At 38.9% G+C, this 72,089-nt stretch overlaps 2 protein-coding genes and 1 non-coding gene across 3 annotated transcripts; 1 reads left to right on the plus strand and 2 right to left on the minus strand.

Annotated features, from left to right (window-relative positions):
- Nucleotides 1-15,347: 15,347 nt before the first annotated feature.
- LOC136317853 (melanoma-associated antigen B4-like) lies at nt 15,348-42,734 on the minus strand. Its single transcript, XM_066250563.1, has 5 exons — nt 42,649-42,734; nt 40,599-40,693; nt 26,093-26,261; nt 23,079-24,120; nt 15,348-16,262 (listed from the first exon to the last, which is right to left on the minus strand). Exons 1-5 carry the CDS (start codon nt 42,732-42,734, stop codon nt 15,348-15,350), a joined length of 2,307 nt encoding a protein of 768 aa, XP_066106660.1.
- A 1,598-nt stretch (nt 42,735-44,332) lies between these two features.
- Nucleotides 44,333-44,470, plus strand: LOC136317997 (U8 small nucleolar RNA). The gene has a single exon (XR_010727978.1). It is a non-coding gene; the product is annotated as a U8 small nucleolar RNA (small nucleolar RNA).
- A 6,541-nt stretch (nt 44,471-51,011) lies between these two features.
- Nucleotides 51,012-52,049, minus strand: LOC136317057 (melanoma-associated antigen B18-like). Its single transcript, XM_066249560.1, has one exon. The coding sequence runs from the start codon at nt 52,047-52,049 to the stop codon at nt 51,012-51,014; it is 1,038 nt and encodes a 345-aa protein (XP_066105657.1).
- Nucleotides 52,050-72,089: the final 20,040 nt, after the last annotated feature.

Here is a 72,089-nt window from a genome sequence, read left to right on the forward strand (position 1 = left end):
GTGGCCTCTGCCTCAGGTGCTAGAATGGCTCTGATTGCGGCAGAGCGACGCCCCAGATGGGCAGAGCATCGCCCCCTGGTGGGCAAGCCGGGTGGATCCCAGTCGGGCGCATGCGGATGTCTGTCTGACTGACTGCCTCCCCGCTTCCAACTTTGGAAAAAATACAAAAAAAAAAAAAGACAAATTAACAAGAGAAAAACAAAAATAAGTTTAATAACATACAAATGTCTTGTATACATAGGAAAGACCGAGGAAAACCGAGTAACTTCCCCAAATGACTCAAGCTACAACCTTATATGTCATCTCCAGCTAAGGGCAAAAGAATGTGAAGGGGGGTAACCAGTTATAGGAGGTGACCTAGCAAAGCACAATAAAACAGTGTAAGGTTGTTATACAAGTCTAAGTCATTGCCTTCTTCAATGATAAGAGTTTCTAAAGATTTGGAGTCATCTTTCCCTTCCTGGTATAGACACCTTTACAAATGAAAATTTCCCTTATAAGTGTAAATGTCTCATTAAAAAGCTAAGTTTTGAGCTTGTCCTGTGTCTACAGGTCTTAAACATAATCAGCTCAAAATAAACCTATGCCAAATAGACAGCTTTGGGTTACAAATTCTGCTCCCTTTTACTTTAAAAGAGTAAAGGAAAATAATGCTCAAGAGCAGAATTTTTTTAGCACTTCAATACTATATAGTTACTCCAAACCAAGAAGTAGAATTGCTATAAATAGCCAAAGCTATTGTTTTTCAACAAGAGATTATTTAACTCAGTTTTTAAACCTGACACTGATCTCACAGACCAGAGCTATAATTTCTAAATGATGTTAATTGTGAGGGGTTTTTTCCTAAAATTTTGAAGAAAATGTTTAATATTTTATTATTGTTTCCTTAGCTTTTTAAATATTTTGTCATTACCCATACTCTTACATCATAAAATACAACAAGTCAAACAGAGAATTTGAAATTTAATCAATCGTTAGTAACTTGATGGTACTTTTTACTCCTCCCATTTTTTTTATCACTACTGTGTAATATTAGAGGTAGTCATTTGTTCCAAATGGTATTTATTTCTGTCATCTGGCTTGAAAGGATAATGTGATATGACTAACTTGATATTCTGGCAAAATAATTAACATAAATCACATGCAGGTATAACCAACTTCCAAGACAATGTGATTCCATACAACTATGACAACTATAGTAGATTGTATAATGTTGTTAATCACTTGATTTCTTAATTTAAACATATATAAAATATTTATAATGTGCTTGATGCTATAGTAAAAATCAGAATAGCAATATCTTGTAAAAAGAAATTTATGACATTAATATTCTTTGTTCATACTAAGTATTAGTACTTTAAGGTCCGTTAGCACCATTATTTGTTGTTTAAAATAATTTAATGGAATTCCAACTAGTGGTATTTCTGTTGTTTTATCAATATTCTAGCAAACTCAATACAAGAGAAAAGATCAGAAATCTTTTCTTTTATTACCTTAGCCATTTAATGTTCTTTATATTCATGCTAAATGATCAGAAAAAAAGTTTAACTCAATAACAGGTAAGTATGATAATTTCTATCTATGTAAATAAAATTTGTACTCTGTGTTTTGGGTGATCTGACAAAAATAATAAGTTATGTAATATGCATTCTGTATAATATAATAGTTTGTGAAGAATCATGTGGTATTTTATTTTGAAGATTTTGTTGAGCTAAGAAATTTGCTTTTCCTTAGTTTGGGGCAATTAATTAAAGAATCCCCACTCACTACAAATATGAATTGATGGTACATAAATTCCAAATCAAAAACAAATGTGTCTTATTTGGAAAATGGATAACTCACCATTTGCCAAAGATTCAAAAAATATTTTGAAAGTTTGGCCCTGGCCGGTTGGCTCAGCAGTAGAGCATCGGCCTGGCGTGCGGGGGACCTGGGTTCAATTTCCGGCCAGGGAACATAGGAGAAGCGCCCATTTGCTTCTCCACCCCCCCCTTCCTCTCTGTCTCTCTCTTCCCCTCCCGCAGTCAAGGCTCCATTGGAGCAAAGATGGCGTGGTCGCTGGGGATGGCTCCTTGGCCTCTGCCCCAGGCGCTAGAGTGGCTCTGGTCGTGGCAGAGCAACGCCCCAGAGGGGCGGAGCGTCGCCCCTGGTGGGCGTGCCGGGTGGATCCCGGTCGGTCGCATGCAGGAGTCTGTCTGACTGTCTCTCCCCGTTTCCAGCTTCAGAAAAATACAAAAAATAAAAAAATAAAAAAAATATTTTGAAAGTTTGAAGGACTGTTTAATAAGTATGATCACATGAATGGCAGGCAAAGAGAAAATTTTAGCTTCTGTTTTATGCAATGGTCCAAAAACATTTTTTGTTTCTCTAGAAGAAGTTTTATACACCACTAGACCATATCATGAAAGAATCCCAAAAAATATTTTGGAAAATGCCACTGTAGTGGGAACTGTCTCTACAATACTTATGTGTAAAACTTTTAAATTTCCCAATAATGCTTGAAGAGCAGTATTGCATTCATAGATAGCAGGTGGCTTGGACCCATGAAGTATTTTAACACTGTGGCTAAAATTCAATTTTCACAAACAGCTTTTCATGCAGTGAAAGCAATTGTACATATTAATTCTCATGAGTCTGTGGAGAGGCAAACTCAGTAACTGTCAAAATATGTCTCTTTGGTATAAGAATTATTTTATTTTTTGGAAACAAAAAACACAAGAACTTTACTTTTGACCATCCCCCAAACTGTCTAAGAGAATTTTAGATGAAAGGCCTATTGCAGAAAATAACATCAACATTAATAACCATTTGATCAAAGTCTTCTCTGTCATTTGTTTTCCCTAGATGACCCAGCAGAGCTTGTTTACAAAAAAATAATTCTTTTCATCTCTCCCCAAATTACCTTAGTTTCAGTTGAAATCCCAGACCCTTACCTATTTAGTCCAGAATGACATACTACTTCATTTTGTCTTACCGTCTTTGGAATTTTCATGTTTACATGAATTTCCCATATATACGTATCAAAGCTGGTTTTTCTCCTGTTAGTTGTCTTATGTCATTTTAATGATTCAACCAGTCAGCAGAACTAAAAAGGAAAGTTGGGAAATTTGCTCCTCCCTGACGAGAAGCTTGTCAATAATCACTATGCATTCTTTGTAAAATGAGTATTACTATTTTATATCAGGCATACATTTATAAGCCTAACATATCCATATAGTTTACATAATTTTATTTTTTAATATGAATTTTAAAATTCTTTATTTTTTAATAATTAGACACATGGGGTACCAGAAGATGGCAACAGAGTAGGCAGACATTCTAACTCCCACCTCCCAGAACCATATTGGAATACAACTTAATTTAAGAACATTCATCTTGAAAAACCAACTTTGGGCTAAACTAAGAGGAATCTATAAGCAAGGATCACTGAAGAAGCCACACTGAGACTGGTAGGAAGGGCAAAAATGCAGAAAGGGCTGCCCCACTCCCAGGAGTGAGCGTCGGCCTGGAGGGACTCTCAAAGTGGGGTGAGTTGCTCTGATAAGTGTGGGTTCTAAGCCCCAAGAACAGAGCCCCAGCCTAGAGCCCCAGAGACTAGAAGAGGTTTTATGCAATGGTCCAAAATTTAGCTTAGAAAAGCTAAATGGGACAATATTTAGCTTAGAAAAGAGAAGGCTACTGTTTGCGAGAAAGAGATAGAAGCCTCAGACCCAGATTCCATCTTAAAGGGACGGGGCAGAAAACGTCATTCACAGCCATTTACCCAGGGCTCCAATGGTGGAGGAGAGCCAAGAGGACTGGAGTTGCAAGAGGAGAGTGTAAACTCGGAAGTCCAGAAAGAGACACTGTGGGGGAAAGCCACCCTGGAGCTAAGTCATTTCCCAACTCTAAAGTGGCCATTTTTCCTGGAAAAAGCAACACCAACAAAGGGAAGCTATTACCAAGCACATCAAAGGCTCTCCAACTCTACTCAGAACAAAGAGTCACTCAGAAGCAGGGGGTGCATGAGGGACACAGGTTCTCAGTGCTGAGATCTGGGCTACACCGCCACACCCCTCATCTGCTGAGTATTCACTGTACGGTGGATGGGCCTGGTGGTGGTTGCAGAATCCACATGCCCACAGCGGTGGTGGTGGGGTGCTGGTGGGCAAACCAAATTTCTCCATCTCAGGGGCCACATCCACTGGACTCCTGTGGCCACATCCTTCTGAGGGCTGAAAAAAAAAGTCTGAATAGAATAACATCTGAGGCTAAGGGGCAAGCCATATCCACTACCCTTCCTAATCCCTGAACTACCTTCCTGAGCCGAACTAACAACCAGCAGTAAGAGGAAGCAGAAAGCGGGACTTGGGAGAACTTGATCTTTTAAATGGACTTTACTCAGGCCAAGAGTAGATAAAAGCCAGCCTAGGAGTGCAGCTGATATTGACAATGGTACCTGCACCCAGCAGAGGCAGCCACAAATTCTGGATTGTCTTTAGCTCCAAGAAGGTTGTTAAGGGCTAGTCATAGGTACTGACCCCTACTGGTCTGCACCAGGTCTCTGCAAGGGAGGTGCAGGGCTGGCACATCCATCAGCCAGATACAGAGAGCATTATTTCAAGACTTAACAACCTTTGTTAGAGTGGTATCTTAAGGAACATCTCCTCACACCTGGCCCAAATAAGGCACAGAAAATGCCAACACAAATAGCAAAAAAACCCAAAAAACAAAAAACCAAAACAATAGCAGCAGACAAGTAGCCTACAGTGGATTAGAAACAACAGCTGATGCCAACCCATGAAGATCTAAAAACAACACAACTGGAAGTTGGAGGCAGACTCAGCTAACTACACAGACAACACACCCAAAGGAGGAGTCTGTACACAGAAAAAATGAGAAGACAGAGAAATGCAATCCAAATGAATCAACAAGTGAAATCCTCAGAAAAAGAACTGAATGAGAGGGAAGAAACCAAAATACCAGATGCAGAGTTTAAAACAAGATTTTCAGGATGTTCAAGGATCTTAGAGCAACAATGGATGGACATAATGAGAACTTAAATAAAGAGATAGCAAGAATCAAAAAGGACATTGAGATCATAAAAAAGAATAAGTCAGAAATGACCAATAAAATATCAGAAATGAAGACTGCACTAGAAATAATTAACAGCAGGTTGGATGAAGCAGAGGACTGAATTAGCTATTTAGAGGACAAGATAAACAAAAGCACAGAAGCAGAGCAGCAAAAAGAAAAGAGACTCAAAAAGTCAGAAAAACTCTGAGAGCTCTGTGACACCATGAAGAAAAACAACATGTGCATCAAAGGGATTCCAGAAGGAGAAGACAAAGAACAAGGGATAGAGAACTGTTTGAAGAAATCGTAGCTGAAAACTTTCCTAAACTGATGAAGGAAAAAGTCACACAAGTTCAAGAAGCACAGAGAGTTTCATTAAAGAGGAACCCAAGGAGGCCTATAGCAAGACACATCATAATTAAATTGTCAAGTTAAGAGACAAAGAAAGAATACTAAAAGCTACAAGAGAAAACCAGTCAATTACCTACAGAGAAGCCTCCATAAGAATGACATCTGACTTCTCAACAGAAACACTTAAGGCCAGGAGGGATTGGCAAGAAATACTCAAAGTGATGCAAAGCAAGAACCTACAACCAACACTTCTCTATCCAGCAAGGCTATTATTTAAAATTGAAGCAGAAATAAAAAGCTTCATAGAAAAAAACAAAAAACAAACACAAAAAAAACCTTAAGGAACTCATTACAACCAAATCAATATTGCAAGAAATGTTAAGGGACCTGTTGTAAATAGAACAAAGGGGAACAAAATTCTAGAAAAAGAGGAATATAGATTTAAAGAATAAAATGACAATAAACAATTACATATCAATAATAACCTTAAAGATAAATGGATTAAATGCTCCAATCAAAAGACATAGGATAGCTGTGTGGATAAGAAAACAAGGCCCATACATACATACGCTGTCCACAAGAGACACATCTCAAAACAAAAGATACATATAGATTGAAAATGAAGGGATGAAAAAAATATTTCATGCAAATGGAAATAAAAAAAAGCTAGGGTAGCAATACTTATATCTGACAAAATAGCCTTTAAAACAAAAGCTATAGTAAGGGATAAAGAAGGTCACTATGTAATGATAAAGGGAGCAATCCAACAGGAAAATATAACCATTGTAAATATCTATGCACCTAAAATAGGAGCACCAATATATATAAAGCAGATTTTGATGAACATAAAGGGTGAGATAAACAGCAATACTCTAATAGTAGGGGACTTTAATGCCCCACTAACATCAAGGGATAGATCCTTCAGACAGAAAATTAAAAAAGAAACAGCAGCCTTAAATGACACAGTAGATCAACTGGATTTAAGAGATATCTTCAGAACCTTTCATCCCAAAGCAGCAGAATATACATTCTTTTCAAGTGCTCATGGTGCATTCTCTAGGATAGACCACATGTTAGGACACAAAACAAGTCTCAGTAAATTTAAGAAGATTGAAACCATATCAAGCATCTTCTCTGATCTCAGTGGCATGAAACTAGAAATCAACTACAATAGAAAAACTGGAAAACATTCAAAAACTTGGAGGCTAAATAACATGTTATTAAATAATGAATGGATTAACAATTAGATCAAGGAAGAAATAAAATTTTCTTGAAACAAATGAAAATGAACATACAACAACTCAAAATCTATGGTACACAACAAAAGCAGTCCTGAGAGAGAAGTTCATAGCACTACAGCCATACCTTAAGAAGCAAGAAAAAGCTCAAACAACTAATTCTACAACTAAAAGAGCTAGAAAAAGAACAAAAAAACCTAGAGGAAGTAGAAGGAAGGAAATAATAAAGATTAGAGAGAAATAAATGACATAGAAGCTAAAAAACAATATAGAAGATCAAGAAAAACAAAAGCTGGTTCTTTGAAAAGGTAAATAAGATTGATGAACCTTTAACCAGACTCACTAAGAAAAAAAGAGAGAGAACTCAAATAAATAAAATTAAAAATGAAAGTGGAGAAGTAACAACTGACGCTGCAGCAATACAATGGATTGTAAGAAAATACCATGAAGATCTGTATGCCAAAAAACTTGGACAACCTAGGTGAAATGGATAAATTCCTTGAAACATATAATCTTCAAAAAATCAATCTGGAAGAATCAGAAAACCTAAACAGACCAATTACAACAAATGAGATCAAAACAGTTATCAAAAAACTCCCAACAAACAAAAGTCCTTGGCTAGATGACCTCACAGGTGAATTTTACCAAATATTCAAGGAAGAACTAACACCTATCCTTCTCAAGGTATTTCAAAAAATTCAAGAGGAGGGAAGACTTCCAAACTCCTTTTATGAGGTGAGCATGACCCTCATTCCAAAACCAGGCAAAGACAACACAAAGAAAACTATAGGCCAATATCCCTGATGAAACTAGATGCTAAAATTCTCGACAAAATATTAGCAAAGCAAATCCAGCAATAAATGAAAAAAAAATCACACATCATGTTCAAGTAGGATTTATTCTGGGGAGGCAAGGCTGGTACAATATTCATAAATCAATCAATGTGATTCATCACATAAACAAAAGGGAGGATAAAAATCACATGATACTATCAATAGATTCAGAAAAAGTATATGATAAAATCCAGCACTCATTTATAATAAAAACTCTCAGCAAAGTGGAAATACAGGGAATATACCTCAACATAATAAAAGGCCATCTATGATAAACCCACAGCCAACCTCATATTCAGTGGGCAAAAAATTAAAAGCAATCTCTTTAAGATCAGGAACAAGGCACGGGTGCCTCCTTTCACCACTCTTATTCAACATAGTTCTGGAAGTCCTAGCCACAGCAATCAGACAAGAAGAAGAAATAAAAGACATCCAAATTAGAAAAGAAGAAGTAAAACTATCATTTGCTGATAACATGATACTATACATAGAAAACCCTAAAGTTTCAGTCAAAAAACTACAGGACTTCATAAACGAATTTGGCAAGGTGGCAAGATATAAAACTAATATTTAAAAATCAGTGGCATTTTTAAAATTATTTTTATTTACTTATTCATTTTAGAGAAGAGAGACACAGAGAGATAGAGATGAGAGAGAGAGAGAGAGAGAGAGAGAGAGAGAGAGAGAAGGAGGGGAGGAGCAGGAAGCATCAAGTCCCATATGTGCCTTGACCAGGCAAGCCCAGGGTTTTGAACCAGCAATCTCAGCATTCCAGGTTGATGCTTGATCCACTGTGCCACCACAAGTCATGCCTCAGTGGCATTTTTATACACTGACAATAAACTGTCTGAAAAAGAAATTAAGGAAACAATCCCCTTCACTATTGCAACAAAAAATAAATAAAGTACCTAAGAGTAAATTTATCCAAGGAGGTAAAAGAATTGTACTCAGAAAATTATAAGACAGTGATAAAAAAAATCAAGGAGGATACAAACAAGTGGAAGCATATACTATGTTCATGGTTAGGAAGAATAAACATCATTTAAATTTCTATATTACCAAAGCAATCTATAAATTTAATGCAATTCCTATTAAAATACCAATGACATACTTCAAAGATATAGGACAAATATTCCAAAAATTTATATGGAACCAATAAAGAACACGAATAACCTCAACAATCTTGAAAAAGAATAATAAAGTGAGAGGTATCACACTTCCTGATATCAACTTATATTACAAGGCTATAGTACTCAAAACAGCTTGGTACTGGCATAAGAACAGACATACAGATCAATGGAACAGAATAGAAAACCCAGAAATAAACCCACACCATTATGGCCAATTAATTTGACAATGAGGTAAAAGCATACAATGGAGTAAATACAGTCTCTTTAACAAATGGTGTTGGGAAAATTGGTCAGGTATATGCAAAAAAATGAAACTAGATAACCAATTTACACCATACACAAAAATAAACTCAAAATGGATAAAAGACTTAAATGTAAGTCGTGAAACCATAAACATATTGGAAGAAAACATAGAAAGTAAACTCTCCAACATCTCTCATAGCAACATCTTTGCTGATCTATCTCCATGAGTAAGTGAAATAAAGGACAGGATGAATAAATGGGACTATATCAAACTAAAAATCTTTTGCACAGCAAAAGACAATAGGAATAAAATAAAAAGACAACCCACACCATGGGAGAACATATTCACCAATATGTCTGATAAAGGGTTAATAACAAAAATTTATAAAGAATTTCTAAAACTCAACACCAGGAAAGTAAACAATCCAATTAAAAAATGGGAAAAATAACTGAACAGAAACTTCTCCAAAGAGGACATACATACAGATGGCCAATAGGCATATGAAAAAATGTGTAATGTCACTAATCATTAGAGAAATGCAAATTAAAGCCACAATGACATACCACCTCATACCAGTCAGAATGGTGCTCATTAACAAAACAACACACAATAAGTGTTGACAAGGGTGTGGAGAAAAGGGAACCTGCTTGCACTGCTAGTGGGAATGTAGACTTGTGCAACCACTGTGGAGAAGTGTATGGGGTTTCCTCAAAAAATTAAGAATGGAACTACCTTTAGATCCAGCTATCCCACTTTTAGGAATATATCCTAAGAACACCAAATCACTTATTCAAAAGAAGATATGCACCCCCATGTTTATTGCAGCATTGTTCACAATAGCCAAGATCTAGAAACAGCCCAAGTGTCTGTCAGTGGATGAGTGGATTAAAAAGCTGTGGTACATATACACAATGGAATACTATGCAGCCATCAAAAAGAACGGAATCTTACCTTTTGCGACAGCATGGATGGACCTGGAGACTATTATGCCAAGTGAAATAAGCCAGGCAGAGAAAGACAAACATTATATGATCTCACTTATATGTGTAATCTAATGGACAAAGTGAGCTGAGGAACGAAATAGAGGCAGAGAATAGATCACAGGGACCAAAGGGGCAGCGGTTGGAGGGAGGGGGGATAAGGGGATGGGATCAGAGAATGTAGAAGGATTTGTGAAATTATATATACATAATACAGAGATATAGATAGCAAGATGGCAAATCCTAGAAGGAAGGGGGAAGAGTGTTGAGGGGAGGGGGGCAAGAGGGTATGAGGTGAAGGAGTTGTATTTGGAAGAACACTTAAATCCATGTAAACACAATAAATTAAAATTAATAAAAAATAATTAGAAATATGGGTATATGATTAGATTTCTTAACATTTAATTTCTCTTAAGTTCTTAAACAAGCAAAGAAAATTTGAGAATATGGCCTTCAGTTTTACTGAACTATTTGGAGGGGCCAAAAGTAGATTTAAAGTTGATCGTATGGAAACGAATACAATAATTAATAAATAATAATACAAGAATGAACTCTGTTTTTGTATTGTCACAATTGTAAAACTTTGGCCCCACCCAGTATGAATTTAAAAAGGTAAGAAAGACAGAAATTAATAATCTTTAACTTTATTTTGTTCTATATCATGATCTTCTACCTTTTTACTCCTGAGATTCTTCTCATTTCCAAAGTAATACTGATTCAGATGCCATTTTTCTTGTATGGGATAAAAATTACAGGAAAAGATTCCAAATATAATTAATAAAATATGAAAGTTCTAGTAGACTTGATGCACAGCTGTAAATGTATAAACAAAATGATTTATAAATTTATAGTCAGAAGTATATTAAAAAGAATAACATTTTAAAAACAACGGGATTGGGGAGAAAAAGAGGGTGACTGAAAATATCCAAAAATATCATATATCCTGGAATAGGAAGATGATAGCCATCCACGGTGAAGGAAGAGACAGCCGGGGAGACGGAAGGCTCTAAGTCAGGGAAGAGCAGGTGATATGGGCTATTTGTCTAGTGAGAGCATACCCTCCCTCAGAGGAGGCTGAAGTGAAGAGCTGGTCAACAGGTCAGGTTCCAGAGCTGGAAGGCGGGCATCAAAAAGAACAGAATCTTACCTTTTGCGACAGCATGGATGGACCTGGAGACTATTATGCCAAGTGAAATAAGCCAGGCAGAGAAAGACAAACATTATATGATCTCACTTATATGTGTAATCTAATGGACAAAGTGAGCTGAGGAACGAAATAGAGGCAGAGAAGAGATCACAGGGACCAGAGGGGCAGCGGTTGGAGGGAGGGGGGATAAGGGGATGGGATCAGAGAATGTAGAAGGATTTATGAAATTATATATACATAATACAGAGATATAGATAGGCAGAGTGATGGAAGGGAGCTGGAGTGATGGAAAGGGTTGGAGCTGGATAAAACACCAGCTCCCGGGCAGAGTTAACACTCAGTAGGATCCTGGGAAAATAAAACCCAATGCAATCCCCAAATTTCAATTCAGTCTCATACATATCGTACTATTGAATAGCCCTGCTGTTAATAAATGGCTGCAAGTGCCCTTTTCTTTCTCTTAAGATAATTTTTGGAAAACTGTGAACAAAAATGAATTAAGATACAGATCGAAGGACTATCTAGGTTGTGGAAGAGTGCAATACTGTGTGGCCTCTGGACAATTACAGGCCAGGAGTCCCATCCCTGCTCTGTTACCAACCCCTCGTAATCTTGAGTAAATCTCAAATTCTTCTTCTTCCTAGGAATATGGTAAGCCTTAACTTACAGGGCTGTTGAAATGTACATACTGTATATAAAACACAAGGCAAGTTGACTAACAAACTTTGCCCAATATTTTTTAAATGGAAATTAATATTTTTATTTTGATCCCAGATGATACCACCCACCTACCGCGGAATATTTTTGAATCCAAGAGACGTCATAGAATATGTAGTGTTCTTGAACAAAGAACAGTAACTGAACCAAAAATTCACCGGTGTTAATAAAACTAAGTAAAATTTCCAGATTACAGAACTTGAGCCCAGGGTCCTTTAGATTTGAGAACAGGAATGGGCTTCATAGGGAGTGGCAGAGGCCTCTGGGATGGGTGGTTGCCTCATTCTTCATTCTCCTCACCTTGACTCCAGCTAGACCCTGAAGCCACCTGCCTGAGTTAAAGTCTCTCACTTCCTAAAATGCCCTAGGTGGGAGCAAGCGCTATATGCAGATCACCAGTGGTAGCTGGGTATGATCTCTAGCCCCGGTCTGTTTGGAGCTGGAGAATACCCTCAGTCACAAAGGATTGTTATTTACATGCTTCTCAGCACCTAGGACATATCCTTAGGCCACTGCTCTTATGACAAAGCCCTTATCTCCCAGAGGTGTTCCCTGCCCAGGTCAACCTGCTAGCCTAGACCTAAGAGCAGATGATGGTGAGTGACTGAATTCATCCAAGTCCTCATCTGTCTCCTGCCTCTTTAATGAAAGGCTTCCTGGGAAGCGCTGTATCCCTGCAATTCTTAAGTAATCTTCCTACTTCATGTCTTATATGGAATAAGTCTGTGTAACCAGGAGTCTTGTGACATGGGGAAGCTAAAGAACTCGGTAGAGAACTTGGGGTAGACGGTGGGCTGTCAGAACACAAACACAGACACACACACCTGAAACCAACGTTCTTCTCTTCTTAAGACCCAGACTCAGCCAGTTATATAACTTGTATTTTTTTCATCTCTTTTTGAGCATTATTAGAGCACTCTGGGTTAATTTTAAGCACTTTTATGCACTATTTAAAAAAAAAAAACCTCTTTTTTATTTTTTTCATTATTCTTATGATTTTTATTTTGAATTTATTGTGGTGACTTTGTTTTCTAAAAGATTTACTTACTGTAGGAAACATGCTAAGCCAGCTAATTTCACAAGATCCCAACTTACAAGATCGTATTATTAACAGATCTTATATTCTTCCTTTCGTTATTCATATTTCTCATTTGTTTGGTATTATTTTGTGACTATGCATTCCATTCAACTATGTTGAGCACATGTTTTTTTAATTGTCTGAGATATATTTGCAAGAGTGAGAAGAAAAATGAAACAAGATACACAGGATCTTCTCCAGGGTGGGAGTGGTGGATAGTGTGTGCCCCAGATGAAATCAGAGCAGGGGTCTACACTAGTCCTGTCACTTACTCCTTTGTGACTGTCAAAATTTAGCAAGTTTTTCATCTGCCAATTATGATAAACCCTATCTTGTAAGACTGTGGGAATGCATGTATTATAGGTAAAGAATATGTCAAGGCACATATTGGGCAATTAATGAATGTCAGTTATGATTCTTACCTAGGCAGTATCATCCTCATTAGAAATGGTTTTTTTTCCCCCTGAAGCCAGGATATGTTAGAGGAAATGCAATGCTTCAGTTAGAAGAACACCAAATCAGCCAAAAATTTGCTTTAGAATATAAAATAAATTGCTTTTCCCCAACAGAGCATTTATTATTTAAATGGGTTTGGTGGGTTTTTACCCACACCTGGTTGCAATTCAGAGTTTCTAGAATCTTATCAAGAACCAAATCTTTCAGGCCATTCCAGTTAACCTTCCATCTAAACCAGTATTGTTTTATTTTTATGTGTTTCCTTCCAAAATCTAGCCCTCTCTTAGACTTTGCCTAATGACACTCAAGACACTGTAATTAAAATGCTCTTTTAATGCAATGGGATCTGATTCTACAGTTCAAAGGAGAAAGTGTCAACACAGTGCCTTCTGTGCCTGTCACCTCAATATAGCTTCTCTTTATTTGTCAGACAGTCCAAGAGACAGAGTGTGAATATAACACCCATTTGTGTACTGTATTTCCTGCACTGAGAAGGGAGCAGAGACACTTCTAATTACTGCCTGTTGGGGGAGAATTGTGTCCCTCCAAATTCATGTTGGTGACATAACCCCCAGTACTTCAGAATGTGACTATACTTAGAGACAAGATCTTTAAAGTGATAGCTAAGATAGAATGAATCCATTAGGGTGGGTCATCAACCTTTGTGATTTTTGTCTTTATAAGAAGAATGGAGAACACATAATAAGACACCTAGTGTGCACTCACACAAAGGGACAGCCAAATGAGGAAGGTAACCATCTGCAAGACAAAGGGAGAGACTTAGATTAAACCACTTTGCCAAGTTCCAGATCTTGGGATTCTAGCTTTTACAACAGTGAAAAATAATTATTTTCATGTGTTTAAGCTCCTCACTCTGTGGTATTTTCTTAGGGCAGCTTGAAATAACTAATGCCCTGCCCCAGGCAGAGAGTTCTTTCTGGGTTATCTGGCGTCCCAAACTAATGCATGAGAGCATGTGCAATGGCCTCTTACTCACCCCATGGGCTGAGGAAGGAATTTCCGCACTGTGGTTATGTCGCATCCAAACCAGAACACTGTCCAGGTAAAGTGAGCTAGACAGCCATTTATGAATCACATATACTCACAGGGTGGGATGGTGGACACCTCATGCCCCACAGTGACACATGGGGTTGCACCAGTGAATGAGCAGAGGCTACAGGAGGCTGGGTTTGTGCTATCAAGAGGATGAGGTGACCCCTGGTTCTCATGGTGGCAGGTAATCAGATCCTTTGCAAATTCCCCAGACTCTTAGGGAAGGGAAGCTCACTACTTAGGAGTGAGCAAGATCTGGGCTTCGTCTCCTTCATAAAGACGGTTTTGGTAGGGACCTTCATCTGCAAGTGACAACTATGGAAGGGAACTTGCAGTCCACAATTTGAATCCTTGTTTGTTTGACCACGTGTTTGGGCAGCACATAATATTGGGCCTATATTTAAGACATTACATCACAGTGAAGTTTTTCATTCAAATATGTTCAGTCTTAACTCAGACACCTCATCTGAGGGTCTGGCCTCTGCTCCCCAGCCCCACTGCCACATGTATTCCACCATGTAGCTTAATTTTATATTGACTCCTCAGGGGCTAACCTACAGCATCCCCAAACTTAAACTGTCTTGAGGCAAAACTTTTCAATGTACTGCTTTTTCTGGGAAAGCCTCCCAAATCACTCACTCTTTTTACTCTCCTGTAAGCCATAGAAGGTTTCTCAACATCCTTCCTAAATAATTGATGCTCCTAGCTACCAGAGTTCTACGAGCAGAGGCTGGGGCTTTATCCTAGCTTCTCCAGGACTGGCTCAGGGCTTTCCAAAGAGCAGATGCTAATGTGGGTTTGGAAACTAGAAGTGAAGGGAATAAGACGTCTCCCTTGTTAAGATATACTATCTCCTACATTCTTTAAAACCTAAGCATATCAAGGTCTAAATCAATTAAATATACAAAACAAAAGACTGAAAGGAGTAAGAACAATCAGGCTGAAGATTTATTATTTTGCCCATTACATTATCTCAGAAAATTTACTGTGGTTTTCTTTCACATTTCCACGAAATTTGCTAGTATGATGTCATATTTTTTTGATGACCAAAAAACCCCCAAAATCCTAGACATCACTAGGAGTGGAAACCCTGGTGGACTGGCCATGGGATCCTTCCTGCCTGATGTTTCTAGCGCCAGCTCCGGATGCCCCTCCAGCTTGTGCTCTTTCTTCCTCCTCTCTCAAAGCTTCTTCGTAATGTGGTGAGAAGGACCTTGGATCTGTTTCGGTGTACTTGGCAAAATATTCGAGAACTTTCAATTTGCTTATTTCAGCAACAGCTTGGGGACCCCAAAGGAACTCACGTTGTGGAGGATTAGTGTTAGATATTGGGCGGTATTCCAGATATTTTAGATTCACTAGATCTTTCGTAATTAGTTTCCTTGGCTCCCGATAGATGATGTGTTTTTTTCCAGGGTACACTCGCATTATACTCAGGAATGCCCACAACTCTTCCTCCGTGGCCCGATTGCCATTCAAGAATATCATGGCCAGGATATTCATTAAGAGACTAGTCTTGGGGAAACCTGTGCCAGAATTCACCCTCCCATTGTTGGGTAGTTTCAGTTTGCTGACAAGTTCGTAGGAGCGTCTATTTGAGTCCATTTCCTTTAAGTCAAGCCCAAACAGAATCTCCACCCTCCAAGAGGCTTTCTCAAGGATCTCGGCAAATTGGTCGTGGTGAATTTCACTGACAATCATTAACATGTCTTCTTCAAAAATTGGCTTCTTCAGTTTATATCTGCTGAGAAGAAACCTCTCTAACACACTCACCTCAGCAGCTAGAGGATCACTGCATGAGTGGTCAGGACACAAGACCTCAGTGGGATGGGAATCTTCCTCATCTTGGCTGTCCTCAGATCTTGTGTGAAAAGCACCTGAAAAGATAATGGTGGTCACTGGGGCTCTCAGAGACACCTGGGAAATGCCAGTTGTATCAGTAGCTGATAAACTCTGAGGATTTTCATTCACAATAGAAGACTAGGAGGACGGGGGGGGGGGGGTCGTCTTCCACTGTGACAGCTACCTTAAATATGCCAGGACTCCCCACTTCATCATGGGCCTATTGATGATTTTGATGATGATTTTTACTCCTACCTTGCTGAAGCATGATGACTATGGTCAGCAACAACGGTCAGGAGAGTTAACACGAAGTCAGTTGGTAGGGCACCTGGAAGAGGTAGTTAGAAAGAGTGTGTGCACCTTTGGCATAGAAATATCATCTTGATTGTAAGTAAGGATACATTTACAGTTTCTCTCAAAGGTACTGCTCTAAATACCCACAGGGCTCCTGTTCTATTTAGTTTCTGCCTTGGGGAGCCTTTAGGGTACCTCTGGCCAGTCTTATCTCAGGCATACTGAGGCAGCAGCAGGGGGTGGACAGTTTTTTATTTTTATTTTGAGGAATCCTTTATTTTACATTCAAGAACATCACCTGGTGCCTGACTAGGCTGTAATGCAGTGGATAGAGCTTAGAACTGGGAAGTGAAGGACCCAGGTTCAAAACCCCGAGGTCGCCAGCTTGAATGTGGGCTCATCTAGTTTGAATAAGGCTCACCAGCTTGAGCCCAAGGTTGCTGCTTTGAACAAGGGGTCACTCGGTCTGCCATAGGCCCCCTGTCAAGGCCCATATGAGAAAGGAATCAATGAACAACTAAGCTTCCATAACAAAGAATTGATGTTTCTCATTTCTCTCCTTTCCTGTCTGTCCTTATCTTTCCTTCTCTCTGTCTCTGTCACTCACACACACACAAAATTATCAACTGGTGGCATATCATGGGGAACACAATAATAAAGTGAAGTGGATCCTCAAATTATCACCTCTGCACAGTAACCTCCAGTGGGTATTTTCTGGTCTGCTTTCTTTGAGGTCCTCAGTCATCACTATGGTTCCTTATTTGGCTTCATATAAGGCCTTGCGTTCCTACCTCTTTGGCTGAATGAAAACTCAAGGTAAAGATTTCACATTTCAAAGCCCAAATAAAAACATGTGTAGAGGTAGCTTCAGCTCAATGCTCAATAACCCTGTCTCGGGTCTTCAAGGACTAACACATGGACTTAGTCAGATTCTTTGTCATCATTCTTTTTAGGGGTGGACTGTCCCTCAGTCTTTGCTTCAACCCACCTCTGTCATGGTATATAACTTCCCCTTGATATTTAGACCTACTCCTCACAATAAGGCCAACAGCTACTTGAGAAGCTAGAAGGAAGTAATGATCTCCTCTGACCATACCTGTCCTTGATTTCTTGAAGTTGAGCAAGAAATGTGTATTCACTCCTGTGTGACATTTTGTTCCCTAGGTCTTTGTAGAATTCACTGAAGCTTTTAGAAAGCTTAGAAACCTACTACTATTGGCCTCAGGTCATAGTCTTAGATTAATCCTCAGACTAAATCCCTTGACTTCATGTGACATCACAAAAGGCAGTGAGTATGTCACATCATGTAAACAGTTCTTAGGTATCCCGGGGAAACCAGCAAGGGCAGAGTACTCTTTGATCCTATCAGATCCTGTTGCACACCCAGTATCCTAACCCTTACTCCTGGAATGGCCTGAAAAACCTTTTCTGCTTCCTGAGGACCCTATCTTGCAACCCAAAACCTCATATCTCTGACACCAATCCAATAGCATTGTTCTGACTGCCCTGCCCAAGGCATCTCAAAGTGAATGGCTTGGGCAGTCTCAGTGTCACCTCACGGACTTAGGGTCTATGTCATTCTCAGCTCACATTTAGGATTCTGCCCTTGTTTCCTGACAGGGACTTGGAATGTCTCCCTGTACTCTCCTAGTTCTTACAGTCAGAGATCACAGCCCTCACTGAGGAGCCAGAGAGGGAAAGTCAGGGAATGAGGCTCTCTTGACTCTGCCCTTCCGGGGATGACATTAGAATCCAGCTCCTTGGGGCCTCTGAGTTCAGGGTAGGGCTGTGCCCTCAGTTCACACTCAGGATGCTTACCCTGATTCCTGGGAGGCTTCTGGGACTACTTTCTCTTTCAACTTAAGGTTGCTAATGTAGACCAACTCTCTCATGTCCCTGAAAGCCCTAAATGTAACTGAGGGAATGTTCAATCTGACAGCCCTTCCTTGCCCTTCATGATAGAAGAGGAGACACAAGCCAAGCTCCTTGAGGCTCCTCTTACTATATGATATTGCTCTATTCAATGTTTTCCATTAGTGTCTTGCTCTTGACTCTTATATTTTCTTTCTTTTTTTTTCCTGAAGCTGGAAACGGGGAGAGACAGTCAGACAGACTCCCGCATGTGCCCGACCAGGATCCACCCGGCACGCCCACCAGGGGCGACGCTCTGCCCATCAGGGGGCGATGCTCTGCCCCTCCGGGGCGTCGCTCTGCCACAACCAGAGCCACTCTAGCGCCTGGGGCAGAGGCCAAGGAGCCATCCCCAGCGCCCAGGCCATCTTTGCTCCAATGGAGCCTCGGCTGCGGGAGGGGAAGAGAGAGATAGAGAGGAAGGAGGGGGTGGGGGTGGAGAAGCAAATGGGCGCTTCTCCTATGTGCCCTGGCCGGGAATCGAACCTAGGTCCCCCGCATGCCAGGCCGATGCTCTACCGCTGAGCCAACCGGCCAGGGCCTTATATTTTCTTTGAAAGGTTTTTTGGGGAATGCCATATCCTTGATAACTCACCAGGAGTCTCTTTATTGCCAAAGAGCAGGGAATGAGTGGGGTTAGGAGTAATATGAAGTGGGAAACTGCAGCCAAGTTAGAGGGCCCAGGAATGGTGATGTTCTATCAGAGTAAACACTGACCTCTTCCTTCTCTTCACTAACTATGCTTACCTTCTTGCTTACTTTGCATCTAGTAGATTTTCTTTTTATAGGGAAGGGCCAGAGGCAGATAATATTGTGAGCTCCTGATATTCCCATATTTACTGACATTACTTTTATAAATTATGTTGTGACTTAATAGCACTTTTTCTTTCTTTATTCATACATCATGTTTTGATATTTTTATTTTTTATTCTTGGTCTATGTACACCAAATCAAAATTATAATTATGAAGTCTTGCTTTTTGACACCTGAAATGCATTTTGCAGCATGGAGCCAAAAAATTAATTAAGTGACACAAATGGGATGTACCTCAGAATTGGAAGAGTCTTTCGGTATGGCTAATGACAGGGGTTAGAGAGGTTATACAGTTTTCTGGGATTGGAGAGTGCTTCTGTTCACAATCATCAGGATAACTATAGCCCCCACAACGTGATGCTGCTTTGAATTGAACACTTCCAACCTCTTAGATGCCACAAGTATGATGTAAGATGGTGATCCGCCAAAGGGCGCCCAGAACTGACATCTCCCTGAGCCCTCTCTGTCCTGGACGTTAAAGGTCTGCAGTTCCATGAGAGACGTCACTGGGTTCCAGGTAGTTACTGAGAGCCCTCTTTCCTGCTGACCATTGACTTAAACTTCACTTCCCTGTTCAGGGTGGATGGTCCTTCATTCCTCACTCAGTTTCCCTGCTGAGCACTGCTAGGACCAGAGTGTCTTATCTGCCTTGTTGGAGGCCTATTTCACACTAAGCTCAGCCACCTAAGACCCTGAGGAGGAACTGATTTGGCCTCATCTGACTGTTCTTGCCTGGCTTCTGCCAAATGCTGAAACAACCAAGTGGAGGCGTCTTGTGAAAGTGCCCACAGGGTCACACTCTAATATTGATTGATTCTCAAATGTGTATGTAAGAACCTTCCTTCTGCTGAGTTATGACCACAATGTTCAAGTGAAAACTTACCTTCTCTGTGATCCCCGAGCAAAGAACAGAGGGTTCCTCTGCCTGACAAAAATGTCTGGGCTTCCTTGAGTGGCAGAACTTAGGGAATTTAAGGTACCCATATATGATGCAGTTAAAGGTTCACTCAATGGTTATGCTTCCCATCCTGAATCTTTTCATGATTGAAACATCCTTCCTCTGCTGGCCTGCTGCCAGCCCCTTGGACCAAGGTCCCCTTGACCCTGATTCTCCAGAGAACAAAGATGAAATCACCTGGATCTTTAGACCTGTCCAGACCTTGCAGTGGAAATTTTCTGACCTATAGTCTTTGAGGACCTTGGCTTCACATAAGGACTTGTGTCTTTATGTGAAGATTTAAACTAAGGATTGTACATACCATAAATCACATAAAAATAAATGTTGTGGTAGGTTAGCTTCATAAGTCTTGGGTATTCAAGGGTTGAAACCAGGAGTCTGACCAGATTCTTTTTCATCCCTTCTATTTAGGAGTGGACTGTCCCTCAGTCATTGCTTTAGCCAAAACATATCATGGTTTATAATGCCCTTGATCTTTAGACATATCCTTTATACTAAGGCCAGCAAAACTTTGGATCCCTAGAAGGAAGTGAGGATGTTTTCCTCTGATCACACCTGTGTGTGATTTCCTTTTTTTTTTTTTTTTTTTTTGTATTTTTCTGAAGCTGGAAACGGGGAGAGACAGTCAGACAGATTCCCACATGCGCCCGACCGGGATCCACCCGGCACACCCACCAGGGGGCGACGCTCTGCCCACCAGGGGGCGGTGCTCTGCCCCTCTGGGGTGTCGCTCTGCCATGACCAGAGCCACTCTAGCACCTGGGGCAGAGGCCAAGGAGCCATCCCCAGCGCCCGGGCCATCCCTGCTCCAATGGAGCCTCGGCTGCGGGAGGGGAAGAGAGAGACAGAGAGGAAGGAGGGGGGCGTGGAGAAGCAAATGGGCGCCTCTCTTATGTGCCCTGGCCGGGAATCGAACCCGGGTCCCCCACACGCCAGGCCGACGCTCTACCGCTGAGCCAACCGGTCAGGGCCTGTGTGTGATTTCTTGAAGCTGATTAAGGCATGACTTTGATAGTGTATTTAGTGTTTGGAGTAGTGATACCCTCGGTCTTTGTAATATTCACCTTGGCCTCTCGAAAGCTTAGAAACCTCCTACTTACAGCCTCAGGTCAAACCCTTAGAAAATGTCACCTACCCCATTGTGACAACATAAAAGAGAGTATTTCAGATTATGTCAACAATTCCCAGGTATCCAAGAAGAACCAGCAAAGAGTGGGTATTTTGTGGTCCCTTCAGGTCTGAAACTGGAGTGTTTCCTTATTCCATACTCAGGGTGCTCACCATGACTCCTGGAAGGGTTTGGAAGACTTTTTTGCTTATCTCAGTCCTCTCCCCTGCAACCTAGGACCTCACATCTCTGACACCTTTCTTACAGAGTTGCTCTGACTGTCCTACTTAAGGCACCCCTAGATGGATGGCTTGGGCAGACTCTGTGCCACCTCAGGGCTCTAGAGTCTGTGCCACCCTCAGCTCCCACTTAGGATTCTGCCCTTGTTTCCCAGCAGGGCTCTGGAATGTCTCCTTTTACTCCCCTCATCATAGATACAGACCACAACCTTCACTTACCGAGGTGCCAGAGAGGGAAAGTCAGGGAATGACTTCTATGTAGTGGTATAAACCAGCTGGCACAGTGGTTCTTTTTTATCCAAACCTCCCTATTTTTTTTCATTTAATCACCACCGTAAATAGACCCATCCATTCAGGTTTACAAAATACACTCTCATTTCTTAATTAAAATATAGTTTTCATGGAGGCAGCTCTGGCTCTCCCAGCCCATGAAGAGAGACTATTCCATGGCTTCCTGGCATCTCAGTTCAAGGGAGTATCACCCTCATCTCTCAGAAATACTTTGGCCACCCTATGCAAAAAACACGTATTTTGTGCTAACAGTCATTTGCCCTGGGACAAGTGCACAGGACCCCTTCAGGTCTGGCCCAGGGGGCCATTTTTCTTTAGTTTTCCCACACCCCAAAGCAAAAATTAAGATCTGTTTTTGCATTCTAGCCTAGCCTCTCAACTCTGAGAGTTTGGCCTCTACACACCACTCCCAAAGTTTTCCTGTCTATCATGCACCCTAGTTTAAAATTACTTGTCCCCCACATTCAGGGCCTGGCAGTATCCCATTGCCCGACACTGCTTTGATTACATCATGGGAAATACATTGCTTTCATCTATAACTTCCTTTTCCACACATTTTTTTAAATTAAAATTGTTGTTTACTTATTTCTTACGAAGCATGCTATCATTTTTCTTATTATCTGATCTTTGCTGTGGCGAGGCTAAATTCCATTGGCAATGGCTCTCCGTCTTCCTTCTCTCACCATCTCCAGTACTATTAGAGGCCTTGCAAAGAGCAGATGGCCAATTAACCATAGAGGGGAAAAAATACAGACATGAGAAATAAATCAAATTTAATACAATTTTATTTCTCATAGAATTTGAAGGAGCTAGGAAAATACATGTATATGTTACTTAATTTTACAAGAAATGAACAAAGATAAGTAAGATTTAATGAAAAACTACTTATGTTGAACTTTTTGTTTTCCCTAATAGTTTTATAAGATTTTTTTTTTTTTTTTTTTACATTTCCACAACAACTCTTATTCTTATGACAGGTGACTTTGCTGTATAGCAAATAAAGAATATATTGAAGGCTTTTCAATTGGTTTTAAAAAACGAAAACTCTTCATCAATAACCACACCAGTAATAAAAGTGACGTCTATAACATTAATAAATTTATATTCTGAAGCAAATAAACCTTCAATTAGAGGGAAGAACATTTGAAAATATATAGAGACCTAAAAAGTACACATCTACAGAAGGAAAGGAAGCAAAAGGATAAAAACTTGGTTTCATGCAGAGCCCACTACACTCTTCTACTTAGAAGGCTGACTGCTGTCTTCAAACTAAGGGGAAAAGCCAGCACAGGACCTCACTAGATGGGGGAGTAGCTGCGGGGCTTGGAACAGGAAGGTACAGTGGCTTTGGGAATATCGGCCGCCATGGCTAAGGCTCTAAAGCATGCTCTGTCTTCCTCATCTCTCAAAGCTTGGTCATACAGCTCTGGGAAGGCACTGGGGATCGCACCATTGAACTTGGCCACAGCCTCCAGCACTTTCATCTTGCCGATCTCAGCATGGGCTCTGGGGCCCCACAGGAACTCGTAGCGTGGAGGATCACTGTTGGGCACCTGGCAGTACTCCAGGTACATCTGCTGCACCATATCCTCGGTGATGAGCTTCCTGGGGTCCCCAAAAATGATGTGTTTTTTTTCAGGACGGATCCCCACAACACTGAGGAATTCCCAGATATGCTGCTCTGCGGCACGGTTGCCATTCATGAAGATGACACCCAGGAGCATCTTCAGGAGACCGGTCATGGACTCTTCACTCTCCAGATATCCCTCATCTGGTAGGCCCAGGTTGTTGACAACGGCATAGCTGTGTTTTCTGTGGTCATCTTTCTTCAGCTCGAGGCCATAGATCAGCTCCATGCGTTCGGAGGCTCTGCGGAAGATCTCTGGGAAGTGCTCCTTGTACTTCCTTTTGACCACCCTCTCCATCGCTGCCTGTATGATGGGCTCCTTCATTTTGACCTTCTCCAGTAGGAAACGCACCAACTTGTTCACACTGCTGGCTAGAGGATCTCTGAGAGCCCTCCGAAAGGAGGATGTTGCCATGAAGGTGCTCGCACTTCCCTCCGTTTGGCTCTTGGCACCTTCATCAGACTTTGGGCATGAGACACCTGTCTCAGGAATGCTAGTGGCTGCGGCTTCCTGAGGCTCCTTGGATGGGCCAGGAGGAGGAGAGCCCTGGGGTGATCCCACAGAAAGAGTAGAAGAGATGGACTCTTCAACCTCTGCTACTGTATCCTGACCATCTGTGAGACTCTGTGTCTCAGTTTTGGCCTGCTGACGTTTGTCACGGGCACGGCCCTTACTCTTCTTACCACGAGGCATGACGATGCTGGTCAGGTACAGCAGGCAGCAGTTTGGACAGGAGAGAAGGCAATGCCGGCACCTGCAGGAGGGAGAATGAGATGGTGTGTGTCCTTCAGCAGGGACATTCCACCTTACTTTATTTTTTTTAATCTTTTTTTAAAAATATTTTATTTATTGATTTTTAGAGAGAGGGGAGAGAGAAAGAGAGAGAGAGAGAGAGAAAGGGGAGGAGCAGGAAGCATCAACTCCCATATGTGCCTTGACCAGGCAAGCCCAGGGTTTCGAACCAGCAACCTCAGTGTTCCAGGTCGACGCCTTATCCCACTGCACCACCACAGGTCAGGCCCCACCTTACTTTAGATTAAAACCACTTCTTCATGGGCTGAGGGCACTGATCTAGGAACCAACAAGGCTGCTGTTCAGATCAGGCTGTCTCCAGTCAACACTGCGGAGGAAGGTAGAGTGAGCCTTAGGCCAGAGCCATAGAATCCTACCTAGGGGTTACCTTGGCATCTGCAGGGGCTTGTGAGGTAATCTGTGCCCTGGGTTTGGGGAGTGCTCTCAGGTCACGTTCAGCACCATCAAGTTAATTATTGGCCAGACCGGGACCCTCATCCACGCTGCTGCTCTGAATAGAACACTTCCAACCTCTGAGATGGCACAAGAATGAGGTGAGATGGTCTGGCAGGGAGCACCCATAACTTACATGTCCCTAAGCCCTCCCTGTCCTGGACTTTAGGGTTCTCAGAACCCCTATCTGGGTTCCAGGTAGGGGCTGAGGGCCCTCTTTCCTGCTGACTGTTGACCTTCACCTTCCTGTTTAGGGTGGGTGGTCCCTCAGGCCTCACCCAGTTTCCCTGCTGGGCATTGCTAGGTCCAGGGTCTCCTGTCTGTCTCTGTTTGAAGCCTCTCTCACACTAAGGTCAGCTCCCACTCAAGACCCTGAGCAGAATTGAGTTTGGACTTATCTGGCTGCATTTGCCTGGCTTTTGCCAAATGAGTGAAGCACCAATCAAATGGAGGCCCCTTGTGAAAGCTGCCACAGGGATACACTCCAGTGTTGGACTTCAGCTGATTCAAGCCGGTTTGGCAGATCCAATACCTCGTTTTTTGTTTAGTTCAGCGAACTGGTTGTTAAAATGGCACTTGTAGTCAGGGTTCTCTTTAAGGTGGGAGCCTGAGCAGCCGCCTAATGTGGTAATCACAAATTTACATTCCTTACTCTATTTTAACGTTCATCTGCACAACAGTGTATTCTAAGCGCCCATAGTTATTTCATTCCATCCACAGGTAAAAAAATTGGAAGTGAGAATGCACATCAATAAGCAATATGGTAACATCTTTAAGAATTTTATTAGTTTTTTTGTCAGGTATTATTTAATATTTTTTCATTAATATTTTAAAACTCTTTATTATAACATAATCCAGTTTTGCATATCTCTTTTATTATTATTATTTAAGTATTAAATGCATTAAATAATAAACTATTTTTCAGTATATCACTTTTTTATACTTAAAATGGCAATTAGGTAACAGAACCGGCTGTCAAATTATTTGACTCCCACCACTATTGCAGTCTAATCCTGACTGACCCTCAAATGTGTTTTTAGGAATCTTCCCTCTGCTGAGCTGTGACCACACCGTTCAGGTGAACACCTTCCCTTCTCTGATCCCCGAGGAAGCAACTGAGGGGCTTCTGCCTGACAAAGGCTGAGCCTCCCTGAATGGCGGTACTCAGGGATTCTGAAGTGTCCCGTGGTGTGACGTCACTGGTCCCCGCAACCATCGAGCTCCTCACCCTGAATCTCCCCATGTCCTGGGCATCCTCCGTCTGCTGACTGCTGCCAGCCCCTTAGACCCAGGCCCCCGCCTCCCTGACCCTCCCGAGAACAAATGTTGAAACCGCCAGGATTTAGCCCTGCCCACCCCCTCCCAGGCCGATGTCCGAGGCGGCACTGCGTGGCTCCGTTCTGGGATGTTGGACGCCATCTTTCCTCACGAGGGTCACCGTTTTCCCTGTAGGGGGCCTGGGGTTTCTCTGCCAGTCTGACCTGAGCCAGAGTCCAGCACCCAGAGGACAGGCCTTTACTTGCTGAGACCACTCCCCATCCCCACCCGCGCCCCTGGGAGGCAAAGGGACTTTGGGCCTAGCAGGCATGATGGGGCCTCCTGGGCAGAGGGCAGGGGCGAGGGCGTGGCAGGCCTGTGTGACGGGTCTCCCTTCAGGAGAATAGGAGATTGGGGTTGTCTGGGGCTCAACTCGCTCTTTTCTCAGGATATTTGGCACCTTGAGACTGACAGATATGGACTCCTGTGTCCACTCACCCTGGGCAGCAACTTTCAGGTTAGCCCTCACCCACCACAGTGCAGTTTGGAAGAAGCTAGACTGGGCCACTTCCGGTCATGCGCTTTGGGCACCTGGAAATGAGGCTGCACTGGTGGGGGGGAGGGGCGTCCACAGACCTTGCACATACGGGCCTTTCACGGGCTCTTAGGAGGTGCAAGACCTTCTCTCCCTGCTGCACTGAGTTCACTGGCCTCAGACCAAAGCTTTCATTTCCCTCAGAACCCTAGTAGGAAGTGTTGGGGGCCTGAACTTAGCAGCCATGCTTGGGCCTCCCAATACCGACAGTAATGGGTGTTCCCCTCAATCCCTCTCAGTGTCTTCACTTGGTTCCCTGTAGGTGCTGATCTTCCTGCTCTATGCTGACCTGAGGACCTCCCCTCACATCAAAGATCTCAGCTCCCCAAGACCCTTGATCTGTGTGCAGGTGCATCTCACCTGGCCACACCTGCCTGAGGGCTCCTTGAGATATTTGCAGGGCCTGAGAATCCAGGGGTGCCAGTGTCCTGGGGTAGGCACCTTGTTTTGAATTCCAGCCTGGAATTTCTCCCATTCCAATCTTAAAGCCTTCCTTTCCTGACCACGCCCCTCAAGAACCCCCTGAGTAATTTGGTGTGTTCCTTAGCCTTAACCTGACAGCTCTGCCTTAGACCTCTATTGAATGAAATCAATATCATTGCTCAGTATTTCTGGAATGAATTTCTATTCTTATGTGCAATACTGTTACTTGTTATTCTATTTTATTGTTTTGAGTTTTTGACAAAAAGTGTGTATATAGAGTATCAAATGTGATGTTCTGATACATGCATACATTGTGAAATGATTAGTATAATCAAATAATTTAACAGATACCTCCCATATTTACCATTTCTTTGTTTATTGTAAGATATATTTGTCATTTCAACAACATGGATGACCCTAGAATGATATATTAAGTTAAATAAACCAAACATAGGGTATGAATTTCACATAATCTCTTAAATATGGAATCTGAAAAAGAAATAGTCAAACAGAGTTGAATATTGGTTCCAGAGACTCGGGTCGAAGGAAAATGGGAGATGTTGATCAAAGTGTACAAACTTTCAGTTACAATATGAATAACTTCTATAATCCTACTGCACAGCATAATAGTAGGTACGAATAATGTATTTTATACTTGAAATTTGCAAAGACAGTAGTAGTTCCAGCTATTCTGTTTTCATTCACGCCCTATATTTTATAAAATGACTATTAAAGAAACCCAGTTCTACCCAATAAAAAATGTTTTAGGTGTTTATTAGGATAATCTTTGGATTTTTACTACCTCAGGAGGCCCAAACTTTGTCACTGTCCTATTACCCATGGTCCTGGCACATGGGACCTGAGGTGCTGCCTCAGGGTCCCTCAGTGAAGTAGTAAAAATTCATTGTTCCAGAGCACACTGGAAAAATCAAAGGTGGAACTTTAAAAGCTTTACTCTAGCCAATCCTTTCTTCTACAGACCTGTCTCAACTTTAGAGCATGCCCCCAACTGTTCCCAAACAAGTACTAGTTCAATACAGACACAGTACAGGAGCTTTTCATTAATTTTTTACTATTGTTGCTGATTTTTTATTTTTTTATTTCTTCTATAGTTTTTTCACCATGGATGATTTTGAGCAGAGTAAATAGTTGCCTACGTTTGGTTGTCATCTTGGAAACTATGGGTAAGGCACTAAATCTGTAAATAATTTCAGAATTGACACCTTTACAATTTTGTTTTCCTGAAAAAACATATATACTTCTTTATTTGGAACTTTTTTCCCTCTAAGTATATCAGTAAATTTTTTTTTATAATTTTATTTTTTTAATGGGGTGACATCAATAAATCAGGATACATATATTCAAAGATCAACAAGTCCAGGTTATTTTGTCTTTCAATTATGTTGCATACCCATCACCCAAAGTCAGATTGTCCTCTGTCATCTTCTATCTAGTTTTCTTTGTGCCCCTCCCCCTTCCCCTTTCCCTCTCCCTTTCCCCCCTCCCCCCCCCCCGTAACCACCACACTCTTATCAATGTGTCTTAGTTTCACTTTTATGTCCCACCTACGTATGGAATAATGCAGTTCCTGTTTTTTTCTGATTTACTTATTTCACTTCGTATAATGTTATCTTTCAGAGCTTTGTTAGGTTTCGTTGTAGGTACATTTTAGATCTTGTTGCAGTTTTGACTTGTATATTGTCCATTATATGTTCTAGTTAGTTATTGGCTATGTATGACCAACACATACATTTGATTTTGCTGCAGTGATTTCCTATATGCCAGTTTTTTGATGTTTCTTATATATTTGAATCTTGTATTTGCCTATTACTTTAGATATTTTATTTATAGGATCATGTTGCTACTATTATTGTCTGTTTCTTTTCATTATTCATACCTCTTATTTATTTTATTATTCTTCTGCACGGCTGTGTCCTGCTATATATTCATATCCAGGTTTGTGGTACCATATTTCTGTGTGTTTATTGGGAATCGTTCTAATATGTCACATTTATGTATATTTGCTGATGATTTTACAATATGAAAATTCCATTCTTAAAAGTTTGCTAAAATTAAAAAAAAGTTTGCTAAAAGTTATTACCATGATTTTGTGTTGAAATTTATGAAAAGATTTTTTTTATATTCTTGTACATGATCAAATGATTTTTCTCTATCTGTTAGTGTAGAGAATCCTGATTTATTTTTTCTAATGTGATAGCATCTTTGTAGACTTTTGATATAATCTATTCTTTATTAATTCATCATTATATTGCATATGTCATGAAGATATTTGTCTTCATATGAGTGAACTTGGCTCACATGTTCTTTTTTGTGTTTTATATAATATATAATAATATATTTATACAGTAGTATATATATTATTTTAATTCATATTTATTTTTAATTTTATTTTTTAATTAAAGCTGACATTAAATATTATTTTGTATTAGTTTCAAGTGTTCTTTTGTTTCCGTAGGGTATTCTTTTTTAGTCTTTGTATCAAGGATAACTAGCTCATTAGAATGGATGAGTCATTTCCCATCTTTTTGCGGTTTGAAAGAATTTATTTAAAATTTTGATCTGTTTCTCCTTTACCTCCAAACTTATCTGGTCTGGGAACATTCTGAGGGTGCTTTGGATTTCAACTACAATTTAATTTGTATTGTTACATTAAATTTTCTATGTCTATGTGGACTTATTTAATCATTTATATTTTGCTAGAAATATCCACTTCAGTTGGAATTTTAAATTTAAAAGTGTGCTATTTATAATAAAATCATGTTATCATTGAAATGTTCAAACATATATAGCAGTTCGTAGAATAATGAACCCAATATAACTGGCACTTAGCATCATTAATCCTCAATAGTAATAGGAAGAAACTTGAACTGATGAAAGCTTATATATTTATTTGTGGTTGGTTGGTAATAGTACTTCAGAGGTGACACTGTGTACTTCCATTAGGAGATACATGATGCCTGCTATCTTCTTTGTGATGATGTTGGAAGTCATTAAGGGTTATTGCCCTTATCCATTAATCCATTAAGGAGCTGCAGAATGGTAATTTTATCGCTCCTTTGTGTTTATTAACTAAAATAATTCTCTAGGTTGGATCTTTTCCTTATCCAACATTTATTATCCTGATGCAATGGTAAAGTATTTATAATATTCTCTTGTAGCCTTTAAATCTCTTATGCAGGTATGTTTCATAGAATTTTCCTTAACTAATGTCACTTATTTCTGCTTATTTTTTTTTTGTAGTTGGTAATACCTAAAGTAAGTGTTATAGAAATGTTTTGAAAAACTGGTTTTCATTAGTGGGCTCTACTGTGTTCTAATTCATCATTTCTAAATTTGTTTTCATTATTTTTTACCTTGCAATTATTTAGGTGTAATATGCTATTGTTTCTGAAGCTCTTGAATCAGTTATGTTTAAAATACTTTTCTGTGCCTGAGCAGGTGGTGACACAGTGAATAGAGCATTGGCCTGGGATACAGAGGACCCAGGTTCGAAACCTCAAGGTCACCGGCTTGAGTGCAGGCTCATTCAGCTTCAGCACAGGTTCACCAGCTTAAGTGAGGGGTCGCCACTTGAGCATGGAATCATAGACATTACCCCATGGTCACTGGCATGAGTCCAAAGGTCACTGGCTTGAAGCCCAAGGTTGCTGGCTTGAACAAGGGGTACTGGCTCTGTAATAACAAACAGTATCAACATGAAATTAATGAAATACAACTTGTAAATTACAATACAAAGTATCTGGTGTCTACTATTTATAGGTACATATAAAATATATAATAAAAATTAAATATATAGCTATAGCGTAGAGAAATTAATGAAAACCCAAGTGAATAGAGAATCATCATATGTTCATGGAGAGGAGTTCTCAATATTATAAACATATTAATTCTTCCCAAATTTAATTTACACTATATGCTATACCCAATTCTTCCCAAAGAAAATTAACAGGATTTGTGTATGAAACTTGAAAAGTTGATTCTTTCTTTATTCTTTTATTTAGAAAATTAACCTAGCCTGACCAGGCATTGGTGCAGTGGATAGAGCGTCGGACTGGGATGCGGACAACCCAGGTTCGAGACCCCAAAGTCACCAGCTTGAGCACGGGCTCATCTGGTTTGAGCAAAAGCTCGCCAGCTTGGACCCAAGGTTGCTGGCTTGAGCAAGGGGTTACTTGGTCTGCTGAAGGCCCGCGGTCAAGGCACATATGAGAAAGCAATCAATAAACAACTAAGGCAGGGATCCCCAAACTACGGCCCGGGGGCCGCATGCGGCCCCCTGAGGCCATTTATCTGGCCCCTGCCGCATTTCTGGAAGGGGCACCTCTTTCATTCGTGGTCAGTGAGAGGAGCATAATTGCCATTGAAATACTGGTCAGTTTGTTGATTTAAATTTACTTGTTCTTTATTTTAAATATTGTGTTTGTTTCTGTTTTATTTTTTTACTTTAAAATAAGATATGTGCAGTGTGCATAAGGATTTGTTCATAGTTTTTTTATAGTTGGGCCCTCCAACGATCTGAGGGACAGCGAACTGGCCCCCTGTGTAAAAAGTTTGGGGACCCCTGAACTAAGGTGTCACAATGCACAACGAAAAACTAATGATTGATGCTCCTTATCTCTCTGTTCCTGCCTGTCTGTCCCTGTCTATCCTTCTCTCTGACTCATTCTCTGTCTCTGAAAAAAAAAAAGAAAAAAGAAAGTTAACCTTAACAGGGTGACATTGATCAATAAGAGTACATAGGTTCAGGTGAACATTCTATAACATTTGGACTGTTGATTATGTTGTATACCCATCGCCCTAAATCAAATCCTTTTCTGTCACCTTATGACAAGCTAATTCTAACCTTTAATTTTACTTGCAAATGTCAGTGTAAAGTCAGTGTATCCTTGGTAAAGAAAAAAAATGAGGACTTACTCCATTATATATTAACATTTATCATTTTAAAAAGTATAGTAATTAAAAATTTGTGGTATTTGCTGATATAAACAAATAGATTGATAGAACTAAATAAGTATCCCCAAACACCCACTTAAACATGGACATATTTGTTTGGCTATATAAAAGGGAGAGATACCTTTCTGTCTTTGCAGTCTTTTTAGCAGATTGCCTGTGATAGGTGTCACATTTTGGTTTAATACTTATTAAATAATTAAACTGTTTCCTTTCTTTCTTTCTTATATTTTGCAAAGAGGCATTTCTAAGTTGGCAAAGGAGTTTATTTCTAATTAGTTACCCCCAAGAAATCTGGTGATGAGTACAAGACACCTGGAAGCTCCTAAATCAAGTTTATGAACAAGCAGAAGTTCTGTGGACACACAAAAGTCAGCTAAGAGCCCTTAAATTCCCTTTTGGGATAAATGTCAGAAGAAACAACTTCTTTAAATTCAAGATTTTACTATTAAGTAAGCATGGTAATATAGACTCTAAAATCCCATCAGGATCACAGGTAGCTTTGATGGTGGAAATACACGAGAAACCGGTAACGTTGCCTGCAGTTCTTTCCCTTTAACAGGCATTATCCCTCTGTCACATTAGGAATGGTATACCTATAAGAATCTAGTCTTGCAGTGGCCCGAGGACACTTCCTTTAAATTGGGAAAATAAGCTTTTGCAGAGATTCTCAGAAAGACCTCATCTTAACCAAATAAATTATTGGTATTAATATTTAGCCTGACCTGTGGTGGTGCAGTGGATAAAGTGTCGACCTGGAATGCTGAGGTCACCAGTTTGAAACCCTAGGCTTGCCTGGTCAAGGCACATATGGGAGTTGATGCTTCCTGCTCCTCCCCCCTTCTCTCACTCTTACACACATTCTCACTCTCTCTGTTTCTGTCTCTCCTCTCTGAAATGAATAAATAAAATAAAAAATAATAAAAAATTTAAAATATTATTAGTATTTATAGGATTAATACCATTTCTACAGAAAAGTGAAATATGAGTTGGCTGGCCAGAAGAAAAATATTGGAAAAAAAGGAGGGGAAATGAGAGAATTAAAAGACACATTCTCAGAGAATCTCCTTCCCTGTGGGCCCAGCCCTCTCTGTTCTTCCCCTCTTTTCTCCTTATCTTTTCCAACATCAAATCAATTTCTGGAGAGGGGAGGGCAATGATATTTTGGATATGCGATTCCCTTTATTACAGGATTTCCCTGCACGGGGGGACTAAGGCATAACTATGTTAACTGCTAATAAATTAACCTGCCCAGAAGGACATGAGTTTGCATACCTCATGCCCTAGACCAGGCAAGGCTAACAGTTTTTGCCCCCGGGCCAGATTAGAAAAAAAACTTTTTTCACAGGCTGGACGAAATTAAAATTTAAAAATGTTAAACACAAAAACGATTCATTTAAGTAAACAAAATTTTATTATGTAATTTGTTTATGAATAAATGTAAGTGAGTGAAAAAATTTTAATATAGAATATTACTTTAATAAAAATATAATTACATACCATATAAGTATCCAAACTGTATCACAATCAATCGAAATAATATTTAATTAATAGAATGAGCTTGAAGGGGTTATACTGCAAATAAAACAATTATTTCGTTTTACAAACAGCCTCTGTCCTTTAGCACCTTTTCAGTAATCAACTGCAGCTATTGTCTATGCTACAATGTCACTTGATTCAGCACACTTGATCACAAAAATAATGAATTGTTTGACCTTGGGTGCGCACTGGCAAATTCCACCTAAAAGAATGTGGGTTTCCCGAATAGCCAAAGCAATCCTAAAGAAAAAGAATGAAGCTGGGGCATTACAATACCTGACTTCAAACTATATTATAGGGCCACGACAATCAAAACAGCATGGTATTGGCAGAAAAATAGACACTCAGACCAATGGAACAGAATAGAAAGTCCAGAAATAAAACCACATATATATGATCAAATAATTTTTGATAAAGGGGCCAGCAACACACAATGGAGAAAAGAAAGCCTCTTCAATAAATGTTGGGAAAACTGGAAAGCCACATGCAAAATAATGAAACTGGACTACAGTTCGTCTCTTTGTACTAAAATTAATTCAAAATGGATCAAAGACCTAAATATAAGACCTGAAACAATAAAGTACATAGAAGAAGACATAGGTTCTAAATTCATGAACCTTGGTTTTAAAGAGCATTTTATGAATTTGACTCCAAAGGCAAGGGAAGTAAAGGCAAAAATAAATGAATGGGACTACATCAGACTAAGAAGTTTTTGCTCAGCAAGAGAAACTGACAACAAAATAAACAGACAGCCAACTAAATGGGAAATGATATTTTCAAACAACAGCTCAGATAAGGGCCTAATATCCAAAATATACAAAGAACTCATAAAACTCAACAACAAACAAACAAACAATCCAATAAAAAAATGGGAAGAGGACATGAACAGACACTTCTCCCAGGAAGAAATACAAATGGCCAACAGTTATATGAAAAGATGCTCATCTTCATTAGTTATTAGAGAAATGCAAATAAAAACTGCAATGAGATACCACCTCACACCTGTTAGATTAGCTGTTTTTTATTACAAGACAGGTAATAGCAAATGTTGGAGAGGCTGTGGAGAAAAAGGAACCCTCATTCACTGTTGGTGGGAATGTTCAACCATTATGGAAGAAAGTATGATTGTTCCTCAAAAAACTTAAAATAGAACTACCATATGACCCAGCAATCCCTCTACTGGGTATATACGCCCAAAACTCAGAGATATTGATACGTAAAGACACATGCAGCCCCATGTTCATTGCAGCATTGTTCACAGTGGCCAAGACATGGAAACAACCAAAAAGCCCTTCCATAGATGACTGGATAAAGATGTGGCACATATACACTATGGAATACTACTCAGCCATAAGAAATGATGACATCAGATCATTTACAACAAAATGGTGCGATCTTGATAACATTATACGGAGTGAAATAAGTAAATCAGAAAAAACCAAGAACTACATTATTCCATACGTAGGTGGGACATAAAAATGAGACTAAGAGACAGGGACAGGAGTGTGGTGGTTATGGGGGGGAGAGGGAAGGAGAGGGGGAGAGGGAGGGGGGCACAAAGAAAACTAGATAGAAGGTGACGGAGGATAATCTGACTTTGGGTGATGGGTATGCAATGCAATTGAATGACAAGATAACCTGGACATGTTTTCTTTGAACATATGTACCTTGATTTATTGATGTCACCCCATTAAAATTAATACAAATAAAATAAATAAAAAATATTTTTAAAAAGTTTAGAAAATGATGAGGCTCTCTTAATAAACATAATTTCAACTTTGGGAAACCATAGCATATTAAATGAGATGGAGGATGTCGTTTTATTTCTTCTGTTGTCCAGGGATTATGCAAATGTTTGCAGATTCCTGTAAACTATCATACAATCTATCCTCCTCAGTGCTCTGGACAAATAGAGCAGATGAATGAAACACTTAAAAAATAATTACTTTCAGTGATGGGCACACAACACAATCAACAGTTCAAATACTATAGAGATGTGTACCTGAAACCTATGTATTCTTGTTAATCAATGTCACCCCATTAAATTTAATAATTTCTAAATTTAAAAAATAATAATAATTAGCTAAACTTGAGTAATTTACTGGATTAAAATGGCCCTACTAGGTTAGAATTTTACCATCAACCTTGCTTAAAGTTAAAGAAATTAAAGTCATCCCTTTAAGCCAGATTGGTATCACTGTCTTTGAATTTATGCTTGGCAGATCTATGAATCTGTGTCTGAGACCATGTTCCATGCCCATTTTAACTGATTCATCTCATAATCATTTTAATGTTTATAAGTAACTCTATTTTTCCTAGAAACCTTGAGACAAAGTCAAAAGGACTTGAAAGAACCGTCTGGAAGAACTATGTCACCCTAATCAACTGGGAGATTTCATTTACATCAAAGTATTCTAGAGAAAAGACAGGTTGTGCCCACACTGGAGAGACATTTTTTAAGTGCTACTGGTCAGTCATATGACTATCAATGTGAAGGAAAAACCCAGATGGATTCACGCTTCCTTTGTGAAACCAGCCATTCAGGAAGAGAGAGACTGATTCCCCTTGAGGATTTGAAAATCAACTTTTCCAGAGTAACTGAAATTGATACTGACTTCAGCTGAAAGGAGGTTATTCTAGCCAATTTACTATTCTAATAGACTTCTTTGCTGTTCTGTTCATAGTAGTGGCTATTTCAAATACTTTAAGAATCATGTTTTACTAGAAACAAACAAACAAGTTACTCATTAAAATTTGATTTGGTCTGTTTAATGCTGGGAGAAAAAAAAATAATAATAATGACAAAAATCCCACAAAGCTCTCAGAGGCACTCACTTGTACAGACCCAGCGCAATTAGCTATAAATCAGCTCCAAGATATAAATACTTCTGGGACTATTCTTATTCAAGAGGAAAAAGCAGGTATTAGGATTATGACTATCCTGAAAGAGAAAAAAAAAGGTACATAAATTACCTAATTAATACTCAAATAAATATGATTTCATGGAGAGAGACTTTAGAGGACAGGTCTAGTGTCACTACATTAACCTCGGGAGGCAAGTTCTCTCCAATCCCAATATATATAGATAAATAAAGGTCGTCTGTTATTCATGGAGGTTTAATTGACTACTATACTAATATAACTATTGATTTGGACCAGTGTCAAATGTTCATAACTTGGGTTTGTCCTCAAGGTTTCAAACAATTAGAGCCATGTACATTTAACACTGGAAGTTCAAACTCTACTCTTAAACAGGTTCCTCATATTAAATAATAGCCAAGGGTGTCTTTGTGTTTTAAATCAGGGAAAAATTATCTGGGGAGATGGAACAATTACTAAGGGGCCATCATGTCAGTGTTATGTTACTTATGTGATTGAGGGAAACTCAGGAGAAATTTATTGGACCTTGAAAGAAAAACTCTTAATTAAAAGTTTAGAATATCAGGCTCTAGAGTTAAGCTCCCACTTAGGCTTGGGTTGGGCAATATTTTATATGGAACTAGTAAATAATACTCTGATAGTTAATCATTTGAAAGCTTGAGCAGTAAAACATCACAACAGTTTGTAAAATTAATGTAAGATGATGGAGAATTTTTGCCCATTACTAATTAAGAAACTGCTTTAACTGTTCACCATGGGTATGATATATTTCAAGATTTTTCTCCCAAGGCAAATAATGTACTGAATTTTTCAATCCATCCTACTTTAATCCTATAATTCTATTGCTTTGAAATTTATTATAGACTTGTTAGACACTTAGATGACTGCAATTTGCCCAAAGAAAGGTAGAAATGATAGTGAAAAAATTTAAAACTGTAGTGTTACTATTTTGTAAGAACAGAAGGGTATTGTAAGGATAAATAAATACAAATAAAAAATAAAAAAAAATTAATTCTTCTGATGCCAGCAAAAAAAGTAGTAAGACTTCCAGCACTCACCGACCTTTATTGGAACATTTAGTTTAGAACACTTATAAATATATAACCTTTCTCTTTTAAAAGTTAAAGTAATTTCTTGCGAATTTTACAATCTAAGAATGTTTTTCTATTGGATAAAGCCTAACACAGAGGGCCACCCCAATTACCAGGTTCATTGAGGAAGAAATATATATGTATGACAAATGGTGACATCAGTCCTCTTACTTGAAGACTTGTGATCTTTTATCTTGAGAACCTATATGTAATGCGTTGTACTTGCTTGACTATATAAAAGGGTGAGTTTTTTTTGTTACCTCTTTAGTTGTTTGCCTGTAGTGCACATCATATTCCAGTTTAATGCTTATTCAATAATAAAACTTTTTTCTTTCCTTTATGATCATGTTGAATTTTGCCTGAATCCTGTGATCTTGGAAAAAGTGACTGTTAAGAAACCACCCAGGCCTGACCTGTGGTGGTGCAGTGGATAAAGCATCGACCTGGAAATGCTGAGGTTGTTGGTTCGAAACCCTGGGCTTGCCTGGTCAAGGCACATATGGGAGTTGATGCTTCCAGCTCCTCCCCCCTGTCTCTCTCTTCTCTCTCTCTCTCTCCCTCTTTCCCTCTCTCTCTCCTCTCTAAAATGAATAAATAAAATAAAATTAAATTAAAAAAATTAATTTCTTAAAAAAAAAAAAAAAGAAACCTCCCAGTTTTGTGTTCCAGAAAAAAAAAAGCTTAGTGCAAAGAATCACTCTTCACAATATAACTTAGGTAAGACTCAGGGATGCTTCGTTTACCTACAATAAGGCCAGACGCAGATCCGCAAAAATCCCATTCTTTGCCTCATAAATGATGAGCAGAATTGTATGTCCCTGCTGACCAATTGAAAAAAAAATGCATATTAGCTAAACTTTGGATAAGCTCTTCTCCTTCAAACCCCTAAACTTTGGCCTACTCTGACATAAGTCAGCATATATGTTGAGAATACAGTGGCCTTAGGGTAGCATACTCTCTGATTTATTGTCAGTCACACCGTCCTTACCATCCCACTTTATCACACACCTGATTTTTTCTAGCCTTGTTGACTCTTCTCTACAAAAGAACAGCTCTTTTCCCCTGATGATTGAAATCTCTGCAGATCTTATGGTCACAGTTTCTCTCCATTAAAATAGTTCCATTTCCTCTATTTCAAAAGTCCCTTTCCATCTCTGCAATGATTCTTTTCGAAGCAAGTTTTCCCCTTACTGTGGCAAAGGTCCATAATTTATTGTAGCTTATTGCTTTCACACAGGAAATAATTCAAATGCAAACCACCACAGAGTTTAAAACTAAAGAGAGTTTACTAGTGAAACAGTGAAACTGAAAGTGGCTATTCCACAGTCAGAGGAGCCCCTCCTTAGTGGGAATGACTTTTCTTTTGAAGCTCATTTAATCGAGGGGTAGGGCATTCAGTAAGAATGAAGAATATTCAGGATTTTTCTGGAAAAGGGGTAGAGACTTTTGGGAAAGGTCCTGTAAGGTATTTTCCGCTGAGGAAGAAAGAAGGACGAAGTCACCAAGTGTGGACAAGCAAAAGATTTATTTGGAGCTCTCCCGGGTGAGGTTCACTGGTCCCCAAGACAGGGGCCAGGGAAATCCTGCGGCTTCTCCCGCCTGGGGGTAATTTATAGCTTTGGTAGGGTGGTGGTGGGTTGATAGGTCGTGGCGAAATTTCATTGGCTGACAGACAGTTGTCTTTTCACAAAATGCTCCTGGGCCGTTTCTTTTGGTGGTCATGGGCATGGGTGGTTCCTCATGTGACCTTCCCCCATTGCCAACCGACCTCACAGGCCTCATCAACCATTTTGCCTTTTCATATGGACTTCCATTTCTGATCATGGTGGTGTGAAGTGTTTATGGTTATTTATATGATAATATATCACAGTGAGCATATAATGCAGTTAGTCACCAATTTGCATCAAGCTGGCCTTCTGCTGATTTTAAGCCATAAATTTGTTGGGGGTTGGTCTTACTACCCCCATGATAGTCCTTATCAATTACAGCTGTTTCCTCACATACCCAATCTAACAATAAATCTCTATTTGCATACCGGCGAAACAAAAAGACAAGGCATCTGTCCTAACATCCAATGAACAACGGTGAGATAGGGATAGGATAGCACTACAGATTATCTGGTTTAGAAATAAGCAAATGGGAGATACAAGAGTCATTTAACAATAGCAGCTTTGAAATGCCAATGGGCAAATAAATATAGTCAGTTCCTTGACTAGATTTCAAAGTCAGAATAATTCCTCTAGCTATCACTTTCATCTTGTGGGTTCTTGTTTCCACCTTCTGAGCCATCCTTCCTCTTTTTATGGATGATAGCATTTGCAGTTGGGAATTTAAAATAATTATCTTGCTAATTGTGATTGAATGCACTGGGACAGGTACTTATAACACCTATTTTGCCTCCCCCAGTGGAAAGTTTCCCTAATCCAAACTTCAAGAGTAAGTGCTAAGAGCCACTGTGCATTGTCAGCTTTAGTCTCTCAATTCTGAGATACCATCTGCAAGTGTCCCACAGCCTTGCTGCACCGACCACATAGCCCCAATTAAAACTTCCATTCCAACGAATAACTGCAGTATCCCAAATGTCCAAATGAATTTGCCTCAGGGCATTTACATTTAAAGGCTCCCGCCTGGGCTCCCACTGCTCCATTCCTTTTTAATTGGCCTAGGCAACCATATTTCAGAACTTCCAACTGCTCCTAGGCACAAATCCCTAGCATCCCCAGGATATCAAAGTGTTTTCCAAAGAGCACATGTTCAATTAATGGTTAGAAATGAAATAAGCCAATGAACATGCTAATTAATTTGTTTTAATTTATCCTACTCCTTGGATAAATTAAGGAAATTCATATTTGCATCTTTTAATTTTACAATATGATGGGCTGTAACTATTAATTAGGAAGGCCATGAGTCGATCATCTTTCACATACCTATTTTTTATGCCCCATGATTTTAGTACTGAGTTCTTTTATATTTCCAAAGACATACCTGCTCAATGCCATGATATCTTGTTCCAGAAGACAAAATGAGATGATAGATTTCCCAATTTGATATTCAAATTACATAGTTCCTACTTTTAAATCTAATACTGAGAAAGGAAATCTCCCTTGAGATAAGAGGCTTCAACAATATTTTATAAGTTAGGCCAAGCATTCAGAGAGAGTTTGTAAATATGATTTTATAGTTATGTGTAATTTACACCAGCTCAAGATGGCCGATCGCATTCCTGCTTACGAAGGACTGTTATATTGTAAATGAAGAGGTTTTCATACTTAGAAGGTTTTGAATAGAAGGAAGAAGGAGACTTGGACCCCGTCCCTTCTCCACACCTGGGTGAAAGAAGGTAAAAAAGCCAGGAATGTAGGAAGGGGAAGGGAGATTTGAGTAGCCCTTTCCTCTCCCCTTTCCTTCTCCTTAATGGCGATTTACAAATGATTATCCTCTGGCATCCTGTAAGCCCCCTCCCATCCTGAAATCATGTGACTGACGAATATACCTTAAGACAAAGGAATCACGAGACTCATGAATGTGAATTTATGTTCTGTAAAGGGTATAAAAGATGTAAGAAATCTAATTTTGGGGAGCACATGTCTTTGAAGCTATAGCCCCACATGCTTTGCTGGCTTTTATTAATAAATTCTCTTTTTCCCCTTATAGTTATCTGAGTGTCAATCCTTTGAGATTTGCTCTCCTGCAACAATACAGAGTAATGAATGTATAACAAAAGTGTTGATTTATAAACTTATATTCTGAAGCTATTTAAAAGGGACAACAATTTACCATATTCTTATAGAGTTAAATATAATATATACTTACCATATAATGGGCCGATGCTACCATATGGTAGAACAGGCACTTTCTGAGAATATACCCTAGACATCTGAAAATATACGTTCACACAAAACACCATATACAAATGTACATAAGAACTTTACTTATAATACCCCCAAACTGGAGATACCACAAGTCTCCTTCAACTTGAATGAATAGAGAAACAAACTACTATACATCCATGCAAGGGAATACTACTCAGAAGTCAAGAGGATAAACTACTCACAATGTGAATTGGACCTCAAGTACCTCAAGTGCATTATGCTAAGTAAAAAAGCCTATCCCATAAAGTCATATAATTTTAAACTGCATTTATAAGACATTTTGAAATTGAAAAGAGTTATACTAGTGAAGAATAGGATAGTGGTGGCCAGGAATTACATTTGATGTGATTACAAAAAAGGAGTGGTAGGGAGTTTCTTTTGGGTTTTGGAAAAGTTCTGAGCCTTATTCTGGTAATGGCTGCACAAATTTATTCATGTGGCAAAAGTGTATTTAGTGATATACTGAAGGAAACAAAATAACAAAAAGCACTGATTGAATGTTTGTTTGAATCTGATTGTAATTTAATACTATTATACCAATTTCAGTTTCTGAGTTTGATAAATGTACTATCACAATGTTAACATTTCTTTGAAGCTGGTTGTAAAAATCACAGGAAATCTCTAATACTTTTTATGATTTCTATTCAAGTATAAAATAATTTCCAACTAAAGGATTTTAAATAAACAAGGAAGCTGCAACTTCTTGTACAATTATTAGTGTCCAGTTCTTCTTTACTTATAGGACAGAACTTCTGAATTCTATTGAAATTTACTTGGCCACTTGATGATAATATGCTTCTGATAGACACAGTGATTTCAAATAAAATGCAGATCAATGCAAACGTGATGGGATATGAAACTTTTGCCTGTTAATGTGGAAAGATAGGTAAGGAATAATTATCAGGTTATGACTGGTGGAAAAGATAAAGCAGCAATCAAAAATAAAAAGGAAAAATCTGCTAAGGGAAAATATACCAAGTTTTATGGTATAGACTAGTGGTTGCCAGAGATTATATTTGATGAGATTATACAGGCAAATAAAGCATATTTCTTGTCTCCTTTGCTGTATTTCAGTCTGACTCATTTGCCACTTAAGCAATGTATGTAACCATAGAAACACAAATCATCTCAACATTATACAGTAACCTCCTACAGTGAATAGTAATTTACATTGTAGTACTGATCATATGATAACCTTGAGATTGGCTTTCAGAATTTTTTAAGTCCATCTAGTCTAGATTATTACCTGGATAAGAGATAATATATTAAAATTATTATAAAAAGATAGATAATAATATAATAAAAATAATAATGATAATTCTGGATTCCACGGTCAATTGAATAAGAAACAGCCATCTCCATGGGTTCTCCATCCACTCCGCAAATGTTTGCATTTTGAGTCACCTTACTGTTCCAGGATATATCTTCTGGCAACATCGGCCACCAAACAGCCACAGGACACTGGCATCTGACGTGCCAAGAACTCAGGAACCATGCCGGACAGTCTGAGCTGGGGATACCATCTAGATTGCCTTTACCAACATGTCCACACTCAGCCCTTTAGCCTCAGGATTTAGGCTCAGGACATCTCCCTTCAATTTCCCCCTTCTTGCAGTTGCAGACCCCCTTTCCCTGCTCATCAGTATTTCTGGCCTATCTCAACTGTCATCACTTACCAAACATGCCTATTCATATTGCCCCAAACTCAGTGAAGGAGGACATTGTACACAGAGTGGAAATAAAAATCTCCAGCAACCATCAACACAGCTCTCAGCCAGGAACACTGAGGAGGGGGCACTGAATCACCAGAGTATCCAAGAAATGTAGCTCTCCCAGCACCCAGCATCACTAGATGCTCTCTATACTCTGTCCTATGGTGAGCAAGGAGGATTCTAAGGTAGGGTGGGATGTTTGGCATGCCTCCAGTCCTTTCACTCAGTAGACCTGCTCATTCAGACCACCTCACAACTTCTAGTTTAGTAGTGGCAATTCAGAGACTTGCCAAGTCTATCTTTTAAATTTGTTTTGGACCTTCCACCCAGATTCCTCACCTTCTCTTTTGATTGTCCCTTCTCCATCTTATGCTGAACTCTAGATCCAGAATGCTGACTTCCAGCCAGCCTTGGGCTCTCTAGATGAGCTTTTTACATACAATCTCTCTCATGGACTTCAGCAATGGATCTGACCTCAGATCTTCACTAAGAGTATCCTGCTTGGCTCCACTGCCTATCAACTGATCATTCTGATCAAGTCCTTGCTTTTCAAAGTAAAGAGGGGCAGCTTGTTGATACATCAGAGTAAAGTATGCTTAAAAGAATCTGGGTTCTCAAAGCATTAATGCAGCCTGACCAGGTGGTGGTGCAGTGGATAGAGCGTCGGACTGGGATGTGAAGGACTCAGGTTCAAAACTCTGAGGTTGCCAGCTTGAGCGCGGGCTCATCCGGTTTGAGCAAAGCTCACCAGCTTGGACCCAAGGTCACTGGCTAGAATAAGGGGTTACTTGGTCTGCTGTAGCCCCATGGTCAGGGCACATATGAGAAAGCAATCAATGAACAACTAAGGTGTTGCAATGAAAAAACTAATGATTGATGCTTCTCATCTCTCTCCATTCCTGTCTGTTTGTCTCTATCTGTCCCTCTCTCTGACTCTCTCTCTGTCTCTGTAAAAAAAATAATAATAATCATGCAGAAATTCAGCTCTATGTGGGTAATGGATTACTTTAACACTATACTCAATTTATTTTTTAAATAGTAATGAGACATTATCTTTCACCCTAAAGTTTGACTAAAATTTAAGACTGATGAAATAAAATGCTTGTGAGAATGTAAGGCATTCACACACATTAATGTGAGAGACTCTGAATTGGGATGGCATTTTGGGATCAGAAGTTCAGCAATATGTGTAAAAATTTTTAATCTGCACACTATACCCTCTTTAATCAAGTTTGCATTTTGCTATGTGTTTCTGATGAGAAAGCATGCACATTTGCCCGAGATTTCATGTTCGAAGATGTTGATTTCAGTCTTATTAATCATAGCAACAAATGGGAAACAATTTATATGTCCATTAGGAGGAGACTGTTTAATTATTGTATAAACAGAAGTAAGATAATTTTTACTTGTTCATTTTTGAGGCAGGCAGATTGGAACATAATGATTGGAGTTCCCATGATATTTGATTAACATCTCTGTGTAAGCAAGACTTGCCACACCTTGATTGTTCCTATCTCATTCTTCCTGACGATCTCTCCTTCAAATGGCCAATAGGTACATAAAGACACTCAGTATCACTGACCATTGGGGAAATGCAAGTCAAAACCACAATGAGTCATCACTTCACACCAGTTAGGATAGTTATTATAAAAAACAAAAATAATTAAATATCAGTGAAAATGTTGAAAAATTGAATACCTGTACACTGTTGGTGAGAATGCAAAATGATTCAGTTGCTGTAGGAAACAGTATGGAAATTCATCAAAAAAATTAAAAACAGAACTACTGTATGTTCCAACAATCTCATTGCTGGGTATATAATCAAAAGAATGGAAATAAGGGTCACAAAGAGACACCTGCATTCTGATGCTCCTCACAACACTATCCACAATAGCCAGGTTTTGGAGACAACCCAAATATCCATCAAAGATAGATGGTGCTACACATATTTTCTGACACCATTTTTTTTATATAACACATATTCTTTATCCATTTATATATGAATATTATTCAGACTTAAGAAATCTAGTCATTTGCAACAACATGAATGAAACTGACAGACACTATGCTAAGTGAAATAAGCCAGTCACAGAAGGACAGATTCTGCATGATTTCCCTTATATGCAATACCTAAAATGGTCAAACTCATAGAAGCAGAGAGTAGAACTGTGGTTACCAGGGAATGGGGAAGGGGAAAATGGGGGAGTTGTTCAATTGGTATAAAGTTTCTGTTATGCAAGATGAATACGGTTTAGAGATCTGTTGTGCAATATAGTGCCTATAGTTAACAATACTGTATTATGCACTTAAATTATTTTTACTTTTTAAATTTTATTTCTTTTTTTAAGTGAGATGAGGGGAGATACATGGAGATACTCCCATATGTGCCCTGACTAAGATCCACCTGGCAAACTCCATCTGGGGCCTATGCTCTGCCCATTTGGGGCCATGCTTGCAACCAAGCTATTCTTAGTTCCTGAGGTGGAGGCTCCACAGAGCCATCCTCAATGCCTGGGGCCAATGTGTTTGAAACAATCAAGCCATGGGAATGGGAGGAGAGGAGAGAGAAAGAGAATAGGGGAAGAGGGAGAAGCAGATGGTCGCTTCTCCTGTTTGTCCTGACCAGGAATTGAACCGGAACATTAACACACCAGATCAACACTCTACCACTGAGTCAATCATCCAGGACCTAAATTTTTTGAGAGAGTAGATCTCATGTTAAATGTTTTTACCACAAGAGAAAAAAAAATGAAAGGGACACAGGAAACTTTTGGAGATGATGCCTATGTCTATGACCTTGATCATTGTGATGATTTCACAGGTGTATACATATGTTCAAATGCATCAACGTGTACATATTAAAGTGGTGCAATTTTTAAAATATATAAATTACATCTAAATAAACATATTATAAAAATAGAATTCTAGACAATAGTTAAAATAGTGTGGTGGATCTCTGTGTGCTCTCATGGAAACATCTTGCATTCATTTTATTAAGTGCCAAGGTCAAAAGCCAGAACAATCTGTCCATTGTTAATGATGCATGTGAAAAATTCAATATATCTTTATAGTACATCTTTATGTGAAAAAATGTCAGATCAGCTTTAAAATGACATACATCAGATTGTTAATTGTGGTTACTTCTGAGGAGGGGGATGAATTTTGAGGAAAGGAAGACATTGTAATTTATCTGTATTTGTAGAATTTTTTCAACAAGAATATATGTACTATTACCTTTGTAATTAAAATATTTAAATACATCTAACCACAAAAATTGTAGTTGTGCATGAATCAGATAAAGTTACTGCTAGCTAATGCAGCAGACAAGATTTGCAAACCTGCACCGGCTTAAAACAACAAAAGTTTATTTCTCATATATGTAAAATGTGATGTGGACCGGCAGGGGCCGTCACTGTCACATGACCCAGGTATCCAGGCTGATCCCATCAAGTGTCTCCACTTTCCAACAAGGAATCTCTGGTTTGTTGCTGAATAGAACAGAAAACATGGAGGTAGCATAATGGCTTTCAAATATTTTGGCTTGGAGGTGACAAGCATTGTTTATGTTCACATTGTAGTGTCGTCAGTAGTCACATGACCCTTCACAAGTATAACTGAATTGGGAATGTATAGTCTCTCTTTCAACCCAGGAAAGAGAGCAAGGTATCATGTGAATTAGCACATGCATTCTCTCCCATGAACTGTTACATAGTAGCTGGAATTAACACATGCAATCTCTCCCATGAATTGGTACATAGTAGCTGCTCAATCAAAAGCAACTACTAGAAGTTGTGAAAACACCCCTTCTCATTCCCTGGTGGAATTACTTTGCCTTGCAACATTTTTCCCCATTAGTCTATGTGGGAGGTGCTTTCAAATACTGAATCACATTTAGTTTTCAAAAAGATACTATAAGATGTCAATAGGGAGAATTTACCTTTTTCACTCAATAGCACCTTTCTGCACTTACCTTTGAAGAAAACTGTAAAGTGTTACTAGGATGAGAATGTTCTATTGAAGCATGGTTAAAACCTTGAGTCCTAGAAACCCTCAGTGTGGCTGAACGTGCAGGAAACTTTGACAGGTGTCAGTAAGCACAAGGAAAAAGCCAGCATTTCCCTCTGGAGCAAGTACTGAAGTAAGAGGCAGCAGAAGAATGATGAATTATTTTAATCTTTGCTGTTCAAGATAGCGTGGTTTCCCTGGCTGGGTAACTTGTTTGGTTAGAGCATCATCCTGAAGCACAGAGGTTGCTGGTTCAATTCCTGGTCAGGGCACAGACAGGAAAAGATTGATGTTCCTGTCTCTCCCTTTCTCTCCCTTCCTCTCCTTTCCTCTCTCTAAAATCAATGAAATGAACATTAAAAAAAATAGCATGGCTGTTAAGAAAACATTTTTCCTCTCTTAGAAAGCCTCTAAGTTTTGAGGAATTCAGCCTCAGTAGACGTTAGTTGCAAAGTGATTTCAATGGTCTTTCTCCATCTCCAACACCCGAAGGAAGCTTTGGGTATTGACTACGTAGGTAAGCTCACTCATCAGTGTATGAGCTCAGTAGCCAGTCTCAAATAACACATCCCTTTAAAATCCAAGTGGTAATATCTGGGTTGTTTACAAAAATACCCTAACTTCAATTACCAGTGTATTCCAGAAGAAATAAGACTGTAATCACCAGCTCATTTGGAATATACTTTGAGACTGTTGTAGAGATGAAGGCGGGACTGTGGTTATACATTATATGGTATCTAAACTTTATGTCAATGTTTCCCTTGAGAGGAAGTTACCTTCACAGTACATCTGCAAAGAGTTGGCACGCTCTAATGAAGGGGAGGGCAGGAAACAGGGTGCAGTGTCCAGACGACAGTGAAGAACTGGTCAGCATATGGGGTCTCAATTTGATCAGAAGGGCACCCTGTGCAGGCATCCCCAAACTACGGCCCGTGGGCTGCATGTGACCCCCTGAGGCCATTTATCAGGCCCCCCGCCACCCTTCCAGAAGGGGCACCTCTTTCATTGGTGGTCAGTGAGAGGAGCACTGTATGTGGCGGCCCTCCAACCGTCTGAGGGACAGTGAACTGGCCCCTTGTGTAAAAAGTTTGGGGACCCCTGCTAGGGAAAAGTGCTATAATGCAGAAACAGACTGGCATAGGACTTGTGCTAGCACCTGGGCAGAGTCAGCTCTCAAGGAACTCTGGGGCGAAGGACAGGAGGATCCTCAGCAAATGAAGCCCAGAGATAATCCCGAAATTGTGCCTTATTCTCACATTCACCTTCTTTCGTCAGGACTGCTTTTAGTATTTTTGCAGAAGAATCTTGCTTTTAATTCTCTGTGCTACATTTTGGAATAGTGGGAAGGATACAGGATAAAGACAGAAAATTGGCCTCAGGCTGGAGAAATGGAAAAGTGTACGCTCTAGAAGCTTTTGGACTAGGGTTCTAATCCCATCTTTTTTTTACTGACCAGCCATTTGAATTTGAGAAAATTACAAATTCTTCATCTGCAATGCATGTCTGATAAGCCCTATTTTGTGAGACCATTGGAATGTATGCAGTGTATATAAAGCACCTTGCAGGGTATTTAGAAAATATGAGGTATTAAATGAAAGGCAGTTATCATATGATTTATTATTATTATTATTATTATTATTATTACTGCAGAGGATGCTACCATCCCCCTGGAGAGATCGATTTTTTTTATTAATTCAGGAGATGTCACAGAATGTGAAGTTTTCTAAAAAAAAAAAAATGATACCAAATTCACCCATAATGCTGCTTAGTAAGTGAAACTAAGTGAATTTCCCCATTTGAGGATGTTACTTAATTTGGGTGAAGAAAGGCTTCCTCAGTTGGATGCAACTCAGAGGTCCTAGAATTTGTGTCAAGAACCAACTCCTTTCATCCCAGGTAGATGCCTTTCCATCCAAACCATTCCTTTTTTCATTCATTTCATCACTACAAGATACGAAGCCCTCTCTGAATTCATTAGGAGCTTATGCAGTTCAAGGAAAAGAGAGCCAATATAGTAACTTCTTGGCATCCCACCTCCAGGGAGTATCACCCTTATTTCTCAGAAATCCCTGGAAGACTCTGTACACAGAGCCTTGATTGTGCTCTTTGTTCAACTGCAACTGAATACAAGCACAGGCACCTCCCATTTTTGCCCCAGAAAGAAGCTTTCTTTTGGTTTGTTGATGATATTGAGGTGACTTTTTTTTTTTACAGAGACAGAGAGAGTGTCAGAGAGAGAGAGATAGATGAAGACAGACAGACAGGAATGGAGAGAGATGAGAAACATCGATCATGAGTTTTTTGTTGTGATATCTTAGTTCATTGATTGCTTTCCCATATGTGCCTTGACTGTGGGGCTACAGCTGACCGAGTAACTCTTTGCTCGAGCCAGCGACCTTGGGCTCAAGCTGGTGAGCTTTTTTGCTCAAACCAGAAGAGCCTGCGCTCAAGCTGGCGACCTCGGGGTCTCGAACCTGGGTCCTCCGCATTCCAGTCCAACGCTCTATCCACTGCGCCACCCCCTGGTCAGACAATACTGAGGTGACTTTTAAGAGCAAATTTCCATTGCAGGATTTTGTCCTTCAATACTAACAAACATCATCTGTCTGTCTGGCCTCTGTTCAACAGCTCCACAGCCTCATCTAGCCTACCACCTCATTTAAATTAACAGTGTATTTTTCTATGGCAGGGGTTGGGAAACTTTTTGACTGAGAGAGCCATGAATGCCACATATTTTAAAATGTAATTCCGTGAGAGCCATACAACGACCTATGTATGTTATGCATTATCCAATAAAAAGTTAATGTTGTCCCGGAGGACAGCTGTGATTGGCTCCAGCCACCTGCAACCATGAGCAGCAGGAAATTAATGGATTGTAATACATGAGAATGTTTGATATTTTTAACATTATTTTTTTTATTAAAGATTTGTCTGCGAGCCAGATGCAGCCATCAAAAGTGCCACATCTGGCTCGCGAGCCATAGGTTCTCGACCCCTGTTCTACGGGATGACTTATAGTTTCCCCAAACCCAAACAGCCTTTCTTCAGGGATTTTATACCTTATTATTTTCACCCAGATACTCTCTCACTTCTCCCAACCCCTTCCCTGCCTCCTTCTCTCTTTACTCTTTCTTATTTGTCCTTTACTTCTTAGAGAGTAATGTTCTATTATTACTTCTCCTTGAGTGTGAAATTCTAAGGGCATGGGAGTTTTGTACCCTAGTTTTCTCATTTCTAACACAGGATTTTTGAAAAGCAGTTGCTCAATTAATAGTTGGGGAATAAATGAGACAGTAAACATGAGTTCTTGCTTATAAACATTTTATTTCTCCTACATTCTTTACAAAGCTAAAAAAAATCCAGGTATGCCGTTTTTATTTTTATAAAGCAACAGACTGAAATGAGTAAGGGAAACCAAGAACTGAACATCTTTGACTTTTCCTCCCTCTATCTTTTGATCCCAATAATTTTACTACTAAATTTTTCACATTTCCAAGAAAATGCTTATTACATGCTTTGTTGTTTTAGTTCAGTAAATATGAAAGGTTTCCTAATTTGTGTCACAAAATAATAACACTCTTCACCTTAAATCTATTAAACAGAAATAAACAGGAAATTAAAAGCATTAATAAATTTTGATTCTGAAATTATTTCAACCTTCTAGTCATTCTGATTCTGAAGTGACTTAAACCTTCTATGAAGGAGTCAACATTTGAAAGGAAAGAAAGAAAGAAGAAAAGAAAAAAAAAAGATAAAAGTCTAAAGTTTACCACATTGAACAGGAATTCCATGTTCCCTCTAGACCCACCCTGGCCATCCACTACTTAGAATGTTGACTGTTCTTTTCTTCTGCAAAGAAAACAATCTGTCTCAGATGTCAACATTTGAAATATAGCCTAAAACAAAGAAAAAGAAACGAAAGATAAATATTCCAAGTTACCAATATACAATAGGAACACAAAGATTATGTACACTTTCCAACCCCATCCTGGCTTTCCACTTCCAGAACATTAATACACTTAATCAAGCAAATAGTGAAAAACTTGCCTCAGACTTCACTTAGTGTGGGAGGAACAGGTGGCCTTGGCCCTGGAGCGTGCATTGGCAGCAATACGAGCCCTGGCTGCGGCTCTGGCACGGGCTCTCTCTTGCTCATCTTGCAAAGCCTCTTCATACCAGATTGGGAAGGCACTGGGGACTGTATCATAGATCTTGGCTATGAACTCTAAGACTTTCATCTTGCTGGTCTCAGCATGGGCTCTTGGTCCCCACTGGAACTCATAGCGAGGAGGATCACTGTTGGGCACCTGGTGGTACTCTAGGTAATTCAGCTGCACTAGATCTTTAGTGATGACCTTCCTGGGATCCCCATAGATTACATGATTCTTATCAGCATAGATACCTATCAGATTCAACACTTTCCAGATAGCTTCCTCAGGGGCGCAGTTGCCACTCATGAAGATCACACCCAGAACAATCATCAGGAGGCCGGTCTTCGGCAGGTCCTCTTCACTCATTGTTTCATCGCAGGTAAGGTCTAGCTTGCTGACAAGGACGTAGTAGTGCCTGGTGGGATCCACTTCCTTCAAATCAATACCGAAGGCCAGCTCCATGTGCTCAGAGGCTCTCCTGAGGATCTCGTTGAAATGATTCTTGTACTTTTTGATAACAAACTTCAGCATGTCTGCCTTTGTAATTGGCTCTTTACTTTGATACTTTTCCAGCAAGAACTGCATCAACAAAACCACCTTCCTGTTTAAAGGATCTCTGCGGAAATTCTCTAAGGCCTTTGAGGATGTTGAAGTTTCTTCATCTTCTTTGCTGGCACCTTCATTTGAATCGGTGCATGAAATAGCTGTAGTAGTATCATCAGTGCTAGATGGCGTGTTCTGAGGCTCCTGGGAAGTGTTTGGTGGTTCAGCAGCCGGCACATTCTGAGGACTGTCTTCAGGGACAGCCGGGGCAGAGGAGAAGAACTCTCCTTCCTCTGTGGCAAAAGCGCCAGCATCCCTCAGAGCCTGGGCCTGCATCTCAGCATGAGCCTTTCGGCGTTTCTCACGGGCACGGAGCTTACTCTTCTGACCTCGAGGCATGATGATTCCAGTCAGGGACAGCAGGTAGGAGTTCAAACAATTAGGTTGATGAGCAGGTCAACCTAAAAGACAGAAGAAGAAATGGTGTGCATAGTCCCAATAGAGAAATTCTACCTTGGCTCCAAGAAAAGCCACCTCTGCTGGTAACCTTTCAAGGGTATGGTTTTAGGAAGCCACAAAAGAGGAGAGTGAAGGACTCTGGGAACCGCTTTTGTTCCTGCGGGCTTGACACGTCCAATCTAACTCAGGATAATAAACTTGACTCCTGACCAGTCCCTTGACTCCTCCTTCTGGTGACCTGAGGCTTCCTCTTCAGATCAAGGCTTCCTGTCCCATCAATTCCTTAGGTGAAAGTGGAGGGGTGTTAGGTCCAACAGCTGAGCTTGAGCCATTTAATGTGGACACGTTGAGGAGGGTGGTCAGGGTAGCGCAGAGATCTGTGGGCTGTGGTATCGCCTCACTTCTGGGAGGAGTGTGTTCCTTTAGTTCCAATAAATGTTCTTCACCTCGATATCTGTCCAATCTTGTGACTCCATCCTTTGTTATAAGAGGCTACACCTCTTGAACCAAAGGCTTAACTTCTGAGTTGGTACAGCAGAAGACAGAGAGAGCACTTCCAGCCACACCTACCCAGGCTTCCTAGAATAACCTCAGTGGTAGGGTTCTGGAGGCAGAGGAATCATGCAGAACTCAAACAGGGGTGTTTCCTGACTCCTGACAGGGACTTGGAATTTTCCCTCTGGGAACCTGATTAAGATGGCCTCAGACCAAGGCTCTCATTTCTCTCTGAACCTCCAATAGGAAGTAAGCTGGAACCTGAGTCTAGCAGCTATGCCTGGTGCCTCCCAAGACTGAAAGTAGGGGGGGCTCACTGTAGGGGAGCCCCTTATTTTGAGGAGAGTTCTTTCCTCAGTCCCCACTCAGTGTATTAGCTTGATGCTTTGTACGTGCTGGTCTACCACTCATCTATGGATGTGTGGTTAAACTCATCAGGTAAGAACAAGTGTGAAAATAAATTCAAGGACAATTGACATCTGTACAATATTATGTTCACCATGCATAAACATAGCATATTCCTCTCTTAGAGACTTCTTTTACTTAAGTCTAACAGTAATGGTTTTATATTTGCTTCCATAGAGATCATGTACAATTTTGTTACCTCTTTTTTCATGTGTCTTTTGAATATTGCTTTTTCTATACCAACTTCCTGAAGTTTCTTATACATTTGAATATTTGGCAGTCAATTTCTTTGGAATTTTTAATTAGAGGATTGTATTATCTCTCCCTTTTCATTACTCATAACTTTTATTTTTTATTCTATGCATGGCTGTACACTGGCTATGCAACTCAGTCCAGATTTGAACAATAGAATTTGTACCACAACTTCATTTCCTGTTGATGAATTTATTGGAAATGTGCCTAGCATCTCACACTTACATATGTTTGCTGTTGATTTTACAATATGGAAATTCTATTCAAATGTAAATTTGTTAAAAGGTATTACCATGAAGTGGTGTTGAATTTTTACCAAAGGTTATTTTTTTTATTTCTGCACATGATCAAATGCTTTTTCTTCTCTATCTGTTAACAGAATGAATTCCAATTGTCTTTGCTGGCAAAACTGTTTCAGAGGTGACACTGCAATTTCATTAGGAGATACATAATGTCTGTTGTTTCCTTTGTGGCGATGTTGGCAGTCATTGAGGAGCACCACTGTCATCCAATAGTTTATTAGGGACTGCTGAATTGTAACTCTCTAATTAGATTATTTCTTCTGAGATTATTAGCTGAACTATATCTGTAGGTAGAACTGTCTGTTATGCTTTATCTTGTTTTCTTTTTAATTAAATTTATTGGGGTGACATTGGTTAATAAAATTACATAGGTTTCCAGTGTACAATTCCATGACATATCATCTGTATATTGCATTGTGTGCTCACCATATAAAATCACATCTTTTTCCGTCACCATATAGTTGACCCCCTTTACTCTACTATCTCTCCCCTTCTCTCTGGTAACCACCATACTGTTGTCTGTGTCTATGAACTTTTGTTTCTCTTTTTCTTTGTTCATTTGTTGCTGTCAGCTTTATATCCCACATAGGAGTGAAAGCATTTGGTTCTTGACTTTTCTTGTCTAACATTTCACTTGGCATGATATTCTCAAGATTCATCCATGCTACAAATGACAGTATTTTTTTTCTTATGACTAAGTAGTACTCTATTGTATGTATATGATATGTACCACATCTTCTTTACCTAATCATCTATTAAAGGACAATTTTTTTTACAGAGACAGAGAGAGAATTAAAGAGAGGAATAGATAGGGACAGACAGACAGGAACAGAGAGAGATGAGAAGCATCAATCATCAGTTTTTCGTTGCGACACCTTAGTTGTTCATTGATTGCTTTCTCATATGTGCCTTGACCGCAGGCCTTCAGCAGACCAAGTAACCCCTTGCTCAAGCCAGCAACCTTGGGTCCAAGCTGGTGAGCCTTTTGCTCAAGCCAGATGAGCCCGCACTCAGAAGCTGGCAACCTCAGGGTCTTGAACCTGGGTCCTCCGCATCTCAGTCCGATGCTCTATCCACTGCGTCACCACCTGATCAGGCTTAAAGGACACTTTGATTGCCTGACCAGGTGGTGGTGCAGTGGATAGAGCATGGACTGGGATGCGGAGGACCCAGATTTGAAACCCTGAAGTTGTCAGCTTGAGTGTGGGCTCATCTGGTTTGAGCAAGGGGCCACTTGGTCTGCTGTAGCTCCCTGATCAAGGCACATATGACAAAGCAATCAGTGAGAAACTAAGATGCCGCAACGAAGAATTGATGTTTCTCATCTCTCTCCTGTCCAGTCTGTCTATCCCTATCTGTCCTTCTCTCAGTCTCTCTCTGTCTCTGTACAAAAAAAAAAAAAGGATACTTTGATTGTCTCTCTGTCTTGGTCACTGTGAATAATGCTGCAATGTACATAGGGGTACACATCTGTGAATAAATGTTTGCAAATTTCAGGCACATACCCAAGAGAGGGGTTGTTGGATCATATGGTAACTCTATTCTTAGTTTTTTTGAAGAACTCCCTTATTGTTTTCTACCATGGCTGTGCCAGTTAACATTCTCACTAGCAGTGAAAGAGGGTTCCTTTTTTTCCACAACATTTTCAACATTTATTTCTTGTCTTGTTGATAATAGCCATTCTAACAGGTGTGAGATGGTGTCTCATTGTAGTTTAGATTGGCATTTCTCTAATAGCTAGTGAAGGTGAACATCTTTTCATATATCTGCTGGTCATTTGTTTTCTTGGGAAAAGTGTCTGTCCTCTGCCCATTTTTTAATTGGGTTATTTGTTTATTTGGTGTTGAATTGTATGAGTTCTTTATATATTTTAGATATCAGTCCCTTATCAGAGCGGTTGTTTGCAAATATCTTCTCCTATTTGTTTGTTTGCCTTTTTGTTCTGTTGGTAATTTTTTTTTGTTGTGCAGAAGCTTTTTAGTTTTACAGTCTTCGCTCACTATATTGTGGTTTACTTTTTGTGGTTTCACTGTATCACAGATTTTTAAATTGTTTATATCTAATTTTTTATTGCATATTTTTCACTATATCACGAGATTTTACAGTATATAGGTATTTTATTTATTTACTATTTTAATTATTTTTGCAGCAAAATAAGTGTGGAAAAGGTTAATAACAGTGTGGGAACGGCTTATGAGAGTGTGGGAAGGGATTATAAAGCCTTAAAATACATATAAATAATAAAATAAATATAAGATTGCTACTTCGTGGATTTTCACCTATCACAGGAGGTTCTTGAATCTCTGTATATAGTCTTATTCAGAATACTGCAAAGCAGTAATAATCAAAACAGCACGGTACTGGTAGAAAAATGCATACAAACACCAACGGAACAGAAATAAACCCACATGTACATGAGCAAATAATTTTTGACAAAGGAGCCAAAAACATACAATGGATAAAAGAAAGCCTATTCAACAAATGGTGCTAAGATAATTGGAAAGCCACATGCAAAAGAATGAAACTAGACTACAGTTTATCCTCATACATAAAAAGTAACTCAAAATAAATAAAAAATCTAAACATAAGACCTGAAACAAATCATATAGAAGCAAACATAGGTACTATACTTATGGACCTTGGTCATAGTTTTCTTGAATAACCAATGTTCACACACGGCTCTTTGTCACGTGACATAGTTATAATATTGGAAAAACAAAATTTTACTATGATTTATTCCAAGCTAATTTCCTTTGAAAGGCTATAGTTTCTGTGTTCTTTCTATATAGCTAACTTCTCAGTATGCAAGTTGAGTTTTATTGTTTTCTTTATAAATTCTAATGTGGACATGTCAGGTAGTATAAATGTTGTTACTGTTTTTTTTAACTTATATGCACGTAGACAGAAAAAACAAATGTGGTACTCTTTTCTCTTACAACTTATTCAATATAGGACAGTCCTAATGGGCTTCATATTAGGACTCCATTAATATGGTCAATGCAAAAATATCTAATTTGTTTGAATAAACATGCTAATATGGTGTCTCAATTTATTAAAATTAATTTTTCAATGTATCACTTTACTTGTTAGTAAATTAAATATTTAGATTTTAGAATAAATATTTACTTATTGAGTAGGTAACTTCTAAGACATGTTTCTAAGTTAATAAGCCTGGAAATAAAAATGTTGTAGAGCAAAGACACTCAAATTGTGCGTAAGGAGTCTTAGGTTACAAATCAGATTTGTTACCATTCAGCTGTTAGAACTACATCAAATTTCTACATTTATTATAACTGCCCTCTCCTCCTGTCTTTCCACTCATCCTTTTCCTCCCACAGTGGTAACCTTCTCAAGCAGAAGTTATATAGGGTCATTTGGCCCCTAATAACATCTTTAGCCTTTCAGTGATTAAAAACCTGCTCACTTTTACCTTTTGCTTCAGTCCAACTTAGACAAATCATCCACCTTTAAAAATGCTGCTTCTGGCCCTGGCTGGTTGGCTCAGTGGTAGAGCGTCGGCCTGGCGTGCAGGAGTCCCAGGTTCGATTCCAAGCCAGGGCACACAGGAGAGGCGCCCATCTGCTTCTCCAACCCTCCCCCTCTCCTTCCTTTCTGTCTCTCTCTTCCCCTCCTGCAGCTGAGGCTCCATTGGAGCAAAGATGGCCAGGGCGCTGAGGATGGCTCTGAGGCCTCTGCCTCAGGTGCTAGGATGGCTCTGGTTGCAACAGAGTGATGCCCCAGATGGGCAGAGCATTGCCTCCTGGTGGGCATGCCGGGTGGATTCCAGTCGGGTGCATGCGGGAGTCTGTCTGACTGCCTCCCCGTTTCTAGATTCGGAAAAACGTAAAAAACAAACAAACAAAAAACTGCTGCTTCCAATACCATTTCAGCCATTTCTTGACCACAACACCAATGAAAGACTGAAATTCTGAAGGCTTCCCCATCCTCATTCCTCAATCTCTAAGACACCAGCTCCAGCCAAGACAATGATATTAAGGAGAAACAGAACTTGTCAATGATTGAGGCCATTTTAGTGGGATGGTGCATTGTTTCCAATGAGCTCAATACCCGTGACAGCAAGCTCAAATGAAAATAGCCAGGAGCCAATTTGTTAAATGATAAGAACTACATTTTTTAACACAAGACTTTTCCACTTGTCGGGCAACCAAAATAACTGAGTAGAGTTTATTTAAGATATAAGAAAACATGTTGGCCCTGGCTGGTGGCTCAGTGGATAGAGCATCGGCCCAGTGTATGGACATCTCAGGTTCAATTCTCAGTTGGGGCACACAGGAGAAGGGACCATCTGCTTCTCCCCCCTTCCCTCTGCTCTTCTCTCCCTCTTCCTCTCTCACAGTCAGTGGTTCAATTGGTTGGAGCATGGCCCCAGGTTCTGAGGATAGCTCCACTGGAGCGTATCAGCCTCAGGCACTAAAAATAGCTCGGTACTTGAGCATTGACCCCAGATGGGGTTGTGGGGTGGGTCCCTCTCCTCTCATCTAAAAATAAAAAGAACAGAAAAAAGAAAAAAAATTTTAATACTTCCTAGTAAATGGAAGGTAAGGAAAAGTGCCAACAGGTATAGGTTACTGAGTCAGGGCTAGGACTAAGGTGAGAGTGGCAAGGAACAAAAATATTAATTTTTTAAACAATACAAAATTTTTAAACTTTTAATTGAGGAACATTGGTTAATAACATTATATAAATGTCAGGTATACGACATAATTCAATATCTATACTGTACTATATGTTCACCCCAAAAGTCTAGTTTCCTTCTGTTACCATATATTTGACCTCCTTTTTACCCAATTTACCATTCCCTCTCCCCCTACACCTCTGGTAACCACTATTCTGTTGCTCGTATCTGTAAATATGTATTTGTTTCGTTTTATTAGTTTCTTTTTTTGTTGTTGTTTTATATTTTACATAAGAGTGAAATCATATGGTTTTTGTCCTTTTCCATCTGACTTATTGAACTTAGCATCATGCCCTCAAGATCCATCCATGCTGTTGCAAAAGGCAATTTTCATTTTTTATAGCTGAGTAGTGATATGTGCATATGTCACATCTTTTTTATCCATTCATCCACTGATGGAATCCCTTTCACCAGGAAGAAGGAGTCTTGTACCTTTTAATGGTTCACCTGATTAGGTCAGGCACACCAAGAATAATCTGCTTTTCTTAAAGTGAACTGTGCCATGTAATATAACTTAATCATGGTAGTGATATCCCAGAATATTCACAGGTCCTTCTTGCACTCAACGGGAGGGAACTGTCTAGGGATCTGAACCATTGAAAATTCTGCCTATCACACCAAGGAAAAAAAATGCATTTATTGAAGAATTTCAGACCATAACAGTAGCTGGAACTCCTGAGTTGTATATACCATATTAAATTTAGAATGAATAGTTTTAAAGTCTCTACTGTTATGAGTTTTTGTTTTTGTCTCACCTTCTTTGAAACAATTGTGTCTGATGGCTGAAATAGGATATTTGCCATAATAGGCAACATTCAGGCCTCCTATTCCTAAACTTAAAGGGCTGCATTCAAACATCAACTTTCACAATGTGTGTTGCTTCATCATTAATGTCTTCATGTTGTTGCATCAACTCAGAAACTACTTTCTTTCTGCTTATCATTTATTTAATAAATACATACAAGGTTAAGTGCCATGCCAAGTACTGAATGTAGTATTGAATGAGCCCTCAGTGTACAACATGGAAATCAACAGGGTTTACAACTCATTTATTTTTCTTTCAATGATAAATATAAGAAGCAATAAGTTACTCTTATATCTTAGTATTTTCAAAGGTATAGCATTGATCATACAACAAAATAAGGAATGATGCATAGAAGAATAAACCAGGACACCTGGGCTTCAGTGATGGCTCATCCCCAGTGTGCTTTAAACTTGACTGTACCTTTACTGTCTAAGCCTCAGTTTATATTGTAAGAAGTTGCTGGACTAGCCTATTGCAAGTGTTTATTGTTTATCACTGGTACTTACTAAAAACATAAAAGAATTTTAGATTCTATAAGAAATTAATAAGTAAGATAAGAGAAGTTTCAAGTGAAATGACATTCATTTGGAAAAGAGTAATCTGCCAAACAAATATAATAACAACATATTATTAATAATAATAAATTGTGACTACCTAGGTGCTATAATTTTCCTTGGCTGAAAATGGGAAAATTATAGAGATTTAAGGAATAAAAATAAAAAATAAGAAAAGGTGCTTACCAAAAAGACAACTTGAAATAATGTTTGAAGACGATTTCTTAAGGGAATTGCTTGTCTGAAAGTCTGACTGAAGAAATAGCTTGGTGTATTCAATGGCCTGGAAGAAGACCACTTTGGCTTAAGTGTAAAAGTCAATTGGGAAAGTATAGTAAGGATTTAGTTTTCTTCTGATATGCAAAATGAGACCACTAAAAGTTTTAAAGCAGAGGAATAACCTGATCAGATATGCATTCTGTAAAGATCACTGTGGCTACAATGTAAAAAACAGATTAAGGGAAGCAAAAACAAACCAAAACAAAAAATTCCCCAAAACAAAAAGCAACCCAACCCAAACCAAAACAAAAATGCATAGGAATAGGAATTCTGGATACTTGTACAATATTCTAAGATTGTAACACTGGAGATGAGAAATCTGGGTAGATTAGAAAGTTATGTATAAATAGAATTTGCAAGATTTATGTGCTAGGTTGCATATGGATGGTATAGAAGAAGACAATGTCAAAAATGCCTGGAAATCCCTAACATTCTTCATTCATTGCTACATCACTTACTGAGATCAGAAACTCTGCAAGTGGACAATTTACCAATAACAGATATGATAAGAATGGTTGTAATTTGGAGGCATGGCTGTGAGTTCAATTTAAAGAGGTTTGTGATTGAGGCATATTTGATAAATATTTCAGTGAAGATATCAGGTAAGCAGAAATATAAATGAATATTAGAGGAGAGGTTTGAGCTTGAGATGTACATCTAAAGTCAGGAGCAGCTATTTGAAAATGGAAGCAATGAATATGAACGAGATTGACAAGGAAGAACACAAAGTGAGATAAGAAATATGAAGGCAATCCAACATTTAAAGAATGGGTAGAGAAGCATACATATTGTAGAAGACTTAGAATGTATAAAAAAAATTTACTCACCCATGATTCTATTGCATATAAATAAAAATTAACATTTTGGTGCCAGAACTTGCAATTACTAAGAATATCCAATAAACATTTTTGCTCTTAATTAACAGAGACAGTAAATTCTCATGCAATGTTCATAAATAAGTTAATCTATTCAGAATATGTTAAACTGCAAGTGTAATAAAATAATGAATAAATAAGTATATTCCATAAAGAGTTAAACCTATATACTCAGTACCTCCAGTTATGGCATCTAAAAAATTTGGTGAACTACAGTTCTATATAGTATTTGCTACAGAAAGAATACAACAACAAACTTATTATCATCATTTGGAAAACAGCACAAAGTGTATGTTCTGTTGATAGTGGCATTGTGTTGCTATGTGAAGGGCAACACATTAAACGTACATTATGATGGCGAAGTAGAACAACTCATTATCGGCTTTTCCTAGACTGAGTCATTTGTGTTCCCATTAAAACAAATATTAACTGGTTTTACTAATTTAATTTCAACTTGAATGGCTTTTAAAAATGTCAATATCTACAAGAATAATGTGTTTTTGAAATGCATTTAAAATTCATTTAAAAGAAAAGGAGTGTGTGCATTGCACTTATACGCAAATGCAAACCATGTTGTGATTAATGTAGAATATTCAGCATTTACATTAGAGAGGTCCTTTTCTATTTCCAGTGGTACATGGTTTATGGGGTCTGTTGCAATTATATTATGTATAATGTAAGATACCAGCTGAGCCTTAGGATGAGTAGGATATTTAAAAATTTATTTTCTCTGGTGCAGGCCAATGTCAGATGTTTCCTGTGACTCGCCTTGGGAACATATTTGGAGCTACAAAGCAATCCACAGCTTGCGGTTTCCTCTGCTGGGTCTGGGTGTGGGTGGGAAAGACCAAGCTACACACCAAGACCAGTTTTTACCAGCATTGGCTATGGGGAAAAGTAGGCAAAATTCCCAAGGCACCCCAAGGTCTGCCTCTGCCTACCTTCACCTGCTGGCTGTTTATTAGGCTTCAGTACCTTAAAGAACATCTGGTGGTATTCAAGTTGCATGAAGTGGGTACTCCATGAGTTACCAGGCAGGATAGAGTGGTGTTCACCAGATAGATACAGGTTCAAACTCAGTGCCAGTGCTGGGTCTAAGGCCACTCAGCAAATGTCCCAAGGTATACCAAGTCTAATAGGGTGTGGTGGGTGTCCACAGATCTTTGTGGCAGAACAGGGTCTCAGGGAGTCATCAGGGTAAAAGCAGAAGTGTTTATCAGGCCCAAATGGACCATGATTTGGTTGCATGAAAGGAGGCTTCTGAACTGTTTAGGTATGCAAGGGTATATAGAGACACACAACTCTGTCTAAGATTCTTCTAGGAGCCTGAACTCAACAGAGTGGAAAATTGGGGAATCAGGAGGCTGGGAAAAATGAATTTCCCATGAGGAAGAGGTGCCAATAAGGCTGGGAGAATTTGGGGGAAGTGGTCATCATATGACAGCCACAAAACTCAGTCTGTTCAGGAATCTGCCTAGATCTCAGCAGGGTAGGGCCACCAGAAGTTGAGAAGGTGGGTCCACCTGAAGCTTAGAAAGTGGGGTTAGAGGATCCCTGTGAGAGAGAGGTGTCATTCAGGTTCATTAGAAAGTAAGAGAAATGGTCTCTGCTCCAAAGCCATACAATTCAGTTACTGACAACTCCTGAGTCTGCCCAGACCTCTACACCCTAGCCTATACAGCTGCATGAAAGCTCTACAGGGTGGGACAACAGGGCATCCAGAGGGTGGGGCTATTGCTTTCTCCTGGCTGATACCCTAAGGAGGGTGGTGCTCCACCTGAGGAAAGTGGTGTCTGAGGTACAAGAGAGTGACTCAGCATAGGGATCCTGGTGGTTCTCCCTTTAGCTCTCTCCCAAGAGTCACAAATCCCATTCTCTCCTCATTACTCCAATGTACTCTGCCTTCCATCTTTTGGAGACTAAAGTGAGTAGCTGTGTAAAAGATGTTGTGCATTGGCCCTTAAGGACGTACCTGTGTCTCTAGTAGACTCTTGCCTCTCCCTGGCAAACAGAATTCCCACTGATTTTCACAGTGAGATGTCACATGGGTGTTGTTTCCCACCTCTGGTGCTCTGGTCCGGGAAGCCTGATATGGGGTTGAGACCCCCCACATTCTTCAGGGGGAACCCTGGCAGCTGATATCCCTTCAGAAACTCAGCTGTCACCCATCACCTACTATAGAAGACCAACCTACCAAGACTGGGAGTCATAGAAGATCTACTAATACATAGAAGTAAACACAAAGAAGAAGCCAGAATAGGGAGACAAAGAAGCATGCTCCAAAAAAAAAAAAAAAAAAAAAAACAAAAAGAAAAGCAAAAACAAAAATAAAAAACAGCAGAAATCTCCAGAAAAAGAGTTAAGTGAAAAGGAGGCAAGCAGTTTACCAGTTATAGAGTTTTAAAAAATGGTTATAAGATGTTCAAGGAACTTAGTGAGAACTTCAACAAAGAGGTAGCAAGCATAAAAAGGGGAATATAAACCATATAAAATAATAAAAGAACGAGTCTGAAATGAAGATTACATTAGAAGGAATATATAGTAGGTTGGATGAAGCAATGGATAAAATCAGTGATTTAGAAGACAAGGTAGCAGGAAACACCCAATCAGAACAACAAAATGAAAAAAAAATTAAAAATTGAGGATATTTTAAAGGACCTTTGCGACAACATAAAGTATAACAATATCTACATCATAGGGATTCCACAGGAGGAAGACAGAGAGAGCAAGGGATAGAGAAACTATTTAAAGAAACAATGACTGAAAATTTCCCTAACGTTGTGGAAGAAAAAGACACACAAATTCAGAAAGCACAGAGAGTCTCAGAGAGGATGAACCCAAAGACTCCCACATCAAGGCAACATTATAATTAAAATAGCAAATTTTAAGGACAAAGAGAGAATCTTAAAAGCAACAACAGAAAGTTAGTTACCTACAGGCAGCTCCCATAAAACTGTCAGCTGATTTCTCAACAGAAACATTTCAGGCCAGAAGGGAGTGGAATGAAATATTCAAAGTGATGAAAAACAAAGACCTACAATCAAGAATACATTATCCAGCAAGGTTATCATTTAAAATTGAAAGAGAAATAAAAAGCTTTCTAGAAAAATGTTAAAAGAGTGCACTAACACCAAATCAATATTACAAGAGTTGTTAAAGGGTCTTCTTTAAGAAGAAGTAGAAAAAGAAAAAGAAAATAGGAGAACATACTTATAAAGAAAAAAATGGCAATACATATGTAATTATCAAGAGTCACTTTAAATGTAAATGGCTTAAATGCTCCAACCAAAAGATATAGGATAGCACAATGGATAAGAAACAAGACCCATATATATGCTGTCTATAGGAGACTCACCTCAGAAAGAAAGATATACACAGACTAAAAGTAAAGGAGTGGAAAAAGATATTATATGCAAATGGAAGTGAGAAAAAAAGCTGGCATAGCAATATTTATATCAGACAAAATAGACTTCAAAATGAAGGCCATAACAGAAGATAAACAAGGACACTACATAATGATAAAGAGAGCAGTCCAACAAAAGATATAACCCATGTAAACATTTATGCATCAAATACAGAGGCACCTAAATATATAAAGCAAATCTTGATAAATATGAAGGGAGAGATTGACAGTAATACAGTCATAGTAGGAAATTTTAACACCCCACGGATATCAGTGGGTAGATCTTCCAGACAGAAGATCAACAAGAAAACAGCAGTCTTAAATGACACAATAGACTAGATGGATTGAATTGATATATTCAGAGCATTTCACTCCAAACAGCAGAATATACATTCTTTTCAAGTGCACATGAAACATTTTCTAAGTTAGACCACTTGTTAGGACACAAAACAAGTCTCAATAAATTTTAGAAGATTGAAATTGTATCAAGCATCTTCTCTGACCATAATGGTATGAAACTAGAAAGAAAAAAGAACCATGAAAAACACAGTAAGACAGAGAACTTAAATAACATGTTATTAAACAATAAGAAGGTTAAGAATGGCATCAAGGAAGAAATCAAAGGAAACCTTGAAACAAGTAAAAAATGAACATACAACTCAAAATCTCTGGGACATAGCGAAAACAGTCCTAAGAGAGGGAAATTCAGAGCATTACAAGCCTACCTCAAGAAACAAGAAATGGCCCTGGCCGGTTGGCTCAGCGGTAGAGCATCGGCCTGGCGTACGGGGGACCCGGGTTCGATTCCTGGCCAGGGCACACAGGAGAAGCGCCCATTTGCTTCTTCAACCCCCCCTCCTTTTTCTCTGTCTCTCTCTTCCCCTCCTGCAGCCAAGGCTCCATTGGAGCAAAGATGGCCCAGGCGCTGGGGATGGCTCCTTGGCATCTGCTCCAGGCGCTAGAGTGGCTCTGGTCTCGGCAGAGCGACGCCCCAGAGGGGCAGAGCATCGACCCTGGTGGGCGTGCCGGGTGGATCCCGGTCAGGCGCATGCGGGAGTCTGTCTGACTGTCTCTCCCGTTTCCAGCTTCAGAAAAATACAAAAAAAAAAAAAAGAAAAAAGAAACAAGAAAAATCTCAAATAAACTATCTAACTTTACACTTAAACTAGAAAAAGAACAACAAAGCCCAAAGAAAGTAGATAAAAGAAAATAACAAAGATCAGAGCAGAAATAAACAAAATAGAGTCTACAGAAAAATATAAAATATCAATGAAAGCAAAAGTTGGTTGTTTGAAAAGATAAACAAGGCTGACAAATCTTAACCAGACTCATCAAGAAAAAGAAGAGAAGACCCAAATAAATAAAATCAGAAATGAAAGAGAAGTAACAAGTGACCCTACAAAAATACAAGGAATTGTAAGAAGACATTACAACTAGATGCCAACAAACTGGACAACCTGGATGAAACAGATAAATTTTTAGAAACATATAATCTTCCAAAACTGAATTAGGAAGAATCAGAGAATCTAAACAGACTGAGTACAACTCATGAAATCAAAGCAGTAATCAAAAAACTTCCAACAAACAAAAGTCCTGAACTGGATGGCTTCACTGGTGAATATGACCAAACACTTAAAAAATAAATAAGTAAGTCCTATCCTTCTCACACTATTCCAAAAAGACTCTCAAGCTCATTTTATGAGGCCAATATTATCCTAATTTCAAAACCAGATAAGGACACTACAAAGAAAGAATGTTATAGGTCAATATCCCTGATGAACATAGATGCTAAAATCTTCAACAAAATATTAGCAAAACAAATTCAGCAATGCGTTAAAAGTCTTTTGCACAGCAAAGGAAAAGATCAACAAAATGAAAAGGGAACTCACAGAATGGGAGAACATATTACCAATGGTATATCTGATAAGGGGTTAATATCCAAAATTTATAGAGAACTTATACAACTCAACACCAAAAAAAGAAACATTCCAATTAAAAAAAAATAGGCAAAAGACCTACATAGACACTTCTCCAAAGAGGACATACAGATGACCAATAGACATATTGTAAGATGTTCAATATCACTAATCATCAAATAAATTCAAATTAAAACCACAATGAGATGACATCTCACACCTGTCAGAATGGCTATTATCAATAATTCAACAAACAAGTGTTAGCAAGGATGCAGAGAAAAGGGAATCCTCACACACTGTTGGTGGAAATACAGATTGGTGAAGCCACTATGGAAAACAACACAGAGTTTCTTCAAAAAATTAAAAATGGAACTACCTTATAACCCAGCTATCCCAATTCTGGGACTATAGCCTAAGAATCCTGAAACACTTATTAGAAAGAATATATGCACCCCTATGTTTATTGCAGCATTATTTACAATAGCCGAGATTTGGAAGTAACCCAAGTGCCCATCAGTAGATGAGTGGATAAAAAGGCTGTGGTTCCTTAAATCAGGAACAAGACAGGGTTGTCCACTCTCTCCACTCTTATTTAACGTGGTGCTAGAAGTTCTGGCCAGAGCAATCAGACAAGACAAAGAAATAAAAGGCATCCATATCGGAAAAGAAGAAGTAAAGCTATCACTTTTTGCTGATGATATGATCCTATACATCGAAAACCCAAAGGACTCCACAAAAAAATTACTAGAAACAATAAACCAATACAGTAAGGTCGCAGGATACAAAATCAACATACAAAAGTCCATAGCCTTTCTATATGCCAACAATGAAATATTAGAAAACGAACTCAAAAAAATAATCCCCTTCACGATTGCAACAACAACAAAAAAATACCTAGGAATAAACATAACAAAGAATGTAAAGGACCTATATAACGAAAACTACAAGACATTGCTAAGAGAAATAGAAAAAGACACAATGAGATGGAAAAATATTCCTTGTTCTTGGATAGGAAGAATAAATATAATTAAAATGGCCATATTACCCAAAGTAATATATAAATTTAATGCAATTCCCATCAAAATTCCTATGACATTTTTTAAAGAAATGGAACAAAAAATCATAAGATTTATATGGAACTATAAAAAACCCCGAATAGCTAAAGCAATCCTAAGGAAAAAGAATGAAGCTGGGGGCATTACAATACCTGACTTTAAACTATATTATAGGGCCACAATAATCAAAACTGTATGGTACTGGCGGAAAAATAGACACTCAGACCAATGGAACAGAATAGAAAGCCCAGAAATAAAACCACATATATATGGTCAAATAATCTTTGATAAGGGGGCCAACAACACACAATGGAGAAAAGAAAGCCTCTTCAACAAATGGTGTTGGGAAAACTGGAAAGCCACATGCAAAAGAATGAAACTCGACTACAGCCTGTCCCCGTGTACTAAAATTAATTCAAAATGGATCAAAGACCTAAATATAAGATCTGAAACAATAAAGTACATAGAAGAAGACATAGGTACTAAACTCATGGACCTGGGTTTTAAAGAACATTTTATGAACTTGACTCCAATGGCAAGAGAAGTGAAGGCAAAGATAAATGAATGGGACTACATCAGAATTAAAAGTTTTTGCTCAGCAAGAGAAACCGATACCAAAATAAACAGACAGCCAACTAAATGGGAACTGATATTTTCAAACAATAGCTCAGATAAGGGCCTAATATCCAAAATTTACAAAGAACTCATAAAACTCAACAACAAACAAACAAACAATCCAATAAAAAAATGGGAAGAGGACATGAACAGACACTTCTCCCAGGAAGAGATACAAATGGCCAACAGATATATGAAAAGATGCTCAGCTTCATTAGTTATTAGAGAAATGCAAATCAAAACTACAATGAGATACCACCTCACCCCTGTTAGATTAGCTATTATCAACAAGACGGGTAATAGCAAGTGTTGGAGAGGCTGCGGAGAAAAAGGAACCCTCATACACTGTTGGTGGGAATGTAAAGTAGTACAACCATTATGGAGGAAAGTATGGTGGTTCCTCAAAAAACTGCAAATAGAACTACCTTATGACCCAGCAATCCCTCTACTGGGTATATACCCCAAAACCTCAGAATCATTGATACGTAAAGACACATGTAGCCCTATGTTCATTGCAGCACTGTTCACAGTGGCCAAGACATGGAAACAACCAAAAAGCCCTTCAATAGAAGACTGGATAAAGAAGATGTGGCACATATACACTATGGAATACTACTCAGCCATAAGAAATGATGACATCAGATCATTTACAGCAAAATGGTGGGATCTTGATAACATCATACGGAGTGAAATAAGTAAATCAGAAAAAAACAAGAACTACATGATTCCATACATTGGTGGAATATAAAAACGAGACTAAGAGACATGGACAAGAGAGTGGTGGTTACCAGGGGTGGGGGGAGGGAGGACACAGGAGGGAAGGAGGGAGAGAGTTAGGGGGAGGGGGAGGGGCACAGAGAAAACTAGACAGAGGGTGACAGAGGACAATCTGACTCTGGGTGAGGGGTATGCAACATAATTTAATGACAAGATAACCTAGACGTGTTTTCTTTGAATATATGTACCCTGAAATATTAATGTCATCCCATTAACATTAATAAAAATTTATTAAAAAAAAAAAAAGGCTGTGGTATATTTTACACAATGGAATATTATCTGGTGATGAAAAAGAAGGAAGCCTTACATTTTGTGACTGCATGGATGAACTTGAAGATTATTATGCTAAGAGAAATAGGCCAGCCAGAGAAAGACAAACACCGAATAATCTCACTTATATTCAATATGTGGAATATAAAGAAAATAGAAAGACTCATAGATACAGAAAACTGACTGACAGCTGTTAGACTGGATCGGTGTTGGGGGCTGGGTGAAAATAGATGAAGGGATTAAGCAAAAAAAATTTCATAAAAACAGACAACAATATGTTGATTATCAGAGGGAAAGGGGGTGCTGACGTAGAAGAGAGTAAAGGGGGTAAATGGAGACAGAAGGAGACTTGACTTGGGGTGTTAAACACACAATACAATACACAGATAATGTATTACAGAATTGTACACCTGATATCTATATAACTTTATTAACCAATGTCAACTTAATAAATTCAATAAAAAATTTAAAATACATATTTTTTCATAATAAATCAATAACCTTTGAATTAACTTCTTCATTGCTTAAAGTCATGTTTTCCCAGCACTTAAGAAACTCTCTCCAGAATTAATTAATTTTAGGTTCTATTACATCTCCATTTAATGTCATGATGAGTACTGAGTCATGTGTACATTTATTTTCATTTTAAGGAAGTTACTCATAAAATATATTGGGTTTTTTAATCAAATTAAGTATTTCCCATTAAACTTTAGTTTTAATCTGGGTCTTGAGTTTTATCTTAGCAACTGGATAGTTATTTTTTAACTCAGTGTTTATAATTTGACATTTTTAAATGTGTAGATAAATTTAACTAAACATTAAAATAATCTCTGAAATATTCATGGCAGTGAGGTATAGGATATATAGATAATAAAATACATATGAGAAATATATAATACAGACATATTTATAAATCTCAAAAATGGTTTCAACCAACTGCTGCCTTTTATACTTCTATGCCAAACAGTTTACTATTCAATAAAGCTAGTTCTCCTTTCCTTTTACTGGTTCTTAGATTGATGACTGGATAAATAGCCCAAGGACAAATACCAAGAATGGTCCTTGAGCAATAACCACGCTACAGCTGAATTAGACACATTAACTTAAAAAAGTATCATGAAGAACTAAAAAAAAATTTAAAAAAGCCAAATAAAACAAACAGCATACCTATTTTATGAAAACCAACCCTAGCCCAAACATATAAATCATAATACCAATCTGTTCATTGACAAGATCTATTTTGGAACATTTGGGTCATCGTGTACCATAAACTTGCACTCATGCATATCCATAATAACAATGATAAAATAGAAATTCAGGAAAAAAGTTTTCCATATAAAATATTTCTTTGCTTTTGTAAAGAGGAAACACATTTTTATTTAGTGGAAGGCTGTACAAGAAATATATTATTGAAATAGTGAAAGGCTGGGTTTTTGTAAGGAGAAAAATTGATATGGTTGAAACTGCCTCTAAATGGGGAAAAAAATGTCTTACATTATTTTAGTATTTTCAGACACATCATTAAATCATCTCAATGCAGAGGAGTATGGTATATATTATTCTTTTCCTCATCTCACAGATGAGGAAGGAAACCGATGCTCAATGAAGCTAAGTAATTTGCTTGACGTTGGTAGAACATACATTTCACAAAGTTTAGTGGGACAAATTTAAATATTTCACGATTTTTTCCCCTTAGTCTCAGGAATCAAATTGCTCTAAATTAAGAAAGATAGGTTTTCTAGGAGAATTTTCTTCTGGGTGACACTTTATTTAAAATACTGTATAAAAACAGAAAGTAGTGAAAAAGAGGTAGAGAAATGTGGGGAACAGTAATAGTAGTAAAAGTTTTGGAGCTAGCTAAGTCAGCAGGAAAGTGTAATAACCAACAGAGGCAACATGAGATGCAGGTGATGAGGAGGATGTGTCAGAAAGTTCCTAGATGGACCTTCTTTCCTGTGTTTCTTGAACTGTTGACCATTTCCTGTCCACACCTGGCAAAGGGTAAATGATGCTCACATGTATCACATGTAGCTGGTAACATATAATAGACATTAAAAATATTTGGTGAATGTCAGAATTAGCATATCATTGATAGCATGAGATAACTAAAATTCATGTGCATTTTAATATAAATGCTTTATAATTTTGCATAGGCAACTTTCCTTTTTCTTAGTGAGAGTGACAGAGACAGAGAGACAGAGAGAAGAACAGATAGGGACAGACAGAAAGGGAACGAGATGAGAAGCATCAAATCATAGTTGTAGCACTTCAGTTGTTCATTGACTGTTTTCTCGTATGTGCCTTGACTGGGGGGCTGCAGCTGAGCCAGTGACCCCTTGCTCAAGCCAGCAACTGCATAGATAACTTTCAAAGTAATAAATTCAAGTAATAAATTATTTTCAAGTCATCTAGTGCTGTTTAAAGTCTCAGTTTAACAGTTCTAGCAATGAATCTGATATATTTTGCTTGAATAGATATTGAACCAGATTTTGCTTTGGAAGTGCTTAAAAATACCCGTGTAGTTCTTTGAATAGTTTGTCAAATCAGTTAGCTATTGTCACAATTGTGTTGTATACAAAGAAGCCTAAATCCAATATATATAGCAAGTATTTATTTCTCTTTCACACTTCTGCAGGTTGGCTGGTGTTTTGTGATTATAGCTGAGTTTGTTTGGGCTTGGCTCCAAGCTGAAACTACGATTCAACTCTGCTACAATCTTCTTTGTACCAAGGGCTGGCTACCTGTGGCCTTTTCTCATGGCAGTGGTATGATAGGCATGAGAACAAGCCTCCAAGCCCACAATCACACAAGCACATTTCAAGTCTCAGTTCATGTCGTGTCCACTGACATGGCAAAAGTGTCATATGACCAAACCCAACATCAGAGAATCATAAATATATGTTCTTCCCATCTAGGTCAGGGCAATGGAGGTCAGAAGTAAATATTTACCCAGCAATAATCTAATCTATCATGCCTATTTTAATTAAAATACAACCTGCCTTTGAGTTTTTATTATAGATTCCCTAGAACATAAACTATTTTCTATTTCTTATTATATTATAAAAATATTAAAATAGCTAAAAGTGTTTTAAGGTCAGCAGATTTTTAAGACTTCTTTGTTCATTAATAATGGAGAACCTTGATTGTATGTATATACTACAAGTCTATGTATTCAAAGCTCTCTCACATATTTACAGAGATTTTGCTTATAGTCTTAGTTTTACTGAAATGTTTCATGAGCATTTATAAGTGGGGAAGACTTTCAAAATGCTGAAATTTTG

The sequence above is a fragment of the Saccopteryx bilineata genome, chromosome X (genome assembly GCF_036850765.1).
Source record: "Saccopteryx bilineata isolate mSacBil1 chromosome X, mSacBil1_pri_phased_curated, whole genome shotgun sequence".
Taxonomy (NCBI): Eukaryota; Metazoa; Chordata; class Mammalia; order Chiroptera; family Emballonuridae; genus Saccopteryx; species Saccopteryx bilineata.

Coding starts and splice junctions, on each gene's coding strand:
- LOC136317853 (XM_066250563.1), bottom strand. CDS start 42,734: ATGGTTCCTGAGTTCTTGGCACGTCAGATGCCAGTGTCCTGTGGCTGT. Junction 40,694..42,648: donor AGAAGATATATCCTGGAACA/GTAAGGTGACTC, acceptor TCTTTCACCCAG/GTGTGGAGAAGGGACGGGGT. Junction 24,121..26,092: donor GGTGCTGGACTCTGGCTCAG/GTCAGACTGGCA, acceptor TCCCTCCTGCAG/GTGCCGGCATTGCCTTCTCT.
- LOC136317057 (XM_066249560.1), bottom strand. CDS start 52,049: ATGCCTCGAGGTCAGAAGAGTAAGCTCCGTGCCCGTGAGAAACGCCGA.